This window comes from Corvus cornix, chromosome 2 (genome assembly GCF_000738735.6).
Source record: "Corvus cornix cornix isolate S_Up_H32 chromosome 2, ASM73873v5, whole genome shotgun sequence".
NCBI classification, from domain to species: domain Eukaryota; kingdom Metazoa; phylum Chordata; class Aves; order Passeriformes; family Corvidae; genus Corvus; species Corvus cornix.
In genome coordinates this window covers 73,250,853-73,322,941 of record NC_046333.1, presented here as the reverse complement: position 1 = coordinate 73,322,941, position 72,089 = coordinate 73,250,853, and the positions used below count along the sequence as shown (strand labels likewise).

The 72,089-nt window shown below is 36.7% G+C and overlaps 1 long non-coding RNA gene across 1 annotated transcript; it reads left to right on the top strand.

Annotated features, from left to right (window-relative positions):
- The first annotated feature begins 38,299 nt into the window (after nt 1-38,299).
- On the top strand, nt 38,300-51,820 carry LOC109144684. Its single transcript, XR_002045588.2, has 4 exons — nt 38,300-38,385; nt 45,739-45,881; nt 46,814-46,939; nt 51,697-51,820. It is a non-coding gene; the product is annotated as an uncharacterized LOC109144684 (long non-coding RNA).
- The last annotated feature ends 20,269 nt before the right edge of the window (nt 51,821-72,089 follow it).

The following is a 72,089-nucleotide window of genomic DNA, read 5'->3' as shown; positions in this document are numbered from 1 at the left end:
ATTTTCTCTACTACACCAAGTTCTTCACTCCATTTATAACATAAAACTTATTTTAACTTTATTTTAAAATTTATATAGCATAGCAATTATTGTTGGATAAGAGGTGTTCAAAAACACATTATGGTGAAGCATAAACAAAAGTCAGAACACCTTAGGACAAAAATTTAATATTTATTTTATTTTGTTTGTCCTTTCTGTTTTAGGAATAATAATCTACTATAAAATGTGAGGAAAGTCAAGAATAACCCTCCCTTTTTTCTTTGCATAATATGGTTGCTTTGTTCTGAGTTATGCATGAGCTATTCTTTTTTGTCTGTTTCTAATATGAATAAATATTTCATGCAAAGATTTAGTATCTCGCTTTATTAAAATTCAAAGAAGTTAAAAATTCAGCGTCTATGTAGGTATATATATTTTAAAATTTTAAGTTCCTGTCACTTAAGCTGTTAAATTAAGTCACTGAAAACTTGTCATTGTACAAAGGACAGGAAAGATTCAGATGTGCAATTCAGTGGCAAACTACTGAAAAAAATAGTCAGCAACATATCAAATTTGAAGTATATTAAATATGAATAAGTGATATTTTCTATATTATTTAATATAAGAATTCTTACGTAAATGGAAAACTAGAGATTTACTTTTAAATAAGGTCTAAAATTGTTACAAGGTGCTTATTCATTAAACTTTCTACCAGCGTTTTCTTATAGTGACTGCTAAGAAAAATAAAGAAAAATATTGCTTATATCTTTCTTTTTAAGATTATACCACAGACATCAGGCTTTCTCTAATGTCTTGATTTTATTACTTTTGCAGGGATTAACTGCAGTATCAAATGAATCAGGAATTCTGCCATTCTGATTAGTGGCTTTGTACATCTGCTTTGCTCTTGCAGTTTGTAAGGAAAGGAGCACACTTGTGGGCACTTAAGTCACATGAGATATAATTTGAGCCACCTGGCCTTTGAATCCAGAATACTGTGCTAAGCCCTTGGTCTCAGAGTGAAATGCGTGATAAAATTAAGACACCTCAAAATGTGATGTATAACAGCTGGGATGCTTGTGCAGCAGTTTATTTAGTCTTCATACTGACTTTGGAAGAGAGCTGAGATACATTACTTGTCCAGAGTGGTGGTTGCTGCTATCTTCAATAGGGAGGGTCCCTATATAGGCCTAGAATACTGGGAACACAGTTTAGTTCCCTCTTTATGTGGAGAAGATGAAAAATTATCTCTGTCTGTATGCCATCATATAAGAAAGTGATTTACCTTTATGTCCTGCTGCAGAGTAGAAAACCTCAGGCAGACAAAACACAAAAAAACCTTCCTCTTTTTTGTACTAATTACTAGTTATGCTGAAAAGATGGTCCCAGGCTATAATTCCATTCCTCTAAAAATCTGTTTCCAGCTCTCTATGGAATTTCATGATATCCCTTTTAACAAAATTCCCCCAATTTTTCCAAAGCATGCTATCTTCCCCACAAAGTTCAGTGTAGCATAAAAGATTGTTGTTACAACATTTATGTCTTACAAATATCTTTTACTAATTTCTATGAGAAAAAAATTGTATAGCTGGGTAAATTTTAAATACTAAAGTGGATGGTTCAGGGCTTAAGAAACCACCTGGAATCCTAGACTAAAATGCTCAGAAAATTCCACAGGAAGCAATGAGTTTAACTTAATATTCAGAATAAAACATACTTGTATGTGTTTCTGGACTAGGTTACAAGGTGGCATTCCAAGTGTTAATATATAATGCTACTTCCCACTGTACAACCTGTCATTTAAATGCTGAAATACAGTGCAAGACCTGCAGAAGTGCATATGGGAGCATCATGAATAGAAAATGAATCTATTTTGATCCTTGATGGATGTTTCAATGAATAACAAATGAGTTTGCAGTGATTGGACACAGAGAGTGTTAGTGATGTGTTGGGGTTTTTTTAAACTAGCATAATGAAGGAATTATCTTAAAGTGATGGCATGTGGCAGGCTGTGTTTAGTTGCCTCAGTACTGACTGTTGGGCTGTCACCTTTTCTTCAACTGCGCTTTGTGCTATTTCATGAAGAAACAACCATTTGTGTTCTTTCAAATTCTTACTTCATTAATGGTTTTTTTATTTGATAGAAAGGAACTAACCATAATTTGCAGTATAGATGTTGAATACATGTTAAGTATGCATGTATTAAACTACTTTCCAAAGGTCTCAATTCCATCAAACCTTATTAGATCTTAAATTATACATTCCGACCTTTTGTTTTAAAATACTAGGGAGTAATTCTCTTACCATCAACCCCTTGAATAAAACAAGAATGAGACTGCTTGTTTAGGTCTTAGGATAGAAAGAGAGGGTAAAGAGGCAGAATTTTGTTCTCAGACCTTGAAGTGTTTCATTAATATAGCAGAAATATTGCTCGGAGCACTGTCTGAAGGTCCTACTGTCAGATAGTCAGGTATTTCAGTGCAGCACAGAAATCTGTGATTGTTGTGTAGTGATTCTTATCAGAAACTTTAGCTTCTTTTTTTTTTTTTTTTTGTTCTCTCTTTATTATCAAATAGAACTACTTGGCTTGTACATGTCTTTGCTGTCAGATTGGACATACAAATCCTTGCTTCCAGAATTTGCGAAGTGTTTATGGAAACTCATTAGCATAAAAAGTTGATGCTTTTAAAATTATTTTTGCAAATAGTTCACCTCAGCTTTGTCTGTTTCACTTTCTAAGGCATGTTCCTCCCAAGCAGTTTACCATTGTATTTTCATAATCACTGTGTTGTGGTTAAACCATGAAGCTGTAAATCAGGAGATGTTTGGCTTGCTTGTTATTCTTTGAAGGTATGTAACAAGAAATAGCCTTTGGCTAGCCAGTTGCTATTTTTTCATAATGGATGCACTCTTATTTTGTTTTATTGTTGAAGAGAAAAAAATGACAATGTACCTAAAGCTGAACCTATGGTTGAGTTTTTTTATAATTAGCGGCAGCAGTGGAGAATGCTTTCTTCTATCTGTGTTCTTTTTATACTTACATAGTGGCTGGAAATTAAATGCTATCTGATTGCATTCACCAGTGATTTGTGATTAGTTAATTATCTTTGACACATAGATCTAGTGTTAGTTTCAAAATAATCGTTTGCACTAAGGGACAATTTTTGTAAGTCAAAGGTTTGACAGAATTGGTTTGGTCATTTGCTGTCCAGGTGCAAAATTCAGCTGCAGCAACATCCCTTAATTGCCAAGCAACCAAGAGGAAAACATCTGCTAGTTATGAATATGTTCTGAATTGGTAATCATAACAAAATAATGCCATGTCTGTTCAGCTGAAGAGTAAGTCAGAAGGCTAAAGGCTGTTGCATGTCACTCATGTTCACTGTTGGCTTATGACTGCCTGTATATTCCACTTACCCATTCTGTCTCAGTAAGACACAGTATATAAAATAATTAAAAATATTTAAATGTAAATGTTGTAAGGTGTAACAAAAGCATATGGATATACACTATGCACTTTTAAGAGTTTGTGGATTATCAGGCACTGAATTACCTTTTCACACAACTAGATAACCAACGTGTGTTTCATATACTTTAAACACTCATGACCTTTCCAGAAGAGTCAGTGCTACGTTATTAGATCTGCTGAATTTCACTATTTCAAATATAGAGACTGATTATCATCTTTATGGTATTTAGCTGTATTTCCACTATAGTCAAAGTACTTACACCAAATTAAAATTTGTTTGAAAGCAGAGTCACTTCCAGTGAGTATAGGAGCAGGTGGCATCAAGATTCATGCACTGAACTATTAGACCTCTCCTCTATCATGAGGAGACAGTTGATATATTTCCAGTATCCTGAGCTCCCCTCATTATGCCACATGTTCTGACATACTGCAGAAGTATAGGATATGCTGCGTAGCCAGGGTTTTGTCTGTTTCTTCTTTTTACAGAAGGTATGTACAGACTTGGTGCACCTTTGATCACAGTCAGGGAGTATAATTTATGTACTCGAATGCAACTAAAGAGTAAGTCTAATTTAAAGTTAGTCCTGATTACCTTTCCTGTTTTGAACTTTGAAATATCTTCATCGGGAAAAAGGATGTGAGAGAAAAGCCAGGAAGACATTTGAAAGCAGTGCTTTTATAAAATGCCCATTCTCCATCTTTATTGCCATTATTTCACCCAACCATTAGCTCACAAGAGATTTTTTCATTGTTTTCCACTCAGAGATCAGACATTTGCTGTCCCTGTGTGGTATCTGACACCTCAGGCTCTTCTGCTTTCTTCTATGATTTGACTAACAGGATTTGCTATGTCCCTGCTTCTATGCTAAAACACAGGTTTCATACTTTACTGCTTGGAGTCCAGAATCTGTACAAGAGCACTGTTGTAGTTCAACATGGAGAAATGTCAACAGCCTTGACTATGGCACAGTCTGAAGGAATCTGAGTTTTCTATAGTGAGCATCAGCCTTGGTAGCTGGGGAGAAGGTTTCATGCAGATTCTGGAGGGGTTGTCAAAAGGCAGCCCCCTATACAGCCGTCTGCGCTACACAGCATCTGGCCATGATCCACATACAGCTCTTCTTCTGGTAGAACCACACAACATGGAAAACATCAGCCTCATTTATAGGTCTTGGAAGAGAGGCTTCTTAATGAACCTGGCCAGGCTCCAGCAGCTGGGCAGAAGCAATTCCCAGCTCCTGGAGTCTGCTGGACCACTACCCCAGATTCAGTCTGCTAAATTCAGCACCTGGTCAATCATGGTTGCAGTTATGAATCAAGTTCCTGTCACCATTTACAGCTCAATAAAAAATATTTACATTGCTGTGGACGGTATTTTTAATGACAGGAAAACTGAAAAACATTTGATGCAGTGAAATGAAAAAAGTAAAATATAATGAGATACGGTAAAACGGGTGCATTGAAATTTCTATATAAAAGACAAACTTTTGTGGTTTAAGTTGACACATTTGATAAAATAAGCAGCAGCTCTGGTACATCCTAAGACATGCAAGATAAGGAATAGCCAGATGCTCACAAGATTCAAGATACTTTAAATTTATTTTAGTGCTTTCGTGTTTATAGTACAGGTTTTGCATAAAGCGTTGAATAGAAGGATAGTGTTCATGTAATTTAAGTGACAGCTGAGTGATTATTTATTTAACCATTTTTGAACAGCTTCCAGGTTTTGAGAGAAAGAATTATGTATTTCTGAAGGATTATATAACTGTACAAGCTGTTGGTACTCAGTTAATTAATACCTTAGAGATGTGGCCCTAAAACCTGATAAATTAAATTTGTGACATCAGGTTCTGTAGTATGAAGGGGAGTGTTCCATACTGCATCAGCCTCTGACAATGGATAATTATCAATAGTGCATGTATTTGATGTAGCTATTCAATAAATGCAGCCTTTGTACATGATAGAGTTCTACATTTCTCACATGGATGCACCTCTATCTCTGTGTGCTCTCTTTGTAGATAGCTGCTGAAATTTGGTTTGGGTATTTGGAAGTCATTAAGTGCTTTTTTAGCTACAGATTTTATCTATTTTGTTCCAATTGCCTGTATCTGAGTGACTGATTTAACTGGACAGTATGAAACTTACTGTAATTTCTGAGTGAATGTATAACTCAAAACTAACTTTGGATAACTACTGGGGTGTTTAAAACTCACCAATCTGAGCAGTGATGTCAGTCAATTTCTAATATTCACGTGTTTACAGGAAACAAATCTCAGAGTTGGGAAACATGGTCAAGTGAAAAATTTTCAGATTAGATGAGTATTTCTTGTGTCCCAGTTTTCTTCTGCTGTCCACTGTTTGTTGAGGCATGCTGCTTTAACCCAGTTTACTCCTCCCATTATCACATAGCTTCAGTGTTCCTTTCTTACACTGAGTAAATTATTTACATTGAATTTGTTTCATGCTTTTTCCAAGAGAACTCTTCCAGGCAAAAAAAAAATGGTATGCAGCTCAGAGAAACGAAGGACTGCATCAGGTCTACAGTTATTTCCTCCTAAAGTCCCTAGTGACTAGCACAAGGGTAGAACTTGGATGAAGACAAGTTTTTGGAGCATGTGAGGGAATATCTCAGTAGGTTACCTGTCCGGTGCTTCCAGACTGCTCCTGGCTTTCTAAGGTGCCCACAGGCATTTTGTGTAAAGCCCACTGGCTTCTCTAAGTTAGAGCAACTTTCTGTCCACAAAGGCTTCTGGAATTAATGTACCTGAGTATCTATGCACATATATCTGGACAAGAAAATCCTCAACTTTGTAAGTTTGTGAAATGAATTTTGTTTAAATACACTTTATTTTATTTGCCTTGCAATATGTTTACTGTGGCCAGCAGCTAAAGCCTCACATCTTCTCGGTCCTTCCCCTCTCCTGTGGGATGGGGAGAATGTATAAGGATGGAAAAAAGGCTTATGAATCGAGATGAAGATAATAGGTGAAGTAAAATCTGCACGCTCAAAGCAAAGCAGGAATTCACTCAATACTTTCTATCAACAGGCAAATGTCCAGTCACCACCCGGGAGGCATTCATAAAGCTATCTTGGGGAGACAAATGTCACAATCACCATCTCCCGTTCTTCCTCTTCCCCTTGAGATTTTATTGCTGAGCAGGACATGATAAGGAATATGACATGGGTCAATCTGGGTCAGTTGTTCTGGCTATGTCCCCTCCCAGCCTCAGCTCAGCCTCAGCCTCCTCACTGAGGGTACAGAGTGGGAAGCAGAAAAAGCCTTGACAATGTGCAGGCACTGCTCAGCAATGGCTAGAACACTGGTGTATTATTGAGGGTGCTGTAGACACAGGTCCAAAGCATGGCACCCTATGGGTTGCTATGTAGAAAGTTGAATCCATACCAGTCAGACCCAGTTCATCTTAAATGATCAGATTTTCATCAGTAGAGTCTCCTGAACCTTTGTAATAAGTGATTATATTTTATGTGAGGTCTTTGAAATACAATTAATTCTGGCAGGTAGATAGAGAGGGTAAACTGCCTTAGTGGAAATGGTACCACCCTAACCCATGTTTTGGGATTATCATCAGGTATGTAATATTTGGATAAGAGAAGGCATTTGCTGAAAAAAAGCAAATGTTCTTTCCACACTTTCTACAGAACTAAGTCAGAAAAGCATTGGATATTTTTATTAGTCATCAAACAAAATTTAAAGAGGTTTTAAAAGTAACAGTAGGTATATAAAGCAGTTTATTTGTGCTTCTTCCACCTTGGAGCTGTACACATCATTAAATAATTTATATTTTGTAAAGCCCATAGCTGTTGTAGATAAAATGTCTGCACTTTCTTCATTGTGTTACAGAAGTATCAGAGGAAAAATACGAACAGTTAAAATTCACCATGCAGAACAGACACTGGCACCAATATCTTGTGGGGGTTGTTCTTTTGTATACGGAAGGTCTACCTGAACTCTAAATTTTCTCTTGGGTAATATTTGGATGAGGTTAACTCAGAAATCTTCTTTCATATGGAATGAAAGTTCTTATAGTCAATTTTTTCAAGTAGTCATAGAAAAGCCACAAAAAAGGGGACTACTGTTGGCCTGTAGGGAGATGACAAGAATGAATGACTGAATGATTATGCTGTGAATTTACTTTTTGTCAACAGGTTATTCATGTGCAACATTGCCATTTTGAAGCTTGTAGAATTTTTTCTTGACACTGAGAGAGACTTGAAAGTTTCATTCCATCTTGTTGGCTGAAGAGATTTTTTAGTGGCTTGTTTTAGCTGAATAGTTCCAGTTTTATATCGACAGTCTAGAGCAAAGTGATACTTTTATGACTCCTTAAAAAAGAATACTTAAGTTTAATTGTAAGCATTCATAAAGAAAGAAGTTAAAAAATTGGGTTAGTTTTCCAAATTTCCTGGAAAGAGATTTTGGATGGAAATGTGATACCTAGACACTCAGGAATCATTTAAAAATGTGAACTCCAATATGAAAGGTTGCTAGTGACTTGTGTGATTGTACGTAGAGTGTAATTTGATGCAAATATAATATACAGGTCTCCTGTGCCTGTCAATTCAATTTTTTTGCATAGATCAGGTGTACAGGTCTCATACGTATTGGCATAAAAGTACCTCGTCTGTCTAATTAAAATCCTGAACTCAAGAAATATATTGAGTCTTTCCAAATACTCTTCATAGCCTTTGAAAGTTCAAGAAAAAATAATCTGTTTTATACATAGTGTCACCTGTTTGCACAATTCAGAGTTCAGGAAGGGGACACAACTTTGAAAATCTGAAATAACAAAAATAATAAAACAGTTATGAATTATACATGGAAAAACCAGATATGGAGATACTCTAAAACCAGAATACAGTTCAACCAGGATATGGTATTTCACAGGAAGTGAATTTTCAGAGACAAAATAAAGAAGACAGACAGATACATCTTGGTTCCTATTTTTTTCTAAGATTAAAGTGGTCCTGACTAAAACATCAAAATTAAAGAGGGATGAAGAGAAGTGGAGGTACAAAGACGGGCTAACAGGGAAATAAAAAAAAATAAAAAAGAGAGGAGAAAGCCACATGTAACAAGAGAAGTAGTGCATTTTATCCTATATATAACATGCAAATAGGTTGTATGTGTATAGCTGGGAGCAGCTGCTGCAACAAGGTTTGTGTCTAAACTTCAGCAACAAGTAAGTGTTCCTTCCACAGATTATTTTGCATTAGATTTGCATTGAAAACAGGAGTTGGCCTTTGTCTAGGCTGTTTCCTGTGCCTTTTACTTTAAAAGTGCATACCAAAATATTAAAGGAAAAACATTCCACCTTTTTTCATTCAGTTGTACAATAGTTGTTTATTAGCCCAATATGAGCATGAATGCCTAGCTTGTTGAGTTCACAATTTTAAAAGCTCAGGTTGTGGAATCCTTTTCAAGATATTCCTGATAACTGTACATTTATTTTTAAATCCCTAGTCAGTAGTTTTTTCAAGGTTTCTGGATTTTTACATAATCTTTTCATCCAGACTGGCACTCTTTAAAAAAATTATCATTACTACCCAGACTAAGACTCAAGAGATCTGGCCCTTTACCTGCTGTGGTACATGTATTTGCCTGGTTCATGTTATAACCCAGAGTAGTACAGAGTGTTCATTTTTTGCACGAAAGATATTGTCTACAGAAATATGAAGAGGAGGGAGGGATTTTCACTTCTACGTTAATTTTTTGAGCTGCAGGTGATGGGAAACTTCTGCTTAGAATAGAATGTCTGTTAAGGAATCCCCCCAAAATCTTGATTTTTCTATAATGTTCAAAATCCTTTTGCCAGTATGCCCTTTTATTTTGGCATGGCAGAGAGCTCTCATCTGTCTCTATTCAAAGCAAAATATTTGAGCCAAACGCTGTGAGTAATTAGCAGTTAATCTGCAACTATTATTCTAATTTTTAATCATGAGCAGCTCTGCTAACCTTTCTTAAACCTCATTTGCTGGATGCTATAAGTGGAATTGATATTGACCTAGTCTACCTGGAGACTGCTGAACTTTAAACCTTAAAAATTAATCTTGGGAGCTTCTTGTCTTCTTGTCTTATTTCTTTATTTAACTTATTACTAAGAGAAACAGAAGATTTTAATAGTGATAGTGATTAAAAAATAGACTGAGATGAGAGTTTAAATCTATGCATAATTCAGTATCAATTACTCATTTCAATGTTTGTAAGACCTACTTCAGAGAAAAAAATGTTTCTAGGCATCAGAAATTGTTGCTGAATTAGAAATAAATTGTAGACTTCAAATGAGCAAGAGGTGCAACAAAAATGAAATTGGAATTTCTGAGCAGTCTGTTAAGTTAGTGGAAGAACAGTGTGAAAACACATATGTGAATTGCCAGAAAGAAGTGTCAAAGTTGGGAAAATCACTTCAGTATCAGAAAAGTGACTCAAACTCATGTATGGGCATTTTCTATTATTTAAATATCAAATAATACAGACTAACAATATAGTAATGAGTACTTCCAGTAATGTTCTATGATACAAATATTAAATCTCTTTGGACTTTGCTATCTTTGTCACAATTTTGTACTTCCACACTACTGAAAATTAAGGTACTAATTCCTTTTGAACTATCATGCAAAGTTGGAGATGTCATTCTACCGCATCTCCACTACATTGTTTACTGAATTATTTCAATTATATCCCTCTGAAGAACCAATTTTTCTTGTTAATTTCTCAAGCCTTTAATGATATCTGGAATCTGTGTGTGTGTAGAAGACTTGAAATAAATGAGTAAAAGTTAAAAAACTCAGGGGAATCAATTGTTTTCAGCTGAATGATATTTCTGAATGAAATACCAACTTCCTTACCTGGGTTTGCTAAGTAAAGAAAATGTTTTCTTCTATCAGAAAAACTTAATAATGATTCTTGGTTTCTCCTGACATAGAGATAGGAACACAGTAAACTCAGTATGACTGGTCAGAAAAAAAAATGAAGTCAATTTGACCTTTTAAGCTGAAAAAAAAAAAAAAATGCATCTTTATGTTGTGCGCACAAAACATTCCTGTGAATTTCTTTACCTTCTTGCTCCTGAATGTTTAAATGACAGTTATGGAAAAAAGCAAAGAAAACAAAACAAAAACCCAATACTAACAAAAATAGCAACAAAAACAACAACAAAAAACAGGCAAAGGGAAATAAAGCATTGCAAATGGGGATAGAGGCCAAGATTCCATGTCCATCTGGGCCCAACTGACCCAGATGGACAAGGAAGAAACACACCTTAAATCTAAGGTTCTACATAAACTTAAAGAAAATATCAAATATTTTTGAGGGGATTTCTTGAGATATTGTTCTACTTTCGTACGTGCACCACATACAACCATCTTCCTCCTATCAAATGATATTAAATGTATACTGGCATATTTTGCCCATTCTTGACCCCCTGTTTTTGGGATTTATTCTTCAAATCCTGAACTGTGCTTCATTGCTGCTGAGCAAATATAGAGTATGATTCTGAAGTAATTAGCAGTTTTATAGATAATTAGAATACTGTCTCTGTTCATTAACATTTCAAATCTCATTTAAATGTAAATTGTAATATTCTTCTTCTGTGCAATAGTGGGTAGTTAGTGTCATTCATGAGTAATAAGTAATTTGTTCCTCATTAGCCATAGGAATAGATAAAGATATAGATCAACTGTGGATAGCAGATGTAGTTAAAAATGGTTACCTGTCTGGAAGAGGAATTTAAAATAAGCAGACATTGTTTTTCTGTAATTTTGCATTTTTAATTTGGTCCTAATTCATAATTCAGAACATTTTCTATTAATTGGCTCTTTACATTATTCATAATGAGGGTATGAAAGTACAAAAATATTTTCTCTGAGTGACTTATGAGACACAGTGTGAAATTTTAAAATACTATTTTCATATTGGTTCAAATGAAGTGCATTTATAATGTAGAGCTCTACTTCCAGATATTTTTCAAAGCACTAGAAGAAATTCCCAGAAATAATGAAGACTGGCTATGTAATATTCTTATTTAAAAAAAATAAATCTAATCATCCTATTTTAACTGAAAGATGGCTTGAATTGATTTAGAAGAACAACTGTAAGTTTTCTCTGAAACTATATTGACGTGATTTTAATCATCATCATCATCCTCATCATGATAATAATCATGATAATATAGGAAAAGATCACAAGTTTCCTTTCTGTTGGTTAAGTTAGACATCAGATTTAGACATCACTTGGGTAACAGAAAAAAAAGGTATCTTGTAATCCTTCCCAGTCGTGAAGAGGAATTTGAGGAATTTGCAAGCCATCACTGCCACACTGAAGGTCACTAATTTAACTTTTTTCTCTAAATACTCTGCATTACTTCTGTACTATTTTCATTGAGGTTTTTAACTAAAAGCAATTATTTTAAGACTGTTGCATCAAAAATTAATTTGAAGTATGCTAGTGAGTGAAGGATGAATTAGGGAGCAAACTGATGAAATTTGTATGTACTAAATGAGTGAGAAATCACCTAAACAGTGTTAGCAGAGAACCAACAAGCAAAGAGATGGAGAACTGGAAAAGGTTAAGACTGCTTGGTTAACATCATTGCTTGATTAAGCTGTCATCAAAGCTATGCTATATGTATCAAATGAGACCCATGAATAGTCATGGTGAGTTAAAGCAGGAAAGTGTGTGTGCCTATGCAGGTATAATAAAATAATTTTACACTTCCTTTATTGTAAAGGTCTACTTATTTACATTTTCATACATGTAGATCCTTGAGTAGACAGGAAACATGAGTTACGCATGTCCATGTATGGCTGAAAAATATCTTATGATTTTAGTAAAATTATTATTCTGAACCACTCTCTGTCAGAAGCACATCAAATTGTATTGAGGGGATTTTTGCCTCTCTGATTAACAGGGGAATTTTTTGATGTTTTTTGCAAATCTATCTGATAAAAAACTTATTTTTAAAACTTCTAACATAAGTTTGTTGTTGATCTAACCTCTGTTTGTTCCTGAGTACTATATAAACATTTTAACTCTTTGTTTCATTTGAGCAACCTGGTCTAGTGGAGGGTGTTCCTTGCCATGGCAATGGCTAGCTGATATTTAAGGTCCCTTACAATTCAAATCATTCTATGAACCTCAATCTAATTATTATTGGTCTCAGCTCTGAGTCTGGAAAATACTGTACAGAATAATTGCTTTTGGACCATGTGGTAATAAAAGCTTTTCATTTGTCTGTTTATCTTCATACTTGCTCTACACTTGTGTCAAAGTGAAAATGAAATATTTCTTATATTAAGGATGATCAAGAGATGCCACATACAGTTCTCTAGAAGAGGAGCCTCTCACAAGGACCTTTCATAATGGCCTTTCTAGTAATGAAAATACCTTTTAGTATACATCAAAACACAGCATTTTTCTTCAAAACTTCAAAAAAGCTTCATCACTTCAAAAAGTGGTGATGGAAGACCTTTGTAAGGTTACCAGACATACAGTGAACTCTTTAATAGTTTCATTTCTGGATAACAAAATTCTAGGTTGTAACTGAAGGTTTTTCTATTAGTCACCAAATACAAGAGTTTGCAAAAGATTTTAAGTCCCCTTTCTTTCTTACAGTTATCATAAGCAGCTCATTCTTTCTGCTTGATATTTCAGTGTTTGTCTCAATTGACGATGTTTCACAACATTCACAGAATATATCAAAAATAGGGCTAGAAGAAAAGAATTGCTTGAAAAGAATTTGGGTCAATCCTCTGTATGGTTACTTTTAAAGCCTTCAAATATGGAGATCCATCATATTCCCAGGAAATTTGTCACACTTGTCTTCAAATTTTGCTTTAATATCTAACCTAATTCTTTTCTATAGTTTCAGTTCATTAGGTTCTATTCATCAAAGACACAAAGGAAAGATTGGTCCCTCTTTCTTCAGTGCAACAGTATTTATGTGTGAAAGCTGTAGTAATAAACATTATGATCTTTCTGGTTTTTGGCTAAACAAACTCATTCATTCCTCTTTGCAAAGTTCACATTGATCTCCCCTGAACTCTCCCACGTCAGTCCCCATCATTCTTGACAATCAGTGCACAAACTGAACACTGAGTTCCAGCTGGTGCCTTATCAGCACTGCTGAAAGCAAAGAGAGTAATTGCATGTGTTTCAAGCAGGATTTTGTGCTGATACATGTTACTATGGTTTGCCTTTTGAGTAGCATCATGACATAATTGAGTAGCATTTAGTTTTATCATCCACTATAAACCCAAAGACCTTTTCTGAACAACTGTTATTCTCATCCTGTATTTGGTTAGAAAATTATTTCTACTTATGTGTAAAGTCTTGCCTTGTCTTCATTGACTCATTCTCTTTACTTTCCTCTAAGACTGTGTTTGTCAGAGGGAAAAAAAGGTGTTAAGAGGTTATGAATTCTGATCTTTATCTTCAGCATACCTGTAAACCATCACAACTTCTTTTTATCAACTACATATTTCATACATGTAGTGTTTATATCACCAGACAAATTGTTAATTGAAACACTACACACAACCAGAGACAAGATGGATCCCCTGAGGAATTACATTACAAAAGGGAGCTACAGGCCATAAAACATTAATGTTCTATCTATATTATATTTTCTTAATTTGTGTATAAGAATGTCATGCGAAATGGTGTCAAAATCCCTGCATAAAATCATAATATCTGTAGTCTCCTAGTTATTATTTTAAAACAGATCTTTTACTATGATTCTATATTTCTTCTTTTACCATAATTCTATATTTCTTCTTTTACCTTTTCAAATGTAGGCATTGTAATTGTCCCTTTCCAATATTCTTTAACCCTATGTGTTCCCATTAAATGGGATAAACATGAAAAATTTCTGAATATTTTAACTAGTATTTTAAGGTTGGGTCAGGGGTTTCTTCTTAATAAATGCATTGATATAATGTAGTTAACTCACATTCTTGCAATTTTAGTCTTGTACTAAATAGTAATCTTGTAGGAACTGGAAGTGACCTTCTTCAGTGTTTTTCTAAGTAGGTAATATCAGCTCTCTGTGATAAATAAAGCTTCATCCTTCAAAGCCCAGCGTAGCACTTACATGTTTACAAAGATTTCATTAGAGCTTCCTGAGCTGTACATTCACCATATTCTTGGTATTTGGAAGGTTTTTCCAGATTTGGTCTTGATGGGATCTGTCTATCACTTGGTCTTTATGTTAATCTTGTTCATCCTTGAGAGGGAATACTTTACTCCCTTGTCTGTCACTCAGACTTTTCAGATTGATTTAACTATTTGTATCTAACTTTTATTGAGGGTTTCTGTCTTGTTTTTGTGCTTTCAAACCTCAGTAAAAGTATTTTTAGTTGATGGTTCATTGTCTGACAAAAAAACCCCAAAAAATAGAAGTTAGAACTTTGAGAGTTGTAATGAGCATCCATGCAAAAATAGAGGCATTTTTACTTGAGAAACTTTGAGACAGTAATATTACCTAAACAAAATTTATTTATAAAAAACTACCTCACATTTTATTACTATGACCCATAGCTGTAAGAAATGATCTTTAACCAGACACTAAAAATATTTAAAGCCCCATGACAATTTGATTGCTAATTCCTTTGCTTTTGTCTACTCTGTGTTGACACGATGTACTCTTATATCTTTTGTAAGAAATGTGATTTTCCTCATTGCTATAGATTAAAACTCAATTTTTTTTTAATACTGCAAGAAATATCAAGTGCCAATTTTCATTACGTTGTTGTTCTCTGCTCAGCATTTCAGTGAAAGAATATGATTTTGTCCAGCAGACATTTACTATGACACATAAAATTTTCTACTTTCAGTTCTCCATTGTCTGGGTACAGTGATGGGGGCAGTAATTGTCCTAGTTTCACTAGTTCTTCACCTACTTCCATTGAAGAGAGGGAGAATCTTTCAGAAAATTAGTTTTCTGAGGCAGAAACTGCTAAACAAACATGATACCTAGACTTTTGAGTATACCTGGTAAGAATTTAGAGTGTCTAGAGATGCTTAATTTCTTAAGAGGGAAGAAATCATTAACATTCAATCTTAATGAGTAAAAAATATTCTAATGATCTCTATTTTCAGCAGGTACAAATGAGAGTAGTTGCTTTGTCTTCAGCAGAGCTGTGTAAATAAATACCGCCTGAGAATTTGGGCCAAGAACAGTAATTTATCAGATGCAGGCTCTGTTTTACAAAGGGAATAAATACTTCCTTTTTACATGTAATTCATCTTCACGCACTACAGCAGAAACACAAGTTTTCTGTCTGCCTTAACTAGCAGTAACTATAGCATGAATTTCATTTTATGTTCTCTTTTCCCTTTTTTCCAGTTTGCATTTAGTATGTTAGGAGGTAGTAATTTATAATCAAGAAATAGTGTCAGGAGGTTTACATGCATGCTTCTGACAAAATACAAACTTCAGATGAGAGCACAGAAGAGATGGAGGAAGGATCTGGACATGAAAGAGGAATTACAGACACTATCTGAATGTGCAGAGATGAGGTTAGGAAAACCAAAGTCCACCTGCAGGGAAATATATCAAGGGACATGAAGGACAACAAAAAGAGATTTTACATGTGGCAGAAAAACACCCAAGGGAAAATGCGAGCACACTGTTAAATGAGTCAGGGGAGTTGAAGACAGAGGGTGCGGAAATAACCAAGGTAATCCAAACATATCAAGAGGGTGATTGGGAGTTGTCAGCTTGGATTTCCAAAGGAGAAATTGTGTCTGACCAACTTAATGACCTTCTACCACAAAATTACTTGCTTGGTGGACAGGAAGAGAACGGTGGATGTTATTTGTCTTGAATTTAGTAAAGTGTGTCTCTCACAATATCCTCATTGATAAACTGATGGAGTACACATTAGACAAATAGACAGTGAGGTAAAATGAAAACTGACTGAAGGTTGTGATCAGTGTTGTGAAGTTCAGTTTAGAGGCCAGTCATGAACTAGTGGTGTTCCCCAGGGATCAATAGTGAGGCCACTGTTGTTTAACATCTTCATTAAGAATATAGATAATAAGGTATAGATTATAATCTTCTTATGAGATTTTATCTATTTATTTAAGTATGTGGTGGGGAGAGTGACAAAGAGATGACATCTTCTCAGTGGTGCACACTGGAAGGATGAGAGTCAGTGGAGCATAAATTGAAATAAAAGAAATTCTTTTTAGGCATAAGAAAAAACTTTTTTTTACTATCACGTTGTCCAGCCACTGGACCAGGTTGCCCAGAGACTTTGTTGAGTCTCCATCTTTGGAGATATGTGAAGACATTTTAACATGTTCCTAAGAAACCTGTTCTGACTACCCCTGCCTTGAGCTGGGAGGCTGGACTAGGCAATTTCCAGAGGTACCCTCCAACCTCAATGATTCTGTGATGCTATGAATTTACTGATAAATTCAGCAGGGTTCATTGCAGCAGGTGATCAGTGTTACTGGTTTGGTTCTTGGTCTGAGACAGATTTTTTTTTCCTATGAAATCACTTGTTTTGCACTACAAAGGTAAATTTTGTTAGGTTCTTACCGTGAAAGGTCATAAACATTTTAAAATGCACCTAACAATGATCACTGTGACTAATCTTTAAAGTAATTTTTAAATAAAGGTTTGGAAAATATATATGTGAATCTGCTTTCCCTGCAGACCACTTTTTAACACCTTATTGGATGATTCACTCTGGCTGAGCAAGTGCTTCTGAAGCAAATATGTTGTCAGCATCCTTGATTCCTTGTTTAATAATGTGATGTCTTTAGATGATCACTGTTTTTTTATTTTTTCTCCCCCCTAAAAGGTAAATGTCCATATTACAAAAATGTAGATGTAATTGTTTGGTTATGGTTGGTTATTTTTTTTCCAAATAAAAATTTGACCTATGATAAACATTTCATTTGGTTAGTTCAAATAGGGTTAGAAAAAACTTCAGAATACCCTCCACATGTGCCAGTAACACCCTAATGACCAATCTGAAATAACTTATATCTTTTTTACGGTTCTTCTAGACGGTGCTGAAATTCAGGTTGACATTTTTAAAAATCAGTAACAAGAAAAAGAGAAGAGACAATACTGGACATAATTTTCAAAACTGTCTTGCCTTTTATTTCCCCTCTGCTCTCCAGAGAATGGAGCATTCTTCAGATGATTCTGCCTGAATCTTGGAAGAGAATTATTCCAAATCTACAACCTATGGGTGTAGCTACCCAACTGCACTGATCTAGTTTGGAAGATCTCCAGAGAAAATATAATACCCTGAATCTCACAGACCAAGAGAAGCAAAACTGCTACACTATTCCATGTCCCAGGCCCAACCAGCAGTGACACTGAAAATGTATTCCCAGCAGCTACACACAGGCACAATATGTATGTAAACCCCATGTATGCATACATACAGGGCTATGGCTAACTTCATGGATTCTAACATGCTCCTAACTTTAAAGACACATGCCCTCCTTGGCCCCCTGGCTGCATTGTGTACCTGCCAGCTGGTCCATTTTGGTTCTCGCTAGAACTTGCACTTGCTGCAGTTGCTGGCATCATGGGCATGTGGGGCTCTGATGCCTGGTCCCATCCCTATGCCTGGTACTTGAGTTCACTTGATCTTCAGCTGGCATGTGGGCCAATCAACCAGTATTCTCAGTCCAGCTGGTGGCATCCAGTTGTTCTGCTGTTCCCGTTGCTGGTGTACGCACAGGTGCCTACACCCCAGGAACCAGTTTTGGCAATCAAAGTTTCTCACTTTAGTCTCTCCAGTTGCTAATATTACAGATGCAGTTGCTGACATTACAGACCTCCAACCTGCGGTCTGACTCCAATTACTGCACTCAGATCCTCCAGTATACATATGCATGCAGGAAGAGAATTAGAAAGAAAGTCAATAAGAAGTTTGACCAGATTAAACTGTTCAAGTGCAGGATGTGGCTAGAAAAGTGCAGTGATCGTACATTATTTATTTTCAATCAGCCAGCCCTATTATCCCTTATCCCTCTACTTTCCACACACTTTGTCCTCCACAAATTGCCTAAACCAATCCCTTTCCCTGCCTTTTGTTCCATCTCCTATCGTCCCATACTGTGATACTATCCTATCATCCCATTCTCCATGCATGTCCCATTCTCCTGGGAAGCATCACTTCTTCACCTGGCAGGACTCCTCATGCTTGACCTATCATGATAGGTTTCACACCTGCAAAATGGGGCTGAGGGTCTTCTGGGACAGCCATGAGAGGGGCCTGAACAGGATATCCCTTTATGGATCCATATTGGCTTCCTGCCTCCCACTCTGAATCCATGTGCCTCTCATCTTCTGGAGATGGGCTTGATATGGGCTGGTGGTTCCTCTGATGGACTTGAGAGCAGCTAGGGTAAGGCTCCTTTTTAGGTGTGCAGATGGCCTTTTATTACCTAATCTAGCATAATAGACTGCATTTTTTTGAGTATTGTACTTGAGCAAAAGCAGTTGATTTCTCCCTAGAAAGTCTCTAAAAATCCAGCAGTGATTTCTATAGGTATAGTCTGTATTTTTATGAGTGTGCATTCAGAGTAATATAGGGGAGTTAAATACTTATTTAATGATGCTAAATGTCTACCTGAGCTTCTTTTTATAATGGGCAAGACATGTCATTCTTGGGTGATGTTGTTTAATGGTCTCTATGCTAATATCTTCAATTGCCTTCCAGCCATTTCTGGGTCGGTAGCCAGAAGAAAACTCTGACTTTCGGTACGGTGTCAGCCAAATGAGGCACTTGGACGTCTGTTGTGGACAGGTAGCACCTGGACCCTGTATCTAATCTCTTTCCTACTTTATGACTGAACAACAGTGCAGTCTATTTGAGCTGTTGAATTGCTTATAATCTTTGCCCGTTTGAGCTGCCTTGACCTTATCTAAGGATTCTGAGTTAAATTCATTTTGACAGGTGTGCTACTCCTATCTATTTCTGTCAGACTGTCTTCTACCTAAACATCTGACAACTTTATAGTCTGCTTGCTTTTGCCTGTTGACTATTTCTCCCTGAGTAGATTAATGTTATTGTAGCCTACTGGACTCTAGAGAGATTAAGAAATGCTTCCTTGGTTTTTTTAATAGTTCTTAGTGACGTCTGAAGTGATGGTGGTACTACCAGTGTGGAACCTGGAAACTCATGAGTCTTTGAACTCACGTTCCATGTGTGGATTGCACAGCTGACACGCCTAGCCTAGGAGATATTTTTTGTCTTTGATTGTAAAATGTCTTAAAATCATAGAATCATCAAGGTTGGAAAAGACCTCCAGAATCACTGAGTCTAGCTTTCAACCAAACACCACCATGCCCACTATAACCATTTTATGAAGTGCCACATCTATTTTTTTTTTTTAACACTTCCAGGAATGATGACTCCACCACTCTTACAAAGCCTGTTGTGTACAGCCTGAAGATAGCTTCTCAGAACTTGAGACCATTTCCCCTTGTCCTATCCAGTCCTGCCAAGTACTTACGTAAGTTAGAGAAAAAAAACCAGGAATATTTATGGATATTTGACCTGTGAACCCTTCACACACAGAGTACATAATATATTCCACTTTTCTATATGCTGAAAAGGACAGTTAACTTCTGTGTTAAAAAGACATTTTTCTGTACAAATTTCTTATTATATGAACGGCCAAAATTGAATCACGGCTAACACTTTATTTAATTGCTCATATTGTGGGTGCTTTGAGAATTTGATAAAGGTCTTACTGACAGGTAGGTATATTGTGTGTCAAAATAAACAGCAGAATATCATTTTTTATTCCCTTCATGATATAAAACGCTTCTTCAGGAAAAGCTTAGTTCAGTAGTGAGCAAGAGTGCTGTTTTCAGACAAAATTATAGCTAAAGCGTAAACCCTCCATCTTTTATGCTAAGGGAATCAACAATCACTTCTGCTAAGTGAGTTGTAAAATGGGTGGTACAAATTTTTTGTCCAGTGGCTCTCTTCAGTGATGATCATATTCTTACATTTGTAGACACATTAATCTAGCTACTTTATTTGAAGTAACTACAGTTTAAAAACTCTGCTACTTAAGAAGTTGTTTCATACCTTAACTGCTAGGTATTAATTTTCACTTACTTCTATTATTGTATTAAATTTCTCTCTTTTTTTTTTTTTTTTTTTTTTTGTTTAGCAGTTTTCTCTAGAAAACCTTTTAGGTGTTCAAAATATCCTTAAAGGCCTGTTAAGACACCTTAATATCTTGTTTGGAAAGATTAACAAACTGCAGGAACTCTTTGTGCAGTGAAAATTTAAAATATCTGACATATTATATCCATAGCAGACAGCTAACAGGCTCTGCAGATACAGGAAAAAAATCTGCTTAGGGGCCTGAAGCAGAAAAAACCTGAAGCATATTCACTTACGCTTATTAGCATGTGAAGGAAAAAACACATTTCAACATTCAGTTACTCAGAGTTATTTAAGAGGAATTGGAGAAAGTTTCTTTTTCCTTTATGATGTATTATAAGGCTTATTTTTTTCTCCACAACACAAATGTTTTTGCTGTTAAAAAAAATAAAATTATCATTAGATCTTTGTTTCCTCCCTTTTGCTTGAAGATACTGGCAAGGTCTTTGAAGGACAGAAACATTAACATCACATGAGGATACTGTCTGAGCCTCAGCCTCTAGAGAAAGGACGTAGATTCATATTTGCCATGCATTTAACTTTACAGTTTACTCAATACACAGGTTTCCTTTGAAATAATTGGTATGCTCCCTGCTGACTTCCAAGATCTTTTGAATTCAGCAGAAAGGTATGTAGCTCATCTGAGTTCAGTACATATTAATTTTCCCCAGTGTTATTTGTAGGAACCATAGAATCTAATTGTGGTTTTTGTGAGATAATTGCATTGAAGACCATGGTGAAGACACAGCTGTATTGAGGCATGAGTAAAAGCAAAGTGGAAAGGAGAGTTTGGTGAAACAGCTTCATTCATGGGCATCTCTGAACCTAGAACAACTGGCACAACTCTTGTCAGAGAAATTCATGGTACTACTTTATATTGCCAATGCCATGGTGACATTTCAGTGATCTACAGGTTTGAGGTGTATTAGCTTTGACATGTGTTGTTGAAATCAGTGGAAGCTTAAAAGTTTGTATCTGAAATAAAACATTTGTAAACAGGGCTTCAAAGCCATTGCAACTGTGAGGTAGTTGGAAAGATGTTTTCCAATAGATATTATCATATTCCAAAAATGATGTACCACTTGCTAAATAGTTACAGGAGCAGAAGGATATGCTTTGCAGTGCTGGGTAAGAGGAGTACTTTACAAATGCAATCAGCAGCAACTGTTTAAGAGGAAAATAACTTCTGGAAAATCTTAATGAACCAGTACAATTTCTTAAAGTTATAAATAGTGCATTTCTCAGTCCAATGGGATTTTTCTGTTGAGGATATAAACTTGATTATAAAACAAACTGTTTCAGACAACATAAGCCCTGAGGCATTAAGCATTTTAAGGCAACAATACCAAAGTAGTTCTGAGTAGCAAGGCAGTCTGAGACATAAAATAGGTTTGCTTTTCTTGAATGCCTTTCGCTTTGTTGAATTCATTTCCATTTCTGCAGAGTGATGGTGAAAACAGTGTAATGAACTACCAAGTCAAAAAAAGCTAAATGTAAACTGTTACAAAAGATGAACGACAAAAGAAATCAACATCCCAAATATATCTGAAAGCTGCCACAATCTGTCAGTCTTAAAAGCAGAACCCTGACCTCCTTTAGAGATTGTCTTGATATGCAGAGGGAGGGGAAGAAAGGGAGAGCCCCACCACAAACAGTAAGTGATCCATTTGTTTCTGTACACTGATTTTCATAAGCTGTTTTGCTTGCTTTTGTTTTCTGTTTAAATGCTTTTGTTTTCTGTTTAAATTCCGTGACTACCTATGTTACTTTTTTGCTGGCAGAGTCTATCACTTAGCAAACTTAATCCAGAAGAAGCTGTAGTTAGGTCTCTACTGTGCTCTGATGCAAAGCTTCTCAAAGGTATTGGACAGATGGTGAAACTTCTGGAAAATTTATTTGGGCAACTTTTCTTGTTATATACCTATTGTTTTGTTAGAGAGAGTGTGAATATATGTGGAACAAATTTTATTTAAACTAAAGTATAAGGCCAGAAGGACCCATGTGGGAAATGAAAAGGTCCAAAATTCTGTAATTCCACAAATATTACGTTTTGGGGAATTCTTCAAATTGACCCAATCTGCCATAAGTTTATGGTGCTTGTATGATAAATTGAGTAATTTGAGTAGCAATGAAGTGAATGCTGTGTTACAGCTGAATAGATGTATGTATTACCTAGGGAATTAGAGAACTCTGGAATAGGAGCATTTGCAGACTGAAAAAGCAGGCCAGTTTTAAGCTTTAAAACTGAATTTTACTAACTTCTCTCACGAACAGTATACTTCCTGCTAATGACCATTCTTACACAATATTAATCATTATTGCTAATATGAAATATGTAGTTTTTAAAATATATGTTCTAAATTAGCTTTGACTATACAATTCCATGTTTAATAATGATGGCTGCAGTTCTTGTGGGTCCTTGCTTTCAGAGACATGAATGATCAGGCCTAAGAGTTCTTTGATGAGACAAGTTGGAAGTGAAGTAGGCTTGCCTCTTTCATCTGTCATATGCCAGATGTTTTTATGGTCTTGCTCCTCCCCAGAAGGGGAGGCTGCTTACCTGATTGTTTGGTTTGCTTCTGTCCTGCCAGTTGTTCTTCCAGAATATTCAGCAGGATTTCTGCCACTTTTAACTCCCTCTGCTTATCTGTTTTTCTCCTGACAACTTTTGTTACTTGAGTGCCTCCTACCTGCAACTGCATCTACCTGCCTTTGCCCCTTTTGCTCACATACTATACTAAAATTTTGTCTGGCTATGCAATCACAGTGTTACAAAATGCATGCATGTATTTGTGTTTAAGACACATTTATATTAATTATATCCTGATTGGTAATTCATAATTTATAGATGACAAAGGCTTTAGCAATGTATGAATTGAATACCGCTTTTCCATTAGCAGAAATATAAGTCCTCTTTAATTCAAGAATATTTGAACACTTTGAGTTTTTGCAACTATATTAGATTTGAACTTTCTACTATCTTATCTGCAGGTTTCAAGGTGGTAGAAGAGTTCAATACAAAAACCCCCATGTACACTGTTTCAAAGCATCAAGAGTATTTCCCTAAAGTAATTAAGGGAGGGGATTTATATTGTAAAATAGCTCAGTTTTGTTCTAGCTTGCTTACATTTCTGAAGGTAATTTGTTAATATTAGAAATGTATGGTTTTCCTAATGCAAACATTATGTCATAGCATTTTCCTAGTAGTGCTGAGAGTTGCAATATACCCAGTTAACTGTGTTGTACTTCAGATGCTCACAGGTAGTTAATAAACAAACACACAAACAAAGAAACGAATAAATCTTTCTCTAATTCTATGCATCTGGAACATAATATCTGCATGTGATATGAACCTTTCAATCATATAAAAGCGTTCCTGAAATTGTGTGTTGGTAGGTTTGGTTATTTAATTTTTTCTCCTAGCAGAAATAAGGATCAAGGTTTTGGAGGTCTTGGTTTTATTTGTCTTTTTTCTGAGTGGTATGTGTCTGTGGATATCCGCACACGTTTGCACTAGACAGTTTGGAGGCTGGAATTGTATGATAAATTGCAGAATCATCCAAGACAATTACCTCAACAGCTCCAGAGTAAGCAGCTATTCCTTCTCTGTCATTGTTTTTCAGTTAGAAATTTTGTTGGCACAAACAGTTCCAAGCAAAAATTAGATTTCTTGTGAGGGTGTTTGTATGTATACAGAGTAATCGCTGTCTTTTTCTTTACATTGAACTCTAAGCTCTTTTTTATTCTAGGTTTATTTTAATACCCTGAAATTGTTTGTTCTTGTTGTCATGAAGTGTGTTGTTGTGTCATGTTGTAGTCATGTTGTAGTGTTGTGGCTGCCTGGCAGATTGCTTTAGTTGTTCCAGCCTTTAGGAATATTAAGAAGTAATAGTAAGATAAAAGGTTAGAGAAAACTCTGTTTGGTAAATTAAATGCTATTATTTCCTCAGCATAAATTGTCAGCTATGTAAAAATGACTTTTTGAAACTAAAATAAAAGATAAATATTATTACCTTGTAGTATAGATACTTAGGCAAAAGAAAACATTCATATTAAAGATATTTGCCACCAACTGATGCTCTCTGAAAAATACTGATCTAGCTGTCCTTGGGTGCAACTGCATCAGCTTCCATGGACCTCTGCAAGTGCTGTGTATGTTTTGCATCATGGTACAGAAAGCAAGATATGCCATGCAGCTGCTCTCCTGCTTTTGCCTCAGGGCCTTCACTGCTTCTTATGAAGGTTTCACATGGAGATATGGAATTGAGGGCAGTTGTTCAGTAGAGAATGAGTATTTCAAACAAGCAATTGCTCGGTGTCTGTTTCAGAAGAGCTTAAACTGAAGTAAAATGACACTTGAAGATTTAATATTTCAGTTTCTTAGAAAAAGAAACCAGTCTTAGCTTTTGAAAAGGCCATACTTAAGGGAAATTTAAGCTATTGGTATAGTTAATGTGATTATATTTTTTTTTCATCATAACATGCTTTTTTTCTGGAAACTTCCATACATACGCTTGTATGTATGGAACACCTGTCAATTTATTACCTCTAACACACAGCAGAAAAATCCATTTCCATGCTTCCAAATCCCAGCAGATTTTTCATAAAATTTAAGTGCTATTTTTGGCTTTAGGAATCACACCTTTTTATGACTCATTGGGTCATGTTTTTTAAAAGCTGAGTTTCAAAGTTATAGTGAACAGAAAAGCATGTTTAGTTCAATTCAAGGGCTAATAAAATCAGAAAAATAGCTCAGTAGTGAATCTCAGATGCATTATTTGCTTTATATACTGTGTGGTTAATTACATTGTCAAACCTTTTAGACCAAAGATTTCTTTGTTATGCTACAGCAACGAACTGTTGCAAATGGATTGAATATTGGTGAACTGTATCAATTGATATATTTTTATATTGCTGCCTCTTATGCCATGGAATATGCAGTCTTTTACCTCAAGGTGACAAAGCTTTTGTTTTTAGAGAGTGGGCTGCTGAAGCTTTTGCTAAAGGTGATGATATAATGTCTGTAGTGCTGAGAATTGTTTCTGAACTTATTTTGAGAAGGTCTTGTGACTCTGGTAGGTCGCACTTTGTCAAAGGCAGTCCTAGTCACTGTGAATTTCTGAGCTTAATAAAAGTGACTGAATCAAAGTCTAAAGAGACACTTTTTTTTGCTCTGATTGCAGATGGCATCATTTAGGTAGCCACATCCAGAAATCTTACATGACAGAACATGTGACATGTGTGAAATTAAAGACTAAAGATTCAGTCCCTTTAGGGTTGTCATTCCATGTAATAGATTTGTTTTACCTTTTTTAATGCTTTGTCCCCTTCCTGCTGGAGGCAGAAGCCTTTTAGCATGTTTTCTGCATAGAAGAACAGAGATCCTACTAGAGCATGACCAACTCTTAATTCTGGCAGTTCTTTTAACTGCGTACTGGCATCAGGAAGGCTAAAAAGATTTGATTCTCCCTGAGAATAAGGTGTTGAATGAAGCCTTCCAGGAGATCATCAGACATAGTTTATGCCTCTTAGACAAGAATAGGCCTGTTATTAGAAAATTATCTTAACAAACTGTATTGTCTTTGCACAGCCAAGCTTTGGTGGCAGGGCAGCTACAGGGATGGCTTCTTTGAGAAGCTGCCAGAAGCTTCCTCTGTGTCTGGCAGAGCCATTGCCTGGCAGCTCCAAAGACAGATGTGCCACTGGTAAAGGCTGGGTCAAATAGAAATGCTGGTAACACCTCTGTGATCCTATCTCAGTGTACCTTTTTTTGTTCCTATAGTTGATGTATCTAAATTAAAGCGCAGTCTAAGATGGTTCTGTTATTAACTTCAAGGTAATTTTTTTCACAGAGAGAACTGACAAAAAAAAGGCTGGCCTATGCTTTTTGGAAGTGTGCTGACCCTCATATGTTGTTTTGTTATCCTATTTAGTTTATGGACTAGCAAAACTAACAAAGGAGTGGAGCACAGAAATAGTGATGCATTCCACTTTACACTAAAGAAACAACCCTTCCAAAGGCACTACTGTCACATACGAAATAAGTGGGGGGTGTGTACTTTCTATGGAACATGCCATTTGGCCTTGCTCATTGCCACTGGCAGTGTTCATTAATCTACCTGCCTGACATTATCCTTTTCATGAAGTAGGTCTCTCTAGTATTGTTGCTTTTGCTAATGCTTATTCTTGTGCTTTCAATTTTATGCTGATGACGGATGTTATATGTATGTGTGTATAGTATACATGGCTCTGCCTGATAGAGGGTTGCTACTTTGCCACACAAATGACAGGCTCTTGTCCTTTTTTGGCTGGGAAACTGTTGCAGTCATCAGTGTGACAGCTTCTAAAAGCATCAGTGAATGAACCAGAAATTCAGTGACCTCAGCTGGAAATAATATGGTCTGGGAAAATTTCAGGTAGTATGAACTTACTAAGCAGTTATGCACATGGATAACTTTACAAATGTGCCCAGTTTATTTTAATAGGACTGTCTATCTGAATAAATAGCTCTTCCATGGAAGTATTTGCAGAATAAGGCTTTTGCTTTACATATCATAAAATTTCCTGAGTTGGATGGAATCCATAGGGATCATCAAGTCCTACTCCTGGCCCTACACAGGACACCCCACACCCATGTGCCTGAGAGCATTGCCCAAATGCTTCTTGAACTCTGCCAGGCTGGTGCTGTAACCACTTCTCTGGGGAGCCTCTTCCAGTGCCCAACCACCCTCTGGCTGAAGAACCTTTTCCTAATATCCAGCCTAAGCCTCCCCTGACAAAAATTCAGGCCATTCCCTCAGGTCTGGTCACCACAAAGAGATCAGTGTCTCCCTCTCCTCTTCTGCTCACAAGGAACTTGTAGACTGCAATGAGGTCTCCCCCTCAGTCTCCTCTTCTCCAGGCTGAACAGACCAAGTAACCTCGGCCATCCCTCATATGGCTTCCCCTCCAGACCCTTCACCAACTTTGTAGCCCTCCTTTGGATGCTTTCTAATAGCTTTATATTCTTCTAATATTGCAGTGCCCAAAAAATGCACAAAGCACAGAGCAGAGCGAGACAAACTCCCTTGCCCGGCTGGCGATGCTGTGCCTGATGCCCCCCAGGACAGGGCTGGCCCTCCTGGCTGTCAGGGCGCTGCTGACTCGTGTTCAACTTTCCATTCACCAGTACTCCCAGACCTCCTTTTTGTGGGGCTGCTCTCCAGCCTCTCTGTCTGTATAGACACCTGGGTTTGCCCTGTCCCAGGTGCAGAATCATTTTCCCTTGTTAAGCTTCATATGGTTGGTGATTGCCCATCTCTTTAACTTGTCAGGGTCTCTCTGCAGCGCCACTCTGCCTTTGAGGGAGTCAACAGCTCCCCCCAGTTTAATATCATTGGCGTATTTACTTAGCATAACTTCTAATCCTTCAGCCAAGTATTTTATGAAGATTTTGAAGTGAATGGCAAAAATGGAGCCCTGCAGAACCCCACTAATGACTGGTGGCCAGACGTGTTTATCCAGCTGTGTGCTGGACATTTTGTCCAGAAGGACACTGTGAGAGGTATTTTGTCCAGAAGGACACTGTGAGAATATCAAAAGCTTTACTGAATTTCAAAAAGATTAAATCAATTGGCTTCCCTTGATCAACTAGGTGGGTAGCTGTCATAAAATGAAATTAAGTTTATTGATCTGGACTTTCCCCTCATGAACCCATGCTGGCTGTGACCAATGACTGTGTTGACTTTCATGTGTTTTTCAGTAAGTCTCAGAATAATCGTATCCATAATGTAACCAGGCACTGAAGTGAGACTGACAGGCCTATAGTTTCCAGGGTCATCCCTCTTGCCCTTAATCAGGATGTTAGTCAGCTGGAACCTCTCCAAACTCCCAAGACTGTTCAAAAATTCTTGAGAGAGCTCTTGGAATGACATCAACCAGCTATTTGAATATTCTTGGATGAATCCCACAAGCCTTCATAGACTCATAGAGATCCAGTTGGACCAGGAAATGCTGCACAAGTTCAAGATTGGCTAGGAGTTATCATTCTCAGAGTTATGGTCCTACAGCTCAGGGTTCTGGAACCCCTGCAGCAAAGGAAGCATTAAGTGCCTCAGCCTTGTCTATGTTCCTGTTTGTGAGGCAATGTGGATTTTTCAATGTATTAGACTCTTTTCAATATTCAGCTGTTTAGATACCATTATTGTATACAGTTTGGCCATTAAGCCTCAGATTTAATTTTATTAGAAACATAATAATTTAATAAGAATGTAATATTCTGTTAACGTTATTATTGATTTATCATTCTTTCTCACTGTTTCCTTCTATTACTTTGTGTAAACTTTGCAAAAGACAAAATAGTTGTTTTGCATTTGTCTCTGTAATAGTATAGGACAAATACTTATCTGTTTCAATAGAATGCTTAACAAGTTTCAATACACCCAGTAATTCTGTCCAAGTGGAATATTATTTGCTGTATGAAAGTAAGGTGTTAACTTAGAGATAACAGCTCAGAAGTTATTCTGTATTATATTATATTGTGAAATAAACATAATATAGTTTAAAATGCTTGAAAAGGGAAAAAATGGGTGAGTTCATAAAAGGGGAATACAATGAAAAGGAAATGCTGCCCTTACTGTTATCAGCAAAGAAAGTACAAAGCAAAAAAAAACAAAAAAGAAAAAATGAATTTTATTATTTTTGTTTTAATTGAGGTTTAAATTAATCTATTTGGATTTAGTTTTTATGTGACAGTTTGTGTTCATTTGGGGTTAGGCTTCTCCAGCATTATTCACAGCATTTATTCAGGTCAAATACCAGTTGTAGCTATCTTGTACCTCTGAACCTGCTGAGGCCCAGATGTAGGGCACAGTGTGTAATAAAGGCTTTAGATTAGAGACACAAGTAAAAGAGTTCATGCAAGGAGGAAGTTGCTGTGTGGTTCATTCCTTTAAATAAATGATTGTGGTTTTATCCCTAGTTTGATGATCACTCCCTTGAAATACAGATAATTTTCAAAAGTAGGAAGTGTGAAGGCCCCACATCCTGTACAGAGCAAGATGGTTTGAGTCTGAAATGCTGGCTACATAGGAAGTGCAAGCATTGTGGTCTAAAACCTACTCAAGCTGCATTAGTTAATTTTTTCAAAGCAAAATCCTTCAGTTCAGTGATCCTAACATGGTTTTTTAAATAACTTAGGCTAGCTATTTTTTCTGTGAAACAGATGCACTGGACATGCTATAAAGCTCTTACTAGAGCATAAATTGTTTGCGTTACAAACAAAAAGATACTCCAAATACAGCATTCTTAATTGTGTTCAAAAATTGTGATATGATTAATATTATTTCCAATTTTTATTCTTAAACCAATTTCCTCACCCCTAAACTTCTTTCCCAACCATCAGCAAAGCTTCCTTTTTGTCCTTTATTGATCCATGGAAACTCATTCATAACTTGGTCTTCTTCTGCTTGCCTTGTTTTCTCTGGCACTTGTGCTGACAGAATTTGCTCACGACCCTGATTTCTCTTTTAACACCTACTAAGAGTTTGTAGCACTTCCCATGGTATCCCTGCAAATACTGACGAATAAGGATTTTATGATTTACAGGCAGCCATAAAGGGAGTGTACATGTGCATGCATTTGAATAACAGTAGCTCGTGTGATACCAGTTGTGATCCATAAAAGAGCAGAGGGACAATTCATGATTCACCATTTGTCTGAGCAAGTAAACTGATGATGAATTACCGGTCTGTAGCGTGAGGAGCAGATTCTGCTAGTAAGGGTGACACCTTCACTCTTATGGCTGTCATCTCTGGTTCAGAATGGTATTTCAGCTGGTGCCTGTCCTCTAGCAGGTCAGTTCCAATAAGTCATATGCTTAAAATCAAAACTCCGACTACATTGGATGCAAATTGGATATGCAAATGAATCCTTTCCTTACTGAAGTTCCTGTTTATTCAAATGAATGCTTGATCTGAGGCATTATGCTCACAAAGTAATGAGTTGCAAAAAGAGAATTGAGGATATATCTTTAGTACATTCAACATGTTAATTAAAATATACTCTTGTTGAAATTTAACAGTCTAAAATATCAGTTGGCAGTGGAACATTTATAAAATCGTTTGTCCTTTTATAGAAATAAAAATGGCCTAAATATTTCCTGTCTTAAGTTACAGGCTTTCCAGAATTCATGTTGTAGAACATATAAATCCATCCTTTTTGTTTAAAAGTGGTTTAAAAGTGTCAGTTGTTATGAACTTTATATGTCAAGGATATGCAGCCTGCTCAGTTTTCATGTAAAACTTTGCAACATGAGTTGGCTTCTCAAATGAGGTTTCCTGTGTTCACTTTGCAAGGCAACTCTTTGCTTTGATGAGTATAATAGCTGTAAGTTTTCCTCTTGATGCAAGTTATTTTTAATGCAGGGACTACACCAAATGCAACTCCTTCGGTTTCACCATTCCTTTGGAAAACAGAGTAAGTCTTTGCATTCTTACAAATTGTAATCATGTTTATTAATTGTCTGCTTTCTTAAGTGATTTTTTAGTATTCCCCAAGCAGTAAGCACTGTAAATTTATGAAATCTTCACCTCATACATTTTTTAAATCTTTTCTGTATTACACAAATGACATGCAGCATCGTGCAATATATGATAATGATTAACTTCAAAAGAAGTCATCATAATATGGATAGTTTATTATCTGTATCTGAAACTTGGAAAAAACATGAGGAGAACAAAGCCAAGTTGCTACCTCTGGCTTGAAGTAAGCAATCATCTAACTGGCACTGTTAGACTGTGTCCATAACATGGGATTATTTGTTTTTTTTAAAGATAAATAGTTGAGAGTTTTTTTGCTCAAACATGAGAAAAATGCTTATATAGAGCTGCTCCCCATCACTTATGATGCTTTGGCTTACATCAGGTAGATTATTGTTTTAAATGCAATTTTCATCTCCAAGTATGGGTGGCTTCTAAATACAGAAAAAAGATTATGATATATTATGCAGCACCAAATTGTTCATTTTAGTTAAATGTGCACTTAAGGTAAGAACAGACAGAATACTAAAAATACATTTTGGACTTACAATTTTTTTTCTTACTTTTCAGTTGCATCCTTTAGGTCAGCCAAAATTCCAGAATTTTCTTGACTCTCACCTGTGAAAGCAAGTAGTTATGTAATCTAATGTAGCTTGAATATTAAAAAATGAAAGAATAAGAAACACTGAAAATGGCATTCTTGCAAGGGTTGTGGTGATATTTTGATGGTGGTGGTTGGTTTTGAAAGGAGACAGAAAGGTTTTGGAAACATTTTGAAAAGGCCTTTTGGCTAAGATATAGACAGCTGTCAGATGATGTCAGAAAAATTTTCCTCTGTGGTCTTAGGCTAAAATTAATTTCACTTAGACTGAAACACCAAACTGAGCTTGAAAGATTCCCTGAGAATCTTCCAGAGCTGATTCGCTGAGCTGCATGCCTTCACAGACTGATTTAACTTACTGTCATTCCAGCTCACAGGGGAAAAACATTTATTTTTCCTCAGATTATATGAGGTGGTCAGGATGGCACACTGATTAACTTGGCTACCTCCACTCAAAGTTAAGACTTATCAAGGCCTCCATCATGTGACCCCTTCTGGCTGCAATGAGGGTTGAAGCTTTTCTGTGCATCTCAGCCATTTCCACCCATAATGAATGATGGGAGCAGAAGAGAGGAACTTGTGACATTTTTTACATTTGGGGAGGTCAGGATGCAATGGCTAAAATTCAGGTAGTAACAAAGGTTTCTGAGTGCTTTTTGTAAGCTGACTTGTTATTTTAAGAAGTAACTTCTTTTTTCCTGGTGCTTGATTTTCGTTTATGCTATGTCATAATGAGTTTAGTGGCTTCAATCTGCTCCTTAGTCAAATAATATTAAAAAGATTTAAAAATCTGAGGATTTTTTTCAGAAGCAACACACAAACTACACTGGTATGTTGGCATTGCAGTGATTGCAGTACAGATCCAGAACAAGCAGAAGTAAATCTGTGCAATCACCAAAGCTAATATTGTTGTCTCATGTAAACAGTAAGACACGTCTGGCAAAATATCTTTTGAAGTCTAAAGAAATCTCATGTGAAGGAATCTGCTTTCAAATAGTTTTTCATACTCATGGTATTTGTATGTTTATTTAGATCAGTCTCTCACTTCATCATTCTGAAATATATTTTTAGAGATGTGATTTTTTTTTAATTTAAAAATTAAGATTATTTTTAAAACCATTTTAGTTTTTATGTCATTTCGGCCTAGCTTTTTACTTTGCTATGGAAAATTCCTAATTCTATTGAGTTGTTATGGCTTAAATGCCTACCTAAATGACTAAATCACTTTGGAAAGTTCTGTCTATAGAGATAATATAACTCCAAATATTGCATTACTCCATTACAAATCTGCAACAGATGCAATTCTTTTCCCACAAGTCTTTTTTATTTTTTTTTCTTTTGTTAACTAACAACCAAATGAGAAAATGTTAGGAGACATAATTCCAAAGTTTGAATATTTTGTGGTGCTTATAGTTGAAATGCAATTGATGGTTCATCCCACTAGCCTGAGACATTAGCTAATTCGTCATGACTGACGTGTGTATAGCAGCCCTGACTTTATTCCCTTGGTGTGATTAGCTCAGTTAATATTAATAGCTTTCTCAAATACACCAAAAATAAATTTATTTTCTGTAAAATAATGATGGAAGACAGCAAATTTACCTATATAAAGGTAAACATTTATATCTTTCTATGCTTTTGACTATTCTGGGTATTGGTACAAACACTAGGTTATAGATTTTTCTCTTTCTGACTTTGGGAGCTGTGTTAGTGCCTGAGCCCCTTTTTTTACCAAGGCCATTCCATCTCCCATCTGCAGAGATGTATCTGAAGCCTCCAGATGCAGTGATGGCCTCCACTGGGAGCTCCTCCCTGGTGTCACAAGCTATGGTAGCTCTGATTCGATTCCTTTTGATTATTTCTTACTGTATCTACCTGATTAGAACATTTTCAATTTAACAGCTGGTCAAGGACAACTGATTTTCTCACCTCTTTTGAAGCACCATATTCATATAGGTCTTGAGCTTAGTCACTGCTTTGTTTGTACTCCTGTTATGTGAATGGCCCACATTTAAAGACTAATAAAAGCAGATAATTTTCCCAAGGATTTTCACTTCTAAAATACATGTGTTCCTGGGAAACAAAGGCAGATGAAAACAAGCATTAGGTAGTGAGGAAGAGATGAAACAGTAGACATTGAGGATAGTTCCTGTCACAAACAAAAAGACTTTTTAGATCTCAAGATGCCAAAAAACACACCTCATAGCTTTTGATCTCCTACTGTTACAGAATCAGTGCACTGTATCCTCTTTTTGAGAAACCTCGGTCTGTGAAGTTATGAATAATCTAGTTAAAAGTAGTAGAAGAAGACTGAGAGATATCTCTCTTTTATTTCGTGGAAAATCAGAGTATCCAGTGCTTGGAAACTTAGATTGAAAAAATATTTAAGTGATTGCCTGGGCAATGCTGTTGATATGTTGAATTTTCAGTTTTCATATTTTATTTTAAAATCTTATCCATAGCTTTTCCATTTTTTACATTTTCAGGGTGGCATGGTATCCATCTGAGCAGTGCTAAGAAGTAATATTTCTATAGAATAGAAATACACTATATTGTGAAGGTCTCTGTGTTACCATGTAGGGAGTCTGTCAGTTTAAAAATATATGTATATATATATGCACTGTCTTATCTTTTTGGTTTATCTTTCCCTATAAGCATGTGTTAGGTTTATCTTTCCCTATATGCATGTGCCTCAACATTAATGAATGGAGAGATACATATCTAATTCAGTCAGTCAGAAAGAAGCTTTACTCTACAAGCCTTGTAATTGTCAGTGTAGCTCTGGCCTGAACTGTTGCACCTCTCTGGTGGACTCATTAGGTTGGGCTTAAAGCAGAGTTCATGTGTTTACTCAGCTTTTGAGCCAACAGTGGAGCTCTTCCAGATGTTGATGGTCTGGAGAGGTTTATTGTCTCTTGGACTGGCATTTGGCCTCAAGCTGCTGAGTGGTTTGGTTTGGCAAAAAGTTGCTAGGGGTAAACCTACATTAGCAATTCAACTTTGCCAGGGAGTGTCCTGCTGAAGTTGATTTCCTGGATGTCTTAATTTACTGGGCTTTAGTTTTCATCAAAGAATCATTTGGGAGTGCTTGAACTGTGCTTGTTTTTTGTTTGAATATAAAGCAAAAGAGACATTGCTGGAATGAGATTGGTGAATTTCAACTGATACAAAGAGTTCTTTTACTGCATTCTGGAGCTAGTCTGAAGTACCCTTCCCAGTCCTTTTCATCCTCCCACCCCCATATCTATGCAGTACTGATTTTACATCCTCAGCACCAGTTGTTTCTCTGACACCCGTGGCTCTGTTGCACTACTCTACTTTATAATGTAAACACTGTCAAAATAGTGATGTTATGAGTTGTTTTATGGCTTAGTTGCCAAACACTGTGCAGCTATTGACAAGGCTTGCTTAACATGGGGAAGAAGAGAACTTGGAGAAAGGCATTGTCGATTTGGCAGGTTCCAATTTTGCACCTAGACTTCTTGGCAAAATCTACTCTTGCTGTGATAGGGACCCAGAAGAACATTGGAACCAGGGCCCTAATTTTAGGATTGAAATTTTACAGTTTGTCCTTTTCTTATTGGTGGTTCAACCATTACTTTTACTTGGGTTTGCATAATTCATGAAATACAGAGGATACCTGAAAGTTAAGAGAGTAAGCAGAAAGGACTAGTGCCTGCATACATATGAGCAGTCTTGCTGATCTAAGTTTTCAAGGTTAATTTGGTCCTAGTTGGTTTCTGGGGAGAAATATCAATATATGACAGGACTGCATGGGCTTCTTCTATATTTTCTCACAGTACAATGACAATGAAAATTACAATTCCAAAGACAATGTAATTTTTAGTTTCTATTGTCTAGAAAACATGAAACTGTGAGGAGAGAAATGGAAGACTTTCTGGCTGAAGCCAATACCTGCAACAGACTTGCCTAACAGAAACAAAGCATTTTATTGGAAATGATATTTTTGAAAGAGATGATTGTTTACCTTTGGTCTCTCTTCCAGACCCAGGACATTTGGATAAATCGAGTTAGCCACAGAATTTATCTTGCTCTTATATTTTTTAACTGTGAGTCCATCAAGCAAGGCGCTAGGTAAACTTCTTTATTGTGCTGAATATTGCCACTTTATTATGGTTTCAATACAGTAACATTGGATTAAGCCTCAGTGTAGTGCATTGTTTACTCATTAATGTATTTTTAAGATTTTATTATTCAGAAGTTATGTCTTATAATCTGGGAAATGTCTTGAAGGTTTATGAAATGTCCCAAAGTGAATGTTCAAAATACATAATTAAAATTAAAACTCAGTTTTGATCTATTATTTCCATGTTGACTTCCTGTTCTCTTTTTTTATAACACTAATGTAAAATTGAGATTAAAATTTATTCTAAAAAACATCCTACACACTTTATCACAGTGCGTGTCAGTCTACATAAATAGATGTAAACCAAAATGTAAATGGACCATAATATTATGTATCACATCTTCAGAAAAAAAAAGCATCCTCATGCCATTTAGACTGAGGTAGAGAACAGTTTAGTGGGCTTTTTTAAAATAAATTTTGACTAAATTTGAACAAAATTTTGAATTAAATTTACCTGGGTATTTATGACTTTTAATTATACACCAGGACCATTGCAGTGTGTTGAAACTCACTTGTTTTCCTTCACTAAGAAAAAAAACCCCAACAAAATAAGAACTCCTCCACTTCCTATCTTTATTATTTCATTCATTCAGAAAATCTCTCAAAATAGCATCTTTTCAGCAGCAAGAAATAAAATTAGAATTCTAATATTCCTGATGGTTTCTTATCTTCCTTTTATTCCCAACAAAATTAAGATCAAGGTAGTGCACAATTTAATTCCATACCTAACTTCAAAGGGCTATATAGCCATCCATTTTTCCCCCCAAGATCCTGGTATCATTATTTGAAATGTAGCATATCTGTGGTGCCAATCAGGTTTTTTTGCTTTACAAAACAGAAATAAGGAGCAATAATCTACAAATTTTTTTTTTTGACTGTTCAAAGTTTCCAGTCCTCAAAGAGGAAGCTTTGAAGTTGATAGTAAAGGGGGGGGGGGGGGGGGGGGAGGGGATGGGAACGGGGACGACACCTTTAAATTGAAAGAGTGTAGGTTTAGATTAGATATCATCAGGAAGAAGGTTTTCACCTTGAGGGTGATGAGTCACTGGAACAGGTTGCCCAGGCTTTGGATTCTGCATCCCTGGAATTGTTCAAGGCCAGGTTGGATTGGGATTTAGACAAGTGGGTCTAGTTTTCCTTTTCCATGGCAGGGGCTTTGGAACCTGAACTCCGAGGCCCCTTCCACCCTAAACTATTGTAAGATTTTGTGTTGGCATTCTGTAAACTTACATTAAAACAAAAATTACCATAAGTACATCCTGCAGTAATACAGTCTTGACAGCTCAGGATTTAGACAGGGAGGCTGTTGTTAGAATGGAGTATGATCTCCATAAATCAAAGGCAAGCAAACTTTGCACAACATGTTTGAGAACTTCTAAATTGTGAGGCGCTATCTCAGCCGGCATGAATTGGCATGGCTCAGCTTGCATATCAGCAAGGAACAGGATCATCAGTGCATTTCTGTCACTAAATATGAATGGTTTATTTAAATGCATGAAATCACAGGAAAATGATAGGAAGCAAGTACCACATAGCAAAATCTGAGGTCCTTCACATTAGATTAGTCTTGTATGGGAACTCTGGCAATGCAACAAAGCCATCCTGGCTCAGACCCTCACACAGGAGTCAAAAAGTCATAATGACTAGAGCTCTTCTACTGGCAGAGATGATGAATTGCTTGTTATCAGCTCTAAGACTGCGAAGCAGAAGTCAGGAGCAACGAACAGGAGGTATCAAAGCAACAGAGCCATTTGTTTAAGTGAAAGGAATAGGTACACAATCCAACAACTTAAACAACATGTACAGTGATTGTACACAGACCAATAAGGTCCTTTTTTTAAAGAAACAAATTAGTGATCAAGATGTGTGTCGGCTACTGATGTGTTATCCAAAAAAGCAACTATGAAATATTGTGGGAAAAGATTTCACCAGCTTTGTTACTTAGTAAATGATTTTGCTTTTCTTCTATGATAAACATTTATTTCCCATGTAGGCTTTCTACACTTCAGTCATACCTCTCTGTGGCTTAGCAGAAGACTGGCCTGCCCACTGGTGTATTATCTTTCAGAAGTACATCATTAGCTGAGACCCCTCATTGCTTTAGAGGAGGGGTATCAGGGTAGTGGCAAAAGCTATCACAGCTGAAAACTGACAAGTTTTCAGTTGCCTTGGGATTTTTCATAATAACAACCATAAGACAGGTAAATCATGAAGTGCTTTAGATAGTCTGGTGTAAGAGCAGAAATTTGATCTTCGTGTATTGCTGTGTGCTCTCTGGCATTCTGTAGTAGCCAGAGAACTGTGGTGAAGTAACTGATGGTTTTTTACTCCCTTCATGACAGGAAGATAATGTATCATTCCTTCTGGTTTGATCTGGTAATTATTTCCTCTTAGTACCTACCATAAATGAAAAATAGAGGAATTTTCAAGAAAGATGGATTCAGCATGTGTTGAAAGGAATGGGACCATTTCTGCTGACATCTTCAACAGGCTTTGGATAATGTAAGTGTTCTCTTGCCTGGGACTAAACATTATATTAGTCTTTTTTGCCCTTAATACAAAAGTGTATCAAGCAGCTCAGAAACATAACAAAAAGAAAAGAATAGGAAAATCATCAAAAGATTGGCAGTTCATTGAGAATGCTGTTTGATGGGTTGGGAATATATATTTTGCATGCCAGATTAAACTTTCAGGAGGGCAGTTGTCAGTCACTTGGGATGGATTTACTCACAATATCTGTGCTAAAATGCCAAGGTACTGATGGGATGTGTTAGCTTTTTGCTTTTTGAATTCCAGTCCTTCTTTATCATAAAGTGTTTCCAGATTTTACTTCAGTTTTGTTCCATAAAGTAGCTTTACTGCAAGGTCAGCCTGGCTGCCTTATACGATGAACATATCCTGGTTCAGTAGTGGACCCAATGAAGCCATTAAGTTTTGTAAGAGATGCTGACGAAGTACAAGTTTATTTCAAATACATGTGTGTCAGCTGTGGGCCTGATAAAAAAGATTTGAATATCATCTTCCCAGTTCAGAATTTATTTAACCCTGAATAAGAAGTGGAATCTTAAATACAGATTAGTAGAGAACTTTGTGGATGTTTGCCTATGAGTGTGTTGCTGAATGCCCTCATATGTTGACTTAAGTGCTGTCTTGTATTACATATTGTAGAATGTTCAGCAAGCATTAATTATAGCTGGAACTATTGCACATATAATTATATTGATTAAAGATGTTTACTATTAAACTAAGACCATATTCATCTCCTGAAAAAAGTTCTAATGTAGTTAGAATTGCAAGAAGTGTACACATGGCAAAAAATGATGGAGGGTTATTGTTATGTGTTAACAAAAAAAATTATTTCTATTTTGGTGATACTCACCTTCAAGTAGTTTGGATTTCACAGGTTGGGAACTAAAAATTTTTGGGTTTTTTCAACCTTATGTGTCATATGCAAGGTTTGGTAGCTGTTCAAAATGAAGAAGATAAAGGGAGAATATTGTCTGTAATTCAAAATTGGGCTGTTTTTTTCCTAAAAACCCTGTGTTCTGAAAGTATTAGTTACCCTGAGTAAGACGTATGCACCAATATAGTTTAAAATCATATGTATAAAATATATATAATTGTACTAAACTTCTGGATTGTCTCTTAAAGTAAAAGTGTTAGCTCTAGTGACTACATAAAATTTATCAGGTTAATAAAGGACTGGGATCATTCAATATGGTCAGAATAAAATTTTCCCATTCATATTTTTGGTATGCAAATTGTTTAAGCATAAATTAACAAGTAAAATGTGTTTAGTTAGTGGCTCTTGGAACCTCATAATTCACTTTCACCTCTACTTCCACGTTAAGAATTCAGTGGGCTCAGGGAATGCTGGGGTAACCAGTATAGAACACAAGCAGTTAGATTTGTAAGGAAAAAAGCTAAGAACAAGCAAATGAAAAGTGTAGAAAAAATAAATAAATTTATTCTTCTGAATGTGCATTTATAAAATATAGTAGGTTTTATTATGTTTGTGAGATTAACATACAGACAAAATCATTTAGCTAATAAATTATATGGACAGTTTACAGTTACCAACCAGACAAAACTGCTTTCTTGTCAAAGAAAAAAACAAATGGATAATAAGCATATGTTGAAATTACAACTTATGGACAATTAATACCACTTTTTGCCATTGTGTCTCTCATAGCACAACAGAGTATGTAGTTCATTCTGACCATACTGTTTAATATATATTGCTTGGCTGTTTTTACTGTTGTAAATTAATGTGGAAGATGTCTTTTTTGAGACTAGTTTCAGTAGCTGATATTAGAAAGAAGAATAATAGGAACAAATTGAGGCAGTAAGAAAAAATTGATCCAATTTTAAAATGTCTTCATCTCCAAACAAGAGAAACCTTGTTTCTTTCAGAGGGGGATAGATTTACTCCTAGTATTGATTGTGATCACAAAAATAATGAGTTCATCTACTTCCACTGCTTTGAGGATTATGGGAAATGATTGAAATAAATCAGTAATACTGTTTGTGTTTCAAGAAGCTGAAAATAACACTATTATCACTGACAGAAGTCTCTTATTTCAAAAGCATACTCTGTTGATTAAAATATAATAACCCAAACTGAGCAAGATATTCTAAGTCTAGATGTTTGAAAATTAATGTAACCCAGAGTAATTATAACATAATATTAAATTTTGTAATTCTTTGGGTTTAAGTCTTAATAATATCATATTTTGATCACAGATGAATAGGGCAAAACTGCATAGTTTCTTGGAAGTGTTAAAAATGAAAAATGTGACTGGCACTACTGAAATTCAGATATAATGGTTAGCACTGTAGACATCTTATACCACAGCAGGATAATGTCCCAGAGACAGTTTGCATGGTTTATGTGTTGCCAGCACCATTATCTCGTGTTAAATGTGCTGGTTCATCTCTAGCCATAAACTTAACTGGCAGATTCTCCTTATTTTTGTCATACTAGTGGCATCAGCTCTGTTCGATTAACAGTCATTATTAAATGTCTTAAACAAAAAAAGGAGTTGGCAATACTTTTTAAAATTATTGTTTCTTCTATTGTCCTTATAGCTAAAAAATGTAGGCTTTCTTTGTTTTCCTAGTAACAGAATCTTCAGCCTTGTTTTCCACCTGTACTTTTAATTCTAATTCAATAACTATTTGCCAGTTAACTGTAATCAAATCTGGACCAGATAAGCATGATAATCATTGGCATATGGTTATTAGCAGTGCAAGTGACTGTGATAAGTTTATCATCTTCTTGTTTGCTGTGAATTAGTGTTTACACTGCCTTCAGCACATTGGCTGTGTTTCTCCGGTGGTGTACAATTCTTTTGACACAACCATCTAAACTTCATTAATATTCTGTCCTAAACTATTTATTTACTAATGTTTCTGCAACAATTCTGTTAACTATTTCTTTCTACTATCCCTGTCTTCTGGCTTTGACTTTGTGACTGTTGATTGTGCTCAGATCAGTGATCAAAGTCCTGAACATCAATAGAATATTATGAAACGCTGCTTAACTGGGTTAAGTTAAAATAGAATTTTAAAAAGCAGTCTATTTTCTTCTCCAGCGTTCTTACTCAAAATTAGAGCTACTGCAACAAGAAGCCAGGAAAAAATATGGCTGCAATGTGTTCAAATATGTCACATTCACACATGATGAACACATACTGAAAAGTATTTATTTTACAGTATCTCTGAGTCATTGGTCCTGTAAATCTGCACATATACAATTATGCATCAGCTGTACTGCAGTTTTCCACACTTGGTAATGGAATTGATGTGATATACATTGTTGGATGCACCTTTCAGCATTGGAAATTTAATTAATATATATCCCTACATTTGTATCTATTTGGATACGGGAAAGAAATGTTTTCCTAGCATTACCAAATATTGGTCATTTGTAACTGAATCAATTCTCACTGACTAACAGTATTTGATAGATAATGAGAGGTGAATTGTCTGCTAAGATGTGTGGAGAAGATTTGACATTGACTTAAAAACATAGTATGATTTGCCAACAAATTGTGATAAGATATTTAACAGAAAAAGATAAAAATTTCATAACTGACATCCTTGTGTACTGCAGTATTAACTTAAGGAGTATGCTTGTCAGATTGGATAGCCTGAGAGAGATTTGTAGTGGATGCCAGAAAATACTGTTACCTTCTGCTTCTTTATTAGTGTAACCAGCATGGTATAGGTGACTTGCACAGATTGCTCCAAGCTTGGAATGAAGGTGAAAGGCAAAAAAGCATTTGGTTTGGGGACCTTCACAAAATCTTTTTTCCAAGCATTCAGTATTCATCAGAATAAAAAACTTTATTGATCCTATCTTTGAAGAAAGTTACAGAAGTTTATGATTAATGTCTTTTCTAGTTTCAGTTTAACATTATTAACTGCAAAACACTGCAATTTTATAGAACTGAGTTGAATGCTTCCAAGAATTAAAAACAAAAGACAAGAAGTTAGAAATGCATTACACCTCCATTTCTACTAAAGTGAAGAAAAAATTGAGAAGATTTTATCTGAGTACCAATCAGAAAATACATAAATAAGTAAAGAAACACAGAAACACCATCACAGGTGATAGACCTGTTCTGTGGAATGCACAAGTCAAAAAATCGATCTTGCATAATTTAAACTACCAGACCCTTGAGCAAGATACTGTGAAAATTCATAGCTTGTTTTCTAGAGGAAGGTTAGGTAAATAATGAAACATATTACTGAGAAAGAAATGAACCAAGACAGTTGGTGATACTTACTTACTCTAATGGATTTTAAGGAGCAGTAAGGCGACTCAGACCTTCTTATTAAAAAACCAAAACACATATTAAAGAAAATAAACATTTTTGTGTGTATCTGAGTGTCTCTCTAGGTATGTCTGTATGCAATTTTGTCTGTACCTACGTACTGTACTCTTATAGATATAGGCTATAAAATCCAGTGGAGAACCTTTACATGGAATACACGGTTATAGTGGTGTTATCTATGCCCATAGCTTTTCATTAGTTTCTTTCACAAATTGCACTTTTCCTTCTTCATTGAAAAATTGAAGAGACCTTTGGCTCTTCAAGACAAACACTCAAAACTGTAGCTGTTATTTTTTAATTTTGTTTCTAGATTTAGGGTTTTTTGAGTCAGCTTAATCCTTAGATTACTTTGCCCTAATATTTTGCCATTTTACGATACTTATCACGTAGCAGCACACTCCAAATAATCAAGAAAATGGAAAATATGATGACCTATATCCTAGGAAATGCTACCAAATAAATAAATAAATAGAAAGGGGTATAACGTCAACTGACAATATAATAGAGAAAGAATTAAAGGATTGAATGAAAGTTGTTAATACTGCATTAAAAAAAAAAAAATTAAAAAAGAAGGGAAAAATATAGATACTTGCCAAAGGAAAAAAATCTCCAATACTTTTTGCTATTTAGTGAAGAAGAGGGAGAAAACTAAGCTTTCCTCAAATTGAAATTGTCTGCTCATTTGTTCATCCTTTTTTATCATCTTTTCTCAGTTTAATGAAGGAAAACACCTTAATTTTAACACAGTTGTATCCTATCCCTTGTGCTTCAGTCTAATTACTTTTTGTGTAGAAGCCAGTCAGGAGACTTAAATGGTCTCACAGAGATACTTGTGAAGGCAGCCAGATGGTGACATCTGCTCCAAACTGATACTAGAATTCTAACACTGAAGTTGTTTTTAAACAATTGGTAAGAAAGTTATATGTACTTTTATATTTATATAATAAGAACATTTTTATTATGCAATCTAATATCTGGAGTTTGGATATCAATGCTATATGCTATATATGGATTTCATATATGAATAGTACAGAAGTAAGCCAGTCCTAATAGTAATCATAAATATGTGGTTGGCAGATAGTTTTTAGTGAGAAATAATGCTTAATTTGCAGAGTAAAGGTGGAGAAAGGTATGGAAAATCCGCCTTTTAACAGGAGGTTTCACTGACTTTTTAGCCCACTGATACTACTCAAGAATGACAGTTTGAGTCCAGAAACATCTGCACTCAGACACTGAGTCCAAACTGCAGGACAAGGAGCAGGTTTTCAAAAGCAGTCTGTTTCGTTGCCCAGTTTACATTTATTTCTCAGATACCCCTTCTGCTTTTGAAATTCCTTGCTCAAATAATTCTGGGTTGAGAAAAAATTTGCATTACTGAGGAATAATTGCATTGTAGTGATTTGCTGTTCTTATTTTTTGTCCTTTAAAGAATACTTTCTCAATGCTCTTACATTTCATTCTCTGGATGGTATCTGAGTACCTCAGAATCCTTGAGGTGTTCATTCTCACAATACTGAAGTGAAAGGGGAAGGTCAAAATAGCCAGATCATCTCTGAGGTTTGTACAAAAGACACTGGAAAATATTGAGACTGAACCTTGATTCCCTTACATTCAAGTCACTGTTAAATGAAATTTCTTTCGATATTTTACGGTGATTTACTCTGATGATAAATTATTCTCTGGTACAGTCTTTATGTTGTTTAAAAATGATTTTTTTCTTGTTTCTTTTTCCCATTGGCAGAAACAATGTAATTACTTAGAAACAGCCCTTCTAAAATCATGTGTTGATGGATTATGTATAACGTGTCCAGATGGTAATAGCTGTATATATTGTTTCCAGCTCCTCTGAAAAATTTAGGAAGGATCCAGAAAAAAAATCTAAAAGATTTCTTATTGAAGTAAGGAACATTCATGAGACTTGTTTCAGTGGTTATTATACAAAATACATAATGCATTATGACTTGTTTTGAGGATAAAATTTTGAGGTCTAAACCAGGTCATTTGTCATTGGCTGGGATATAATTGATATACAAAGTCAAGTCATCCATAAATGTGAAACTGTGAACATTTTATGCATTTAGCTGACTAGAAAATCCTAACTTTTCCTGGGAGATAGGGAAGAGTGTGGTAAATCATTTGTCAAGAAAAAAAAGTGTGTGTGTGGGTTACAAAAGGCTATAGTATTTTATTTGGGTTTTTTGTTACATATTTGGTAATTTATTTGAGAAAATGCAATTGATGTTGAATTTTATCCCTTAAGTGAGAATTCTTAACTGAGAAATAAGTTCAAATTGGCACGAAAAAGTATGCTGTTCTGTGGATTGAAATCTCTCTGAAAGACCATAGATGTAAACAACACTGTCTCTAGTTGTTTGAATGCCTGGATTAGCATGGCACTCCTACATGAAGTCCTAGCATGGGTCAGTCACACCTTAAAGAAGAGGAAACTACACACAGCTGCAAATCTGTGATATTATCGTGGGCTGTACTCCACATTCTGAGTGCACAAGAAAGCTGAAGGGAACAGCATTTGGGAACGTACAGAATAGATTTCTTCCTTGGCACAGAGTTGCACAATGCCGGAATGAAATAACAGGTAAAGGAAAGAAGCCAAAACCATAAAGAAAGCCAGCTGTTTCCATTTCTCTAAGAAAGTTGTCAGAAACAGAAGTAAGGATTTTGTTATGAAATTTAATGTAATTTTACCATGTAAAAGACTTTGCTACAAAACAAGAAAGTATTGAGTTTGAAAGACTGTGATATGAGAATCAGTTTACTATAATTAAATTACACCTAATCTGAGAGTTGACTTACATGGAGTTTAGGAGGAATGGGCAGGGCAGGGTGGGGACCAAGGTTTTCTCAGTGCATTGTCCCAGAATACGCTTAAACTGAATTATTCCTATATTTTTGCTTTTTAAAAATTACTGATCTAACTCCTGTTTGTAAAAGATTAAAAGAAAAAAGTCCAAGTATCTCTAAATTACACTAAAAATGACCCTTGTTTTTCAAGCAGTGTAGACATCTGCTGCAAACCCTCTTAAAGATATGGAGTATATGGGAAGAAGAGTGATGGTGTAACAAAGTACCTCTTTTCATCCTGAATTTTGTGCACAGAAGAAAGCTTCTGCTTATTTCTTCTCACTGCAAAAGACTGATGTGAGTACAGTCTCCGTCTGATAACTCTTATATTCATAGGAAAAGGTATTGCAGTTTTCACCCATTCCTCCCATTTCAATCATATTCTGGTTCTTCCAGTAAATTCGAAAAAAAAAAAATAAAAGCTGCTGGATATAAGCTCAGGAGGGAAACTGGTTTTATCTTTATAAGAAAGCCTTGCTTCTGCTATATTTGCAGAAGTTTAGAGGTTGTTTGAATAGGAGAAATAAAAAAAGAGAATATGCTGTCTTCTTTGGATGATTTCAGTGCTACAGATGTCAAAAGAACTGCCTCTCTAATTTTGCCTTCATTTTGAAATGACCTAAGTCACAAGCTGTGCAGTATATTAACTGTTGTCTCACCCACAATCATTGCTTCTGTGCTGTGGAACTCCAAAGAAAAGACTGTGATCACCTGTAAAAAATAGATAAAGTTTAGTGCTGAACTGAGAAGTCTTCCTGAATATTGAAAGCATTCATTCAGTTTGTTTTCTATGGGGGTTTTTTTATATGCTATTTTCAAGAATTTAAGAGCTGCCTTATTAACCTGTCATGTGTTATATATTGCAAAGCTTTGCATGCACCTTTCTCAGAAAACAGAGAACATGGATGTAATTAGACTTTTCTGGAAAAAAAAGGGAATGTTAAATCAGTATTCATCAGAACAGGCTTTTGGGTGTATATCAGTCTTCTAAGGCTGCTCACAGTGGAAGGAGTAAATCGACAAAGAGGTGGGATAGTAAGGAAGGGGCAAGCAGAGGATTTGTTCTTGCACAGCTTGAAAATGGGGTACTAGAACAATAGATGAGTAACAAAAGAAATGGTATGCAAGTGAATGAAGTCTCTACAAAGAGCTCAACGCCTTTGGCACAAGGAGCTGCAAGTACAAGGTCATGGTATTCCCAGTCTGACCAATTTCTCCTCTGCCTCCAGGCTCTAGCCTCAAAGATAAGCAGGGGAAGGAGAGAATTAATGAAGAAACCAGAGAAAGACAGACAACAGTGTGAGCCAAAAAGAATGGCAATAATAGAGAGAGAAGATGTGGAAACAATAGCTATGGTATGATTGCTTCAGCGGAGTAGGTATTTCAGCCTATATTTGAGTGTTTTTATATGTTACAAGATTTTTGTACTAAGAAAAAAAGCCAAAAACCCCAAATACTGGCATTTAATAACAAGCTAAATTGCCCATTTTCTCTCCCTGATCAGGAGAAAAGGTGATGTTCCTCTTTTTAGCCTTTGGGTCAGTTTCATTTGAATAACACAATTGATACTGAATATGTGCAACCTATATATATTGCTTCTGGTAAAGGAAAGTGACACAAGACTTCAGGAAGTGAAGAAAGTAGCTGTAAAAATTCCAATAATTAAATTATTTGTTGTCTTATTTATATTTTTAATCCTCATTCCAATTTCTAACATGCTGGATATAACAAATCAATGTTAATGTCTATTTATTGAATTGAGATATTCCACTAACACATGCAATAAATCTCCAAAAAGGTTCTCTATTTGTTCTGACACATTCTTTTCCTTTAATGTGTAGACTTTCCAGTGGAAAACAGTAGAGATATAGTTCTTTAAAGAAGATGATGTTCATAGTATTCATGTAAACTAGTAATGCTAATGTTGCTGACAGGTCCCTTAAATCAGAGTATCACACTGCTCTTTTCAAGACCACATTTTCAAGCTGAAATAGTCATTGCCAAGATGAGTAAAAATTACTACTGATACATGGAGAACAAATCAGTGCTTGAAATAAAGAATATGAAAGAAACAGCATGTAAAATGGGAACTGGTGTCTTTTGATATCTTGGTGATGTGCAGGATATGGCAGTGTTCTTCACAAAAATAAAAAAAGTAATGGGGCCAGGGACCAAGGCCAAGCTAGGAGGGGATCTGAAGGGTGCTGTGAGGGTTTGCCAGACTGTGATTTCTGTGACTACTGAAGCCATGCTGAAGTCCAGTGGCCTGGCAGGTGTCCTCTAGAAGATGTGGAAAGAGGCAGTGCAGAGTCACGCTGGAATCCACTCTACCTGATGGAAATTTGTTTAATCTCCAAAGGAGGACTACCCATGACAGCAGGATTTCTCACTAAAGCCCTTTCTCCTGTCTCCCATGCCTCATCCTACCTATCATGAGGCTGAAGAGCACGAACACATGCTCACTGGTTCTGAGTCACCATCACACTGGAATCTAGCCCATGCTGAAACATCTCTGGACTGTGTAGCTCTCTAGCAGGGCTGTTTGCCAAAGCACTCTGGCTGAATGCCAGTTATAAATTGCAGCCTTTCCTCTTGATGCCCCCAAAAGTGTTAGGGAAGGAGAAAGTGGAATGGAAGGAGAGGTTATTTTGAAGGCTTAATTTGGGGGCAGGAGGAAAGAAACAGCATTAATTTCCAGAATACAGAGGCAGGATAAACCATTTGGGCAAGATCAATACCATATACACTTTGATAAAAGTTGAGTGGAAAACTCAGTTCTCAACATGGTAGATGAGTTTTAACCCTGAGCTGCAGTAGGGATCTCACTGTTAGTAAAGCAAATTCCCTGTGTTAGACAGTCCACATTCCTGAATAAACCTTCATTATTGACAGGTTCAGAGAACCTGGTTATGTTCCATAGCTTTTGAAGAAGGTAGAAACTAATCTCTGGAAAAAATATGCTAGACTCACACATGGAGCAATGGTCTCATCTGTAAAGAAGGAAACTATCAGCTGAGGTGGAAAACATATTAGGAAGGACATGTGCAAATGCATGAGCATTTTCCAGAAATTGTAAAATGCATTCCCATTGCCTAATAAACAGGATAGATCTCTTTAAGTCAAGGAAAGCTTCAAAGTTTCCCAAACCTAATCTTTCAGTTCCAGACAAATTGAAGCCCATATAAGTGGTGTCTGTCACAGTCAGATACTGGTGTACAGCACTGTGATCCTTGCTGAGTTGTGTGATTTGCACTGTTGTGTACGTGTTTTGATCAAAACTCCTGTGTTTGAGTGAGGCTGCATTGTAGTCTGATCCTGGCTGGCTCCTTGAACCTTGGCATGAGCGCAGTGCCTGGCTGCACGTGCATGTACTTCTGCTCACTGCAGTTTTTCGCCTTCATTTCCTGCTGCTAACACCAACAATTTTCAAAAAATAAGTGGTCCCAGGTGATCTTAAGCAAACCTTTTAAAGGAGAGAGACAGCTCTAGTTTCTTTGCTTGGCATGAAAAAACCTGCAAAACTCTTGGCAAATCTCAATTAGGAGTTCCATCTTCTGATGCTTTTGGCTTCAAAGGGGACCTGTTTACAGTTTATCATCACAACAGGCCATGAAATTATGATAGCATGTTTACCTAGATAATTACCATTTTGATCACCAGTTCCTTGTGTCGCAGACCCTTTCTGTCCTTGTTTTAGTGGGGTTGCAGAGTTTCCTTCTTGAAGGATCTGCACTGCTGTGAACTCAAGGGTTAATTGAGTCTTCAGAACTGTTATAGCATAAATAGATGCATGTAGTGACCCTCATCAAGCTGCTGATCTCATCTGTTAGTTTTTAAAGTCAGAGATAATGCAGTTATGTTTGGTTACCTTCTCCAAGGAAAGTCAAAGAAATATGAAAAGGTTATTTATAAAATTACAGTAAACTCAGGAGAAGGAGAAAAAGGCCACCTTGCAGTGAAAATGCAGTCAAGGAAACAGTTTTATTACTCAAAACTAAATTAAACGTTTTCTTCAGTTGTGTAAGTTATGATGAACAGAGGAACAAAAAAGAAGAGCAATAGGTAAAAATACTTATGTGGAAAAATTAAAGTGCAATTAATGTGCTTAAGTTGAAACAGAGTAAATTATTCTGCAAAGAGAGAAATAGCACATGAAAACATGTATATAGTAGAGAATTAAAATACTAAAACCTCACAGAAGCCAGGGATAGTACTCTCAGACTAAAAATAAGGTAGATTTATGCTAATAAGATTTGCACATGGCACAACCTGAAAACCATTGCCTGGAATATTGCAATGAGGTATAGAACTTTGAGAAATGAAGTAATAAAAATGGGAAAAATGTAATCATTCAAAGTACAGTCATCCATTTAGGGACTAATGAGAAGAACATCTGTTATACCATAGCACTTTACAGGGTTGAAATGAAGGATAGAGGAAACTGCAATTCTTGGTAGTCAATTTTTGAATGTTTTCCAGTTATCCTTGTGATATGACATCGTAATGGTGAATACAGTTCTTATGTATTTTGGAGAGGTGTTTCTACAGAGAAAGGTGAGTTTTGAATCTATTATACAAAGCACTGATCAGATCTCTGGAAGTTTGTTCAAAATTCTGCCCACCTCCCTTCAAGAGATAACAATTTCAGACTAGAATTGATGAAGAAACTGTCCACTAAAATAAGAAGAGAATGGAAAGCCCATCTCTTGGGACAGATTTAAAAGAACCTTGCTCGTTTATCATAGAAAACCAAAAACTGAGAGTGGATATGATTTATTTCTCTGCACTGAGGGAAAAGCACTAGAAAGAAAAGAGCTTTTGAAGCTTAAAGGGCAGCACTGACTTAAAAGAAAATGTATATAAACAGGCCATGACTGAAGTTACTCAGTGAATGTAGAGACCCCACAGAAGATTTAAAGGGTGCAAATACACCTGGAAAATAGTATCTGAAGAGAAAATAACAGTGACTCACCAAGAAATTGAAAGGAGGTACTCACTGCAGTTTAGGTTAAGAATATATGATTTAATTGTCTGTGATTGCACAGGAGTGTAGACAGTGACCCAAGAAGTCTTTTATCCCTGTGTTTTTCATTACCCGTGTGATATAAATTGGTGTGAAGACCCTTGAGCTTTTCTGTGCTAATTAACTGTGCTCCAATACAACACATCTTTCAGCAAACCAGCACTGAATTTAAGGTAATTAAGTTCAGCAAGTCTTGCTGCAATGAGTACTGGCATCTGGGAAAGTTTCCTTGTGACATTTCTCCTTTATTCTAAACTTTAAAAGTAGTTTTGAGAAACCATTTTTCTACAATATATATGGGCATCTAAAGAAGAATGTAAGCACATATTCTGACTTTTCTTTGTGTACAATGTAGAAGTAATAGTATTATAATATCAATGTAGGTGATAAATGCTAAAAATATTGTTCTAAAATATTTCACTGTGTATCTAATGTAATTACTTTTGGTCTCATATTTATTACAAACTGCACAAATGTCTTTTTGAGTGCATTTGTTACATTTTCTTCACAATAATACTTCTAATATTGTTACAGGGTTATTTTTATTCTAGTTGTACTTGCCAAAAAAAAAATTTAAAATAATGTCGCTTTTATTTTAAAAAATACCAAATTTCCTTTTAAGCAGAGAGAAAACCAGGTGCAATCATATAAAGTACAAAAGGCAACTAGCACTCAAGCCAAGAAAAAAAAATGTAGTTTTGTTTTTTTTGAAAATCCTGCCATAGGACACATGGGTGTACCTAGTCACTGCATTTCACAAGAAGAAGGATCTAATTCTGCCTTAGAGCAGAGTCATCAATGTTGCCATTTGATGCACACTTATGGGTTAGAGGTTTAGAAATCAGAACTGAAGCTGCTGTTTCGTTGTGGCATTAGAAACTGGAAGCATAACAAATAATTTTTTCACACATACATAGTTCGTGTCATGACATTCTCTTTTTATCACCATATCAGGCAAAGATAGGAACACAGGAGACAGAGCTGAGTCTCTGGTTTCTGCAGTGGACAACACATTCTGATGCACAGACATGGTAAGAAGACAATTCTTCCTTCATCCCACTAATTTTTTCCTGCTCTCTTCTATTTCAGGCTCTCTCAGAGTAGTTAGTTCTGCATGCTGCTATGGAGTAAAGGGTGAACATTAAGTTAAATCCCAAGTTGTGTATGTATGTACTTCAATGCACAGCACCAGGACGGATGAACACAGCAAGCCTGCAAGGCAAGTCACCAAATGGAAAACACTTTGTGATTTTCAGCATGTATACCTGACAGTGGTCTCCTGTGTAACTGATGCCATGATGATTTTTTGCCTTTTTTTTTATATACCTTTTATATACCCTTTTATATAGCTTTTATGTATTATGTGCTTTTAGCCTGCATACTTTTAATTCTTAAGTCTGATAACTTAGCTTAGACCCAATATTCCATTAAACCCCGAGACCAAACCAAATCCTGGAGACCTTGCAGTTGGAGGCTGGAAAGCCCTACGCTATCCTGAGAAACCAAGGTCTTCCCTAGAACACATCCTGTAAACTAAGATAAGCCTATCCGGGGGGGATTCCTCAGGATGGGGGGTTCATTGGAGACTTACATTGGGGAATCTTTGATAGATATGCTAATTTGCAAGGCCTATAAATTGTATACACCATCTATTGTGTGGGTGCATTTCAGTTTGCATTTCAGTGCATTCCACCTGGATGAAGTAGTGCACCTTGAAGATCCTTAAACCCCAAAGTAAAAACCCCTTTTCCCCTTAGCCCTGTCTGGCTATTAATTTTAAGACCAGGAAAAGGCAACACAACTGTTGATGAAATTACTAATTTGGCACATGCAAAAGTAAAATCAGATTAAAAACATATTATTCTTGAGATGTAAGCTGGCTCAGACAAGAAAAATGCCTGCTGTTTTTCTAGAATACTGAGAGTAAACTAGTAACACTGAAAATGTGCATATTGAGAAATTTTCAATTCTCTCAAAATGCCTGGCTCAGTGAAAGAAGGGCATGAGCTAAACATTGTGACTGCAGTTTATAAAATCTCTGCTTTTATAGACAAGGAAGAATTACAAGAATTTTTTTTGGAAAACAGCGTCCTGAAAGCTGTAAGAAACCAGGTCTTGCTAGCTTTACTAATGTCAACAGTGCCATTAAAATCAGTGTAACTGATTGTGTGAATAGGGCAATCAAGATTTGGCCCCATACCCCTGCTTTGTAAACATTAACATTGCAGAGATTAATATAATACTGACTAGTCAATGACATGTTAAAGCCTTAGCAAAGTTAATTTGTTTGGAAGGCTTTCCTTTTAAAATCTAAAACAAATGCTTCAAGTGAAATGTGAGATGTAGAGGATGTAGAGAAAATCAATAAACCAGCAGACTGTAAATGATGTGGAAATAACTTCTTTATGTTTTCCTGGTTTTGTAGTTTATAGTTAGTACCGAAATGTAACAGCTATGTGCAACGGAAGAAAAGCAAATCCAGATCTGGGGAGTGTTGTGATGACCTACCATTTCCTCAATGAATTCTCTTTTATTTCTGTGAAACATTAGATTTCTTTTTGATACTACTGATTAAAAATACTACTGTGTGATGGTTGGTTAGCAAGTGTTTGGGGATTCTCTTCTTCTTTTTTTCTACATTAGATGTACATTTCTTCAATTCCCTTACTAACAATTTTCCAAAAATAGAGTTCACGGATCCTCCTGAATTTCCATCCAATATTGCTGCCTGTAGGGATGAGAGATATTTTTAAAATAAGTACTGAAAACCATTCAAATACATCAGATTGTTTGTGTTTCTTACAAAGCCTTTATGGTCCCTCAAATTTTTATGTTCTATAACATGCTTTAAATGGTCATTCTGCAATCTTCATAATACTGATGTACAGTAGGGAAACTCGTGTCTATCTTTAGAGCATTAAGTGAAAAGGGATGCATTTTTAGTCGTGATTTCGTAAACCTATATAAACCTGTGCTGGGTGTCTGTACAACTAAATTCCATGGACAAGTGCTACTTGAGAGAATTTCAAAGACCATTCCAGTATGTGACTGCTGATAAATGAGTGTGCAAATCTGTGTTATGGCCACTAAGATTGGACCCTTCCTCAAAATTTTAGAATAGAAAACAGCAACTGGGAAATAGGCAAGCTAGATGAGTGTATATAACATGGTGCAGGCTATAAAGGTTTTGTCTCACACACAGGTGTTTTTTTATTTTAATCTTTAAACAAAGAGACTTTCTGTGTATATTTTATGTGAGCACAGAGCTTTGAGAAATAAGTGAAGAGATAGAAAAGAGTTTGGTTGAAGGGAGTGGAGACTGGACGAAAAGCAAATCCATCATACAACATCATCCTCCTCAACTGTAAATTCAGGTGGAATGGTGTAGATCTCTCCCAGCTTCCTTCAAGTTTCTGTCAGGAAGAAATCTGAGTCTGAGGGCAGGTTTATAATAAGTCTTTGGAAGCTGGCATGCAAGTGCAGTGTAAAATGATTATTGTCAATGTTCTGATGGAGAAAAGTTGTTGATGAAAAGATTAGTAGTAATTTCAGTCCTGTTTACTTAACTGCAATTAACAGAGAAGATGCTGGAGAGTGGTGGCATGGTTATCTGTTAGAATAAAATATGCCCGTGGTATTAAAACGTAGCCAGGAGGGTGGTCACAGGGAAAACATTCTTCAGCCTGGAATCAGATCATCCTGGTTTGCTTATTTTTGATCATATGGGAAAGTGTTCCAGCCACAGCTACAGCACAGACCTTTTCAGCCTCCAGTTCTCAAGGTTTCTGTGGGAAATCTCCAGAGTGAGGCTTAGGTGGGGACTGCAAGGGTCATAACCCAGAACAGGAAGATTAGGCAGTCAGTGAACCTGAGAATGGACTCTGCATTTAAGTTCTGAACCTGTTAATGGAATTACCTTAGGAATAAGGTAACTGGATGAAAAAAATTATGTCAAAGTGGAGTGCCTGAGTAAGCTAGTTAACTAGTCATGACAGAGATTTTATTCTAAACAGGAGCAGGTAGGGTGCTTAAGTGTAAATAATGTGCTTAGTATAGATCAGAAGGGGGAATATCTGCAGTAATAGTTTCTTACTTCACTGAACACAAAACATCAAAATATTTACATATGTATTCAGTTTGACAGTTATTGATTTTTATTTTTCTCCATGTTTTAATTCCATACAGAGCCCATAATGAATTGTATAAGGGCAGGTAGAAAGAGATCCTTGTTTGATGAGCTGAATGAAATCACTGAAGCCATGTCTCCAGACACCATCTGAAGACCTAGCCCATAGGATCCCTCATCTGAAATGGTGTAAGACACCAGTTATGAATCCCAAGGTGTATTTTCCTGACCTCTGATTAAAGTAGTACACACATGCTTGTGATATAAATATTCACATTATATTAAAAATCTGTGGTTTGAAATTCTGGAGCTCAAAATATGAATATGTAATCCAGTTGCATGAATAGCAGTGCAATTTAAATCAAAAAGGGATGCAAACTTAAAGAAAGAGCACATAATTGCAAGTATGAACACACATTCATATTGACTGTTGTTCCTTAAGAAGAGGCAGAAGTAACTAAAATGAAAAGGAAAGAGGAAATTGTTTTATATAACAGCATTTGTAGAAGCATAGGGATTAGTGGACAAAAGATGACTAACTTTGCAAATAAGCTTCACTTTTTTAGATGTGTTAAGCTAGAAAGTAACTGGAATCAATGGAGTACAGACAACTGAAAAAAAAATTATAGTTGCAGTCCTGACCCTACAGAGTGGGAATTTTGCCATAGTTTAATTAGGGCTGACATTTTATACAGTGCTTCATCACTAACAATTCAGGGATCTGATCCACAAGTGATTGCACCACTTGGAATTTTTCCATTGCTTTCACAGATCTTTGGATCAGACCCATGCTGCAGATGCATCATTCTTCCATCTGAGGTGTAATTTCACATGTCATTGTCAGAGCTATCAGAAGAGCCTCAGGCAAAGTTGGGAAAGAACATCTACATCTGGACAGAGACCTTGAGATGTAAGCAGGACAACGATTTTAAGAAGACTACAATGATTTTTCTTGGTCTAAAAATCAAAATAAATATATTTCTTTATTTTTAACTCTTAACAGCCATCTTGGCTAGAAAATGTAAAACTTTTTCCCATTAATTAATCCAGCTGGAGAACTTCTGCATCAGCTGTACCCTACCTAAGTTCTATTAGGTTAAATGTGGAGTATTCCTACTTTCCTTTCATATAGGAAACATATGTAATCTACATGCAAACATCGTTTTTGTAAGAGTCACTGATCTAATCTCAGTCGTTTATATAAACATGTTGAACATGACGTATCAGAATGACCCCTTGACTTCTGAGAGGTTTTTCATCTGTGAACAGTTATGCATGTACAGCTCAGACTCCTAGTGGTACTAGGGGAGGGGTGTTCATTAACTCTCAAGACAAGGGCCAATATTCAATCAAACTAAATGAAGAGAATTGCTTGTAAATCTCAGACTTTACATGTTTGGTTATCCTGTAAAAAAAAAAATAAACTACCTCTATAAGCCTGATAGTTGGAGTAAGCAATTCGATTCTTTTTAGGGATATAGAGTAAATGCTGGTAATAGCCAAGAAAAAGTAATGTAAGAGCTATTGTTGCATACCCAGTCATTGTTGCTCTCCTAGTATGCTGTGAACACCTGCATTTTTCTGTTGTGACTTCAAATAGATAAAAGATGTCAAAATAATCTGTCTGGTTTTATATAGAAATGTGATTTTCAAATTTTGTTAGCACCTTACAATATTTAGCATGAAAATATAATCCTACTACATCCTTTAAATAGGTTAATTTGAAAAAATAACATCTAAAAAATTCTTTTAGTTGGTGTTGGGGGGAAAAAATAGTTTCGCTTCTGGTGTCTTCAAATGCTGCCCATCTTTCTGTAATTGTATAACACTATCACTATTCGCTATTCTGTCTATTCTTGCATAGAGAATTGAAACATCACTTGAGTTTCCTCTGAGGATGGATTAACAAGATTTGCTGTGACATGACTTGATTAATTAATGAGACTAGAGTATTCTTTGGCCCTGGTGTGTTGTTCTTGAACTTCTTAGATGGGAAAATTCTAACCTTCAATATTTGAGAAGCCAACTGGGTAAAGCAAAACTCTTGTATGACCTTCACTAATAATAAAACTGAAAATCCATTATAGAGGGTACCTGAATAGCTGTACATATTCAAGGTGATTTTTTTTCATATTTGAAGAATGAAAGTGCGCACAGTTATAGCAGAGTACAGAAAAATACGTCACCGACTGTTTAAAATATAATTAGATGCCTTTCTACTGTTCTTTCAGCAATCTTCTACACAAAGAAATAGCTTTTGCAAGTGCTGCACTGCAGAAGTCATTTCACTCTGTGTACATACCCCTAAGGAAATAAGGAATGTTCTCAAAGGGCAAATACCTGATGAAAGCCAGCACATCCCATCCGTTGACCCTGCTTTAGAAATTTCTTGTCCACGATTGACTATCAGGCTACATAGGGAAGTGTTGAGAGCCATGTCTGTGATATACTTGTGAGATACACATTTTAAAGCTACTGGGTCTACCTATCTCACCAGGAGACTGAAATTAGTCTAAGACAATAAAATTCCTTCCATTTTACAGCTGACTTAAGGCTATCATCAAGCATAGCTGGCAGAAGTAATAAGAATCTGGATTTAGAGACCTGACAATGCTGTAAATTGGATTATTTGTGGAGCATAGTTGGTTTGGTGATTAAGTCAACATTTCAGTGGAGTCTCTTGGGATCTATAGTTTGCATATTGGTGCTAAGGGTGTCAGATAATTTTTCACCTTCTGTTTCCTTCCTGCTCCCATCAAAGAAATCCTTTGTGAATCAAAGCTTGTGGAATTTACTTACTATTTGTGCTCTTATCAATAAATTGATTTTCAGTATGTGACTGTAAATGTTAAAAATTTCCTGTGCAATAAAAAACAGAGAAATTTTGAATTTTTTATCTAATCAGACAGGGATCAAAATAATTGTTGCTTTTGTGTACCAAAAAAAGGCAATAACTCTGCAATGTACATTTCCTTCTCAGATATCATTTGAAAAAAATCAATAAGATTAACATTGTGGATGTCAGCTGGATTTGCCTTCACAGGTGCCAGACAGCATTAGCAAAGAGAACCAGATGTAAGTTTTTTAGCTAATATTATTAGACCTCTTTCCTCCTACATGCCAGCATGAGATACACATTAATGAAATTATATCTGAACACATCCAACAATCCTAAGACAGTAGTAGAGATAGGAAATAATTTATTGTAGGTGACAGAGAACAGCTATAAAATACAAACTACATCTAGTGAGATGGGAAAAATTAATTACTAGTGACTGATGGCCACCAGTACTACTACTACTCTCAGAAAGATAATGTCACTGACAGACGTAGCATAAGTGGATGAGTGCACATTACATGGACCTGTTGAAATTATTCAGGTCCTTTATAATGCCATGGTAAATTTGAAGTTGCCTTTGCCCATCTTAATTTTAGGGTATGAAAGTCATGCACTGCTACTACATGGTCTTGATATGCCTACTTAGATAAATAATCCCATATCAGGAACACTAATAACCCCATAGGAATGGTATTTCACATAGGCTGGACGAGTATTGTTACAGTTATTAAATATTTATCTTTAAAACTTTCACTTGAAAAACTAGTAAGCATTTACCTGCAATTTTCCTTCCTAGACAGGGATTTGACTGATTTCAGGCATGTATTCATTAGAATGTTTTGATCCTATAGAAAAGAGGCTCTCTCATATTTTTTGTATTGTTCATTTAAAGAGAAAATCCTGTCCTTTTATTTAAAATGTTTTAAGGATCAAATGTTCTGAGCTAGAGAAGTGTTGTTAAATCAGGCATGACTATGTTGTTACCCTAATAAAATCTACCCTGACTAAAAAATTTTTAAAAAATAAAAATTACAGTTTAGTCATGATTAGAAGTTTAAGCTATAAATTTTCTCTAAGTTTGTGCCTAACGTGCACGTGCTTACACGTTTTACTCAAAAAGATTTCCACTGAAACAGATCTGTGCCTTGTCTGTCCCATTCTGGTTTTGAACATCTACATTGAAATTAATGAATCTCCATTACTTTTAGTCTCAGAGGAACTTTTCACTGGAGAGAAGGGCAAAGCAGATTGAGGAAAGAAAGCTGCAGGAAAGTAAAGGTGGTGATAAAAACCCCAGTGAGTGAGTGACAGAAAAACACAGTAGCAAAGATACATAGAAAGAAAAAGCTTGGTCTCCAGTACAGAGACGAAAAACAGACACTAAAGTTGAAATAATAGTTTGAGGCTTGTAGGGGGAATAAAGAATTTCCAAGGTGGAGGGGAGATAGAGATAAAGATGAGGCAAGGAGGAGGCAAATAAGTTTTTTTCTTTTCTTAATGGAAGAACACCACTTTTAGAGTGACAATAGAAAAACTATGAATCCCACAACTTTCTTGCTCTCAGGAAACAAGCATAAATTGTAAAGCCCTGTGGCAAATAAATGTATGAATTACCTATTCCCCTTATGCTCAGAGGAGATGTCTTTCCTAAATCTTTAAAAACACCATATTAAACACAGTTTCCTATTATCTGCTTCTCTTTCTGTTTGAGAGCATGGTAATTTTGTAATGTCTGCCTCATTTAGACATGGTATACAGTCTGATCACAGAAGAGAAAGTGATGTTAGCCCTACTTCACAGGACATAAGTCACCAATTGGTTTACATATAGTGCCCACTGGTGTCAAAACTGAGCCTTGGATTGAGTAAACAGAACATAAAGACTACGCAGTTGCTCACAACTGTGAGAAATCTAGTGTCAGGATTCTTGATGAATAAGCTGGGCTGATTTTTTTTGCTCACCTCAGGAGATGAGCAGCAAAATTTTAGTGCACCAAGTTGTCCACTCAAAACATCCCTCCTTCAGGGAAGAGTCAGCAGAATAAAACACCTGCTACTGCCTCATCTATTGCCAATCACAGTGCAGGTATTTTGATTAAATTGCTGAGAAAGGTGGGCTTGTGTTACCAATGTCAGCCAGAGTGCCTGGGCTGCTGAGATATTAAGTAGACACTTAGGTCTGCTGAGTCTGCTTATGGGATGGGAACCTACAGAAAAGGAAAACAACAAGAAGCTCAGCAAGGTAGGAAGGAAGGCAGAAATCTTAATGTTTTAGTCAGTGACTACAATTCAGGAAGCCTTGCATTTTACCTGTGGTTAGAGGTGACCTCTGTGCCACAGGAGGAGAAAGCCAACAGCTTTTCAGATCATCCTTAATGTGACCCCACCTTGCAGTCTTTTGTCTTCCTCTCTGTATCCATCATACCTTAAGTTCAGCAAATAATCTTATTCTACCTGATTATGGGTCTAAATTCAGAGTCTGTGTCTTATGATGCAACCTGTTAGGGTATAGTAACATAAAATCATGGAGAAGGATGGGACATTAGAAGGTTACCTAATCATCCTCCTGTTCTGAGGCCTGTTCTTCCAGGCATTCAAAGACAGAGAAACTACAAACTTCAGGAAACTATTTTAGTTCCTGCAGTGTTTTATTTTTCAGAAGGGAAGAAGAAACCTGAAGAACATTTTCTCTAGTGCCTGATCTGGTACTTCCTGTAGAATACTTAAACTCTTATTTGCCTACAACACCAGCAATACAATGTGGTCTGCTTCTTCATAGCTGCTTTTATACATTTGAAAATATTATCATCTTCTCCATTAGTCTTCTCCTCTTTCATTTACATAGCCTTTTTTTTCAATATTTTCTTAGAGGCCTGTCTTTTGTAGGTCTCTCATCAGTTTTGTTTTCTGTTTTGACCTTTCTTCACTTGCTCAAAGGGGAAAAATTATGCAAGCCAGCATAATGTGGACTGTACCTAACTGAAATGCTTGCCCTCACAACTATAAAGAAGGATTTCACTAGTTATCAATAATCTAAAAAATAAGGTAGTTTATGCGTGTTTCATGGGAAAGCAGCTCTGCTCATGTAATGAAAGCCACATTAGGACTGAAGCAGTTTACTGATTTATTAACAAAATGTAATTAACTGGCAATAGGTGAACTACATGCAGGACTGGTACCACATCAGTTAACCCATGATACTAGAAAATAACTAAATGCTAATATAGATTTAAAGACTTATGAGCCTATTTCTGAACATTAAGATTATTTATAACTAATCTCAAAATATGCTAATCATGCCCATGTACACAATTTAACTCATGTTCCCTGCCTGACTCCAGGTCCTGTGTGTCACCAGCACACTCCCTTTTTGCGGAGAGAGAGGAGATTCCCCAACTGCACAGCCCTCCTGTGAGAGATTTGGATGACCCAGCTCTGTGTGCACTTCTGTTGTTTCCTATCATCTCGTGATGCACACGTTGGCAAGGGATCACCTCAGGAGTTTGCGAACACACATGGCCCCACATGTTGGTTCCCTGCTTGCTGCACCCTACACTGTCTACATGTATATGTATATATATATATATAAAAGATACTGAGTTGGAAGGGCCTCACAAAGGATCACCAAGTCCAGCTCCTGGCCCTGCATGGGATACCCCAAAAGTCACACCATGTGCCTGAGAGCATTGTCCAAACACTCCTTGAATTCTGTTAGGGTTGGTGCTATGACCACTTCCCTGGGGAGCTTGTTCCAGTGCCCAACCACCCTCTGGATGAAGAACCTTTTTCTAATATTCACCCTAAACCACCCCTGACACAACTTCAAGTCATTCCCTTGGGTCCTGTCACTGCTCACAAGAGAAGGGATTGTTGCCTGCCTCTCCTCTTCCCCTTGTGGGGAAGCTGTAGAAAGTGATAAGGTCTCCCCTCAGACTCCCTGCTGCCCTGGCTAGTGCAGGCTGCTCCTGGTAACAATGAGGGAGCTGCACCATCAGTCCTAGGCAGAGATTGTGATGGGATGACTGCCACTAGTGTCAAACCAGAGGTTGACTGCTCATTTTTTTTCAGTCCAGAGTCTCTTCCCTTCCTTACAATTTCCATTCTGTTTATACACACACACACACACACACACACAGATAGATAGATGGATAGATCTTTCCAACATGACTTCATTTTTCTTTCAGAAGTCTCTTTGTAATACAGAGGTTACATTTTGATCTGTCAGGTGGTTGTATTCTTCTCACATGATTAGGTAAAGGTAAATGCCTGCTCAGATGTTTTTGTGTTCAATTGACCCGCATGATTTACACCCATATTCTTATTTTTAACCAATGTTGTTATCCAGGCCATTTGCCAAGGGTGGACCAAGTGAGTACTCCCATGTGTGTTTTTGAATTTCAGACATATTATTCACTAATGGATTAATGGACTAAGGTTTATCTTATAAATTTGGAAAACTTAATTTTTTTTTAATTTTGATTTTACTTCCCCCTTCACCTCCTGCCTGACATGGTGTAAATTAAAGCATCTGTCCTTAATATCCAGCTAGGATGTTTCAAATAACTTTCTTAGACCCAACTACCAGGAAGAATCAAATAAAATAATTTAGATTTGCCAAGTAATGATGAAATAAAATACTTTCAGGGGTTTTTTAATAAAAAAGAAACAATCTGGGCAAGATAATTGTAAACCATATTCTGATATTGAAATGACTGTGTTTACTGCTGGCCACTGCATGGCTGCTTCAAATAATAAGAGAACCACCTTAAAGAGAGCCCGAGGCGAAACCCAGTGCTGGTTTTTGAAGCAAAATATGTGATTCACAACCCATGTAAATACTAGTCACAGTCAGAGGAAGCTTGATTTATTTAGCTCTCAGATCTCTCTCTTTTCAGACTCAGAACATGTATCATCATGACTAGATAATTAGGACAGTCTTATCCAAAAGAAGAGGACAGGGAAAAGCTAAAAATGCTGACAATGAAACATGCAAAGACATTTGAATAGTTACCATTACCAAATCAGTAAGAAAAGAAGAAGGAGGAAGAGCAATAATCAGTCCTTTTATCATTTGTCAGAACTTGGAGTATTATCATGTGTAGGCTGCTTATTGTGACTGAAAGTGCATATGCTAAGGAGCAAACTTTTCTCCTATTCTCATATTCTTGAAGGTCACGTTGTCCTGTAGGCTATAGAAGGCTAAAATGCTTTGAATTTGTAGTTTAATAATCAAATTTGGTCTGGGACCTTAGTGTTGTAAATTAACTGTATGTGTTTTAAAGAATATACATCTACAGTTAAAATGCAAATACAGCAGAATAATTTACAAGTCTTTTAAAAACCATCTGAAAATAACAGTGATGTTTTGGCTGCCCTATTATGGGGTCCCACATTTTCAGAGCAGGAATGGTAAGGAGGAAGCTAAAAATCACCCATTGCCTTTACCCTACCTTGAACAGTTTAGAGTATCGAGGGCATTGAAGATGAAAGGAATGGCATTTTCTTGGATCTTCTCAAAGGCTCTTGACATAAATGACTACAAGGAGAATTAACCTTCTAGGGAGTTGGTCTTCAGTGAGTATGCAGACAGGAGATCTGAAGCCAGTCAGAAGCTACAACATCAGTGGATGGATGACGAAATTGGGAGTGCTGAGTGCTCCGTGAACTGATGCAGGGATTTAAATTCAACTTGGAAGAACAAATTTGGAGAAACCTACCATTTTTCAGCAATGGATTTCACTGCTTCTTGTGTTTGCTCCAGGAGATTCAGCCAAATCTTTTCCAGTGGGATATTTTCCATTGAGAAGCATTCTTCGATCAAAATTTCCTAAAGGAGAAAGGGACTTCTTGTCCTTTGGTTTGGAAGTTAATTAGCCTACATAAATCACATGCTTACTTCAGCAGATGAGTGAGTTTCCTGACACATATCTAAGTAAATACTAAGTAAAGGCCTTATGCTCTGTGTGATGAATTAATATTTTCCTAAGCAAGATTATTTCATCAATGTAAATTAATATCAATTTAACTTAAGGAAATTTACCCAAGTACCTTAATCTCAGACATAGAGTAGTCTCACAAGATACTGGATATTTTTGGATCCAGTTGGAAATTCAGCTCAGTGCTGATGAAAATCAGACTAGAAGATGCAAGTTTTAAAGATTATTTAGGTATTTCATTATTTAATTATGAGCTCAGTGTTTAGGTAACTTGCAGCATTAGGATCAGTATAGTTAAATTTTAACGTCTAAAGTTAATATATTTAACATTAAATTCTTATATTATAAGCCATAATAGATGCAAAATACATATATTCATATAAAATGTAAAACATTTGTTGGCTAGGAATCAAAGGTCTATTAGCATTAAAAATTTACTTTTGGCCAGCTTCTCTCAATTATCTTTATTTGGACAATGAAATAGTCATATGATATAGACCGCCGAAGTTCAGAAGATGTACTAAAGCCCCTGAGAATGCTTTTGAACTAGCTGCTCAGTCTCTGTGCAGAATCTGAGATTGCTGTTGCTCTGGTTCTTTTTAAAAGTTTTTCATCAAGATGGCTTCAGTGATGCATGGTTTCCATTGATATCTTCTCCTAGAGATAGCAACTCACTACTTGTATTGTGCATAGATATGTAAAAATACACATGGACACACACACACACACATTTGGAGAAAAATGTTGAGGCAATCTCCTCAAAGTTCCCAGGGTGAGAACTCTGACAATACATGACAAAACTCAGTTACCTCTTGCAGTGCATGTTCATACTTGTGTGTTTTATGGAGCTGGCAGGGAGAAGGCTTTAAACAACAGATTTTAAGTGGTTGATTTTATTATTTCCCAGAGGAACAAAAGCACCTGCCCCACTGCTGTGTGGCCTGGAAATGTTGCAGCACCAGGAGTTATCACCTCCTCCACGGATGGATCTGTGCCATTTTTTCCAGCTCATCATGTAAACCAGAGCCAGGAATGAAGCTGGTGAAAAGCAGAAAGTTGACCAGGGCAGTTAAATGAAGAGTAGCATTGCTTTTTCAATGTGAATTTGAGTCACAGTAAAATCTGAGACAGAGCCCACTAAAGTGAGCTGAGGTTCTTCCATTGTCCTCCATGGCATTTGCCTCACCACCCTCAATATTTTGGAACTATGAGAAATTGCTCCTTTAATAGCTTTCATGTAATTAGCATACAGAAATCTATCCCTTGAGCATTTTTCTTTTATACTGTGGAATAAAGGTGGCTGGTGGCATGATCATGGGGTGAAAGACAACTTGAGTTTATTATACTATAAATAAATAATAGCTGCAATCTCTAAAACAGAAAAATTACAATTATTGCTTAGCCCTGTGGTGTTGGCATTCATTATGTACAGCATTTCAGAACTACTGAATTCTATGGCTAGTAAGGAAGGAAGGGTAAATTACTTCTCAGAAAAGTGTTATATTTAAATGCATATCACTTTCATTTAAAATACTTTCTTACAAGCTGTCTGCTCTTGCTAAGGGAAAACTCATGCAGGAGATAAATAGCTGGATAAATGTAATGCAAGTGACAGCAAAGAATTACATTTCAACTGTGGTATTTTGTGAATAGATCTTGTCAGGAATGAGGCCACACTCAATTTAGAGTTTTTATAACATTATTTATTTCACCAATAGGCCAAATTCCTGTATTCCAATTCAATTGCCCCACTAGCAATGATCGGAGACCCTTACAGCCAATCTGGCTATTTACCCAAGATAAAAACCTTCTGCACAGGGTGCTGCCAGGCTGTCCTTTGCAGGAGCACACCTTTCTCTGCTTGTGCATGGAGTTTTATATTGTGGTAGTCAGCAGCTAGCCTGAAGGCCTCACAATAATAATTAATCCCATTTTATAACTCCCTGTTTTATAACTGAAATAATGAAGACATAACTGAAATTACACAAGTACCCTGACTGGTGGGTTATGTAATCCGACCAGTAAAGATGGTTGCAGAGCAGGCCCAGGCTGTTGTGGACACAAGCAGCTGTTGGCTGGTTGGCCAGGTGGCAACTGGTTCAGCCCATAAGGATTGACTGTGCGGGCTTTTACTCTATGTAAGTAAAGGAGGACTCAATAAAAGTTGGCTGTTGTGCATGAACCCAGTGTGTCTTGTCACTTGTCTGTCTCTGAAACTGTGGCAGTTTTATACCCCCTTGGCCCCTCCCAATTCCACCCATTGTCCTGCCCTCAAGGTCTGGGGTGATTGGTAGGGTCCTAATAAAAGTCTCTCGAGTTGGCTCGGGTCAAGGAGTGAAGTATTAGGACGCTTCATTGGTTGTATTCTCCATCTAATAGCTTGCTGGTTGTCAGGGGTTCCATTTCTGGGCTCCCCCTCCTTTGGTGACATCATCTGGGTCTTTGGCGGGAAGGCTCCTCCTTGAAATTCGTGGTTGCCATGGAGTTACCTGCAGTCCTAATGGTCGGTGGTTAAATTTAGCTCTAGGGCAAGCACATCCGGGGCTTCTCCTGACTTCATTTTTAAGGATTTATTAAAAGAAATACAGTTTTAAAACACCATTTTAAAGTCTTAACATTAACAAACACATTTAACCAGTAGGTAAGTCTTATCCTGAACATTTAAACATTATTATAAAAGTGAAACTTAAGGTAGAAGTAGAACTTGGAGTGGAGGTATGAAACTTGAAAAGGGGAACAGAACATGAAAGAGGTTTGCCTTGAAATTCACAAACAGAATTAACACAAACTTATTTAATTATTCTTCATTGATGTGAAAGCCATTTATTTCATTTATGACAATCTTTAGCGATAGCGGAGGAATAGTTAACTTTTGCAGCGGTAACATAAAGTTTATCTTGGTGTTGTTCTCCATATCTTAAATGGCTGTGAGTGAACTTGTTCTATCATATATGTGACAGGAATCTGAAAGAAGATAGTAATATTTACTGCCTCACACACCAACTTCTGAATACTAGTTTCTATGCACGGCTGTAAATATAATTAGTCAGAGAATCTTGAACAAATCATTTCACCTCTCTGTCTATTTTTCTTCCCAGCATTTTTTGTTAGAGTATGTATTTATTCAACAATGACATATAAAGTGCCTGCAATAAGCACTTAGCCCTCAGCTCAGGTGGTGTCTTTGGGCATAAAAAGGAAAATTAAGATCCTGACTTTAAGCAATTGTATTTCACCAAGTTCATAACTGCCTGGTGAAATAAGATCCACTTTTCTCAAAGTGCTTGCTCTACTGACACCAGAATAGGAGACTGAAAAAACTCAGTGAATTTTAAAGAAAAACTTTGGTCTTGTTTTCCTCAAATCAGTGACACTAAAACAGGGTTATATGCTCAGTGTCCCTGAAGGAAGATGAAATTATGATGTAAGAATAAATAGTTATTACTCAGTCAAGCAGGCACAACCTCATCTGCTGGTCCAGGCTTGAAAAAAAAGCAAATGGAGAGACTGGAAAGGAAGAAGGAGGATGAAGTTAAGCTGAGAGGCATCCAGTTGCAAGAAGAGTGTTTGCAATTATATGAACAAGGTAAATGTGTGATTCTAGACATGTTCATTCTAATCCTTCAACATTGGGGCAGGGCATACACCCCTTCTCCCCGCCACAGGTGGCCGGTGCGGATAGGAGAGATAACCCAGGCAGGCAAGGCCCAGCAGGTATCATCTCCTGGCACCAAAAGGTCTGCCGTCCTAACCAAGAATCAACATCTTGGTATGGAAAGCAGATGCGGGAAGAGATAAAAGAAAAAACATAGGTGACCAAAGGCCTGTTTTTAATGCTATAAAAATACTCGTCATGGTTTGAAAGACAGGCGTCTGCTAAGGAAGGCAGGAGCCTCCCTTGGAATGGCAGATGCAACCCCCCTTCCCTCCCAGTTATTATAATTTTGAAGTCAAGCGGCTTTTAGGCAAAGATGTGGGAAAACAGGAATAACAGTTCTTTACTATTATATATCTATATGTGTATAACCAATCAAACAAACAGCAATAACTCTGGCAGTGACAGCAAACAATCACAAACCCAGTCCCAGCCTTCTCGGCTGTCGGGCCCTTTCCCCTCGGGTGCAGTTCCGCTCGCAGCCGGCAGGGGCGCTGGCGGCTCCCGGTGAGCAGGGCAGGTGCGATGGTTCCCCCGCGGCTGCAGGGGGCGCTCCGGAGCGAGCTCGGGGAGCACGCGGCACCGGTGCCCTGGGATCCCGGGAGGGATGGGACAAAGGCTTCACAAACCCCTGGGCAGCCGATCCCGGTGTCCGGCCGGACCCTGGGGAACAGCAGGCTGGAACGGCAGGCTGGGGCGGCAGGGATGAGCACAAATCCCAGGTGGCAGACGAGACGTATCCAAACGGGGAACCCCCCGGTGGTCTGGGCAGGCAGGGCAAGCAGGGCTACAACGCAGCGAAGGCTCGAAGCAACGATGGGGGCAGGGCAGCCACAGCCCGGCTTCCAGCGGGGCAGGAAAGGTGGGCTTGTGATCCCGAGACTTCTCCGGCAGAAGGGAAAGCAGCTGAAGAAAGCAGCCTCTCTCTCTGTCCAAAGTGCTGGGGACGGACTGTTCGCACACCCAGGTGAAACAAAGAGTAGCCAGATGCACCCAACGTCTATAGCCACCTCTTTTGTTTTTCTTAAATGCCCATTTGTTCCCCTAGCAACATGTATGGGGAAAATTCCTTTAACAGAAAAAAAACCCGAGGAGAGCTCCTAAGACCCCAACAGTACTACAGTTTATCACAGAGGCAGAAGTCTCCTACACACAGTCTGAGAACATTGAGATTTCTTCCTGGAGTCTGGATGCAGATTCTGCAGTTACTTTTCTGGGAATTGAGGGAAAGGATTTCAATGTGCGCTGCATCAGGAATTGGATGGTAAGAAACACTGTGTTTTGGTTTGAAAGACAGGTGTCTGCCTAAGGAAGGCAGGAGCCTCCCTTGGAATGGAAAATGCAACCCCCCTTCCCTCCAAATTATTATAATTTTGAAATCAAGGGGCTTTCAGGCAAAGATGCCGGAAACAGTAATAACAGTTCTTTACTAATATGTGTGTGTGTATATATATATATGTATATTTTTATATATAAACAAGGCAGGGAAAAAACTGATTTAAACTGACAGAGTCAGATACGACCTGACTCTGTTAGTCAGGGTAGCAGCAGCAGTCCAATAAGGTGGTGGCTGCAGTCCTCCTGAAGTGAATGGATGTGGTTCTGTTGAAGCGGTGATCCTGCGTAGAAAGATCTGGTCTTCCTCAGAAGGTCCAGTGGTAGCTATGTAGCTCTTGTCCTCTGGAAATCCAGTGGGAAAGGCTGCCTGTGGTCTTCAAAAATTGCAGCTTATATCCAGGATGGGGTGCTTGGTTTCTCCCTCTGGGTGGAGCATCTCACAATGGAATGAGTCATGAGATAAGGCACTGATGGGCCATTAACAGGACATAGTCTTGAGGGAGGAGGCAGGGAGCACTGCCCCAGCTGGTTTTAACTGCTCATGAAGATGGTGATAGAATACATGCTTGTGGGCACACCTTACATTGTAACCTAGGACACATTGGATCCTAAATTCTAATTTTTCTTTGCTAGCTATAAAATTAATAGGTACCTTTAATCCTGCGTGTATAATACCAGTGTTCCCTTTTGTCTTATCCCTGTGTAGTAATAGTCTGTTTTAAGTCTTATGTCTGTTAGGTTTTTTTGTCTATTAAATAAATAATTCATTCTATAATAGACTGAACCAGCCATTATTAAAGAACTTATGAATGAGAGTGGGTCTTGGGGTGCTGGCCACCTCAATAATGTGACTGCTTGATGCCAGAGGCCTGGGCAAAAGGCAGGGACATATTTAAACCCACATCATCTATTCATAACAAACATATATTGTTGGTATGCACAGTCATCTATAAGCTTCCCTTGTCTTTAGGAATCCCAAAATATACTCACTATGCTATAAAAATTTTCATGAGTCGCATTAGCAGGATGGCCAAAACCAAACCAGGAGGAAATGGTGCTCTTTTAACATTTGTATTATGCTTATCTAAATGTTATTAACAATCTTTTAACACAAAATGAAACTAAAAAAAACCCCAAACAAACAGATATCTAAAACATATAATATTGGCAATCTTTGTTTTATCCCCAAAATTGAAGAAACCTAGAGATTTTTACCTCCAAAAGGTAGTGAAAAAAAATCCGTCAGCAGAGGAATAGCCAGTTTTTCATGTGTTAGAAATGGATTTTTATGAGAAAGTATACAGGATTGTGATGTATTTTGTGTGCTCTTATCTGAATAACAACACCATAATGAGCTTTTTTGGGTGGGAAGGTAAATCTCATTGCACTTTCTGAATGAAACATCCTGTGTACTTTTGCTCAATAGGGAGTACCCATCACTAAGACAGATGTGAGCCTTCATTTAGTCTTACTGGTGCAAGCGCAAATGTAGTATTTGACTGTGATTGGTGCCAGGTTTTTTCTTAGAATTTTGTTGTCTAGATATTTCTTGGTGAATAATCAACCGCAATGTTTGCTGGGTAGCATAAAGTTTTGTCTCAACACAGTGATATCCTTATAGTGGAACATTTGGAAATTCAAGTGTGAAGATTATTTCCCACGTATTTTTTACCTTGAAAATAAGCAGCAACTATCTTTGTGGCATTGCAAATGTATCATCCTAAATCTTCACTGAATACTGCTGAGAAAAGGCTATCTTTGAGTCATCATGGCATTATCTCCCTCCCTTTGGAAAAGCTAGAAGGCAACTGCTGCTTAATTTGAGGTCTCTTGGGGAAACCACAATGTGGTCCATGTAAGGTACATTGTATCTTTGACTTCTTTTTCCAAATTGGATTACCCAGTCCTTTAGTGTTCTCTGTAAAGCTCATTGCAAAGGAAAAACGCTTCAATTCTCTTCTTTTATTTCCTCTAATATAGAAGTCCTTAGAACAGTTCTATTCTACATTGGAAACCTGGGAGTTTAGTCATGCCACTGCGGGGAAGTAGATCATTAACTCAAAAAATCAGTCCATCAGACCTGAGATATAAAATGTCAAACTCCACTGCTTAAGGCACAACCAGGAATTGTTGAGGAGAAGCATGTATCTCAGATTCAAGTGAACGTGGAGGGGAAAGGAAGTGGCTTCATAGTTCAGAGAGGTCCCCTTTTGAACAGACATAGGTGTTGGGGTACAATAAGTAGACTCCAGAGTTGGACTCACTCTATTGCTCTCTAACTCTTACCTCACGAATTATTTTTTACACAATGGCCTATGAACTGTGGACATACCAATTCCAGTTTTTTGGAGTACATTATCTGGGGAAAACTGGGTATATAGTAGATAAATAGGGAAATTGTTCTCCTAGAATTAACCACTGAAATTCCAGCTCCTAAGTACCTCTTTGAATCAGAGGCACATGGAGTAGAGGGACTCGGTCTCCTGTCTCACAGTCTTCATTCAAGAAAAGTTTACTAAATCTACTTGCTCAGATAGCAACTTCATAGCTGATAGCAGTAGAAAGTGAAAAAAGATAGTATGAATCCTCATAGTTTCCCTGTTATGCGACAGTATTTCCTAAAGCCATGATAGCTCAATCGTGTTCACACACAACCTGACGTAAAGGAAAAAAGTAATGAAGTCATTCACAGTACATAAAGCTGATTATGCATGAAGTCTGTGAAGATTGGAGGCTAGAATGAATTGCTGTGCTGAAGGTGCATCAGTCTCTGTGTCTTGCATAAAACAAAACTAATAAGAAACCTTGAAAATATTTTTAGAAGCATTTTATGTACCATGTAACTTGTGGCTTATTTTATTTCTTTTCAGAGGCACCCTCCTTTTTTTCCCTGTCCTGTCTAATGTGGAAATCAAAATTTTGTGTAAAAACTCAAAACATTATCAAGGTAGGTCCCAAGAGCACCAGTGCTAGAAAACATTTGTCTTACAGTTCTTAGAGGACGTTGTCAGATAATGAACAATTTTTGGCCCACAGATCAGTTAGTTCTAGTCTTCATTCAGGGTATGCCACTGAGACTATAGAATCTTTAGTTTTAGTTTTGATAGCAATTTTAAGCACAAGATTTACAATAACAAAAATAAGTTGCAAACCCACATAAATTTTTCAGATTTTCTTTTTCATTTCAAAAAAACAAGCATTTTGGTTTAAAGTTCTGCTGCAGAAGATCTGTCGTCCATCTTTCTTCATTCCTCTGTATTTCAAATGTGCTAATGTGTTTCCCCCCTTTTCATTAAAAAAAAAAATCTTCTTCTATACTCTTACAGAAATATCAGATGATTCTCAAGTAGAAATAGTAGAATTCATTCTATAATTTTTAATAATGTTTTCCAGACGTGGACGTTATTATCTATGAATAAAATAAAGGAAGTCCCATATTCTGTAGATCAGTTCTTAATTCTATTTTTAAAATGAAATAATTTTGTGTGTGGTCACAGTCACCTTAAACAAATACTGACTATTCTGTAAGACAGAGCAAATCACTATTAATGAGAAAACATAGTGGTAACTGTACACTAATAGCATTGTG